Below are 61472 nucleotides of genomic sequence, written 5' to 3'. Positions count from 1 at the left end.
AATCATACATGTATGTATTTCTAAGCAATATATTATTTAGTTTTGTTTGTGAACTTTATAAAAATGGTATTCTGTATATAGTTTTCTGCCACCTGCTCTTTTCACTCAGTGTTATGTTTTTAAGATTCATCTGAAGATTATGTCCTAAGATTCATATGCTGTTGCATATGGCTGAAGCAGTGTTTTATGACCTACTTTTCCACTCATTCTTGCATTTCTAAGCTATATCCTTGTTGCTGTGTATCTCTAGGACCTTGGGCTTTCCCTCTCAGCTAGAATTTCCTTACATTAAAATGGAAGTAATAACAGTAACTACTAATAATAAATTATTGTTACATTTCTTTAAAAAAAAAAGTCTTCTGATAGCTTATTGTTTTGTTCTTTGTGGGTGCCCTGGCTTTTTCTCTCTGGGATTTTTAAGGTCTTCATTTTTGGTATTGTGCCATTTCATCACAATATGTCTTGGTGTGGATTTTTCTTTATTTGTCATGCTTGAAATATGCTGTGCTTTCTCTATCTGTAGGTTTATCTTTAGTCAGTTTAGGAAAATTCTTGGGAATTATCGTTTTCAATATTGGCTTTCTCCTATTCTCTCTTTTCCTTACTTCTAGAACTCTGATTAAATTTATATTAAGCCTTATGTTACCTTCCGTGTCTTTTAACCCTTCTTTCATATTTTCCATCTGCTGTACTCTCTATGCTCCATCCTGGCTAATTTCTTCAGATATAACTTCCAGGTCACTAATCCTGTCTTTAGCTGTTTTTAACAGGTTTGCTGAGTTGTTAATTTCAAAATCTAAAGCTATTGGGCTAAAAAGTTCTATTTGGTTCTTTTACTAATCTTTCTGATCTCTTGTTTCTAAATCTTTCTCTCTCTCTCTCTCTCTCTCTCTCTCTCTCTTTTTGAGAAAGAGTATGTGAGGTGGGGAGAGGGCCGGAGGGAGAGAGAGAATCCCAAGTAGGCCCACACTCAGTGCAGAACCTGATGCAGAGCTCAATCCCATGCCTTGAGATCATGACCTAAGCAGAAATCAAGAGTCAGATGTTCAACCTACTGAGCCACTCAGGCACCACTTTCTAAATCTATTTCATTTCATATTTGATTTCTTTAAATGGTTCATAAAAGGTTATTTAATATTCTATAAATGACAATTCTAATTCCAGTTCTTCAGTTCTTACAAATTATTGTTTGTTATTTCTGTTTATCTTAACTCATGGTAGTTTATGTATTGGTGATTTTTTTTAAATTGTAAACTTATATTTTCTTGAACTTAATTTGTGGAAATTTCAGGGACCCAAGCAGGGAGTTGCTTTAGTATATGTGCTGCCGAAGCGAGAACAGGAGTTGCTTTACTCTAGAGAGTCCTTGCATTTGATTCTGAGAGGTATGAGATACAACTGATCAGGGATCTCTGAAGCTCCTTTTCAGAACCAGGCTCAAAGCAGAATCCCAGGTGTGATTTCCACACTTTGCAGTGTGCCTCCAAGCTCAATCTCTTGTCCTGGATTGGCACTAGCCCTTGTCCATTACAACTCTAGCTTCTGTTTGTTTATTGCTCCCTGTTCTTGTTTGAGGTCACTTTTTCTTTTTGATCCCTTTCATCAAACCCCAGCAAAACTTTAAAGTGCACATTAGCTTTCATTCAAATTAGATTTAATTGTCTCATAGCTAAGGGGCCCTTCAGGTTATCTGGCTTTCCAGGCTGCCAGAAATAGAAGTCTACACAACATTTCTAGCCCAGAAACAATTCTTAGACGAAATCGTGGAGGATTCTTCCTTTAATTTTTTTTAACGTTTATTTATTTTTGATAGAGAGAGACAGAGCGTGAGTGGGGGAGGCAGAGAGAGAGAGGGAGACACAGAATCTGAAGCAACCTCCCAGCTCTGAACTGACAGCACAGAGCCCAACACGGGGCTTGAGCTCACAGACCGTGAGATCGTGACCTGAGCTGAAGTCGGACGCTTAACCGACTGAGCCACCCAGGCGCCCCAGAGGATTCTTTCTTTAATATTAACCTTCTCCTTTCACTAAAGTCCCTGTCAGAAGGAACTTAAGTTCTGTGCAGAAGGAACATTCACTTAGAAGTCACAGATGTGAAATATTGTCTATGTTACCTTGAAAAAAATTGCTGGATAAGTTATTTAACCTATTTCTGTTAATTGTGCTATAAAGTGGGGTTATAGTTAGCAGCATACCTACCCACAGGTTGAAAGGGTAAAATGAGAAACTGTGCTAAAAAACACATTTTAATTTGGTAATGTGAGAAACAAAATGTAATGATAATTATGGTAACTAACATTTATTGAGCATTTACTATGGTTGGCGGTTTGTTAAGCTTTCATCGGCTCCTTACAACAACCTTATAAGATGGGTACTGATATCCTAATTTAACAGTTGAGAAAACTGAGTCTCAGAAAGACTAAAAGTGTAAGATGATGGTACCATTATTTCGGAGCTCCTTATTTTCATCATGAAATACTATCCAGTTCAGCTATGATGATGAAGAGCAGAGTATGCAAGTTAAGTACTACCATATCTCAGTTTCCTAGATGATTTTTCTCTCAAATAATGAGAGGTATTTTACAAGGATACATGCCCCTCAAGATGCCTGCTATGTTAAACTTCCATCCCGAAGAAGTGATGTGCTTTTGATAAAAGCAACTTTAGCTATGAAGACTCCATTGCAATTTGTACAGCTGTGTAATCGAAACTGCTAAAAGGCAAGTTAATATATTATTCTACTCACAGAACAGCAGTTTGATTCCTATGACTTCTTGGCACATCTGTTTGGGATATAAATCCTAAGCAGACTGAACAGTCACTTTCCAAATCTTCAAAATGCTTTACTAAGCAAAGTCTTTAGTGTGGTTAAGGGGAGAAAAAAATTAATAGACTCCCAAGTGAGTGAAGTAGTCTAGCTCAGTGCAGAGTGTTTAGGGCAGGTGCAGGTGGGACTGGGACCTTGAAGAAGATGGATTTTGAGGTAGAGGATAGCACACAAGCCTACAAACGGCAGAAGGTGAACTCTCCTGCCAACTTGAGATAATTAGAGAGGGTCTTTGGGGAATGGGTCTTTGCATGGTGTTTAATTTTTTTTTTACTGGCAAGAGTTCAAGTTACATTTAAGTAGGCTTGATTAGAGATGCCAATTATTACTGGCCTGCTCACATCCTTTTCTAGTAAAATCCCTACCCATTGACCATACTGCGTGGGCAGTGGGCCAATGACTATGACCATAAACTATACCCCATGACTTAGGCCTCCTGTACTTTGGTCTAAAAAGAAAAGCAGAAGTCAGAAATTCTGTCTTGGAAACATGCAATAAGAGACACAAAGTGGGCTACAGTTTTGGTATGTGCTGGAATTGGAGGGCCATAGAAGTATAGAGGTTAGAGTGGCTACTTGTGCAGCCAGTTGTAAGATGAGTAAGTTGAGAAGGCTGGTTCAGAGAGAGACTGGTGCTGATTCACAGAGAAGCCAAAAAGCCTTGAGAGAGGCGAAGGGGTGGCTATTCCGCAGTGCTAATGATGTGATTCTGACCCTTCCTGAGGCCCTGTGTTTCAGTTTACTCAGGTTTTAGTACACGTACGTTTTTTCTATAAGCCTTTTTTTTTTTTTTACTTGTCTTTGAGTAATGAGTAACTTGGCTCTAGTAAATTGACTCAATCTTTGTTTCTTGCAATGAAAATAGCCCAGTAAAGGGGCGCCCCGGTGGCTCAGTTGGTTAAGCGTCTGACTTCAGCTCGGGTCATGATCTTGCCATTTGTGGGTTTGAGCCCCACATCAGGCTCTGTGCTGACAGCTCAGAGCCTGAAGCCAGCTTCAGATTCTGCGTGTCTCTCTCTCTCTCTCTGCCCCTCCCCTGCTCACACTCTGTCTCTCTCTCAAAAATAATAAATAAGCATTATTAAAAACAATAACCCAGTATGGATCAGATAATTCATCACCAATTCTGCTCCAAGTGTTAATAGTTAGAGTGTCTTCAAAAGCACCCTACTTGGGGGCACCTAGGTGGCTCAGTCAATTAAGCGTCTCACTCTTGTCTCAGCTCTGGTCTTGATCTCAGGGTTGTGAGTTCAAACCCTGCCTTGGACTCCATGTTGGGCATGAGGTCTACTAAAAAAAAAAAAAAAAGTACCTTACTTGTTTCCTGTTTTAGTAGTACTTCTATGTTGCAAGTGGCAGGAAGCATATCAAACTGAATTAGAAGGGGGAGTTTATTGGAAGGACTTAGTTATCTGATGAAACAACCAAGTTTGGAGAAGGACAAGGATGCTTCTGAGCCTCAGGAACCTAGGTCTCAAAGTTTTTAGAAACCTACCTCCACCCCTTTTCTCAGCTTCTATTTTTTTTTTTATTCTTTCTTCTTGCTACAGATGAACTCTATCTGCATGACAGAAAATATGGCCTTTGAGCATCCCAATTTTCTACAAAGACTGTATGGCCTGGTGATTAGGAAGCATGGGCCCCAAATCAGGTGGCTTGTTTTGAATCCAAACTTAGCCATCAAGTAGCAAGGAGATCTTGACCTTTAAGCTTACCCTTAACTTCTATGTAACCCATCTAAGCCTCTGTTTCCTCATCTATAAAATGGAGATTAAAGATAGGTGACTGTCTCCCAGCATTGTTGTGAAGATTGTGATAATGTGTGTAAAGTGTTAACTCAGCATCTGGCACTCATTTAATTTAGTACTTATTATTACTTCTCTGCCAAGTGCAAAACCAGAAAAGGCTTTTCCTTTGAGAATGTAGATCTTAGCATGTCTTGATGCAAATACATTTATAGGAAAAAGGAAGGTGGGGCCTGTGGTGAATTTCTCTATCAGCAAGTTGCAGGAGGTGAATTGCAAAGAAGGTAAAGCTTGCCAGGATCTGATAGCTGATTCTGATAGCAGCTCCTCTTAACTGTCACTGGTGAGCACTAACAAGCTCTGTAGGAACCTAGCTCTGAAATTCACTGCTGACCAAGGCACACCCATCCATGGCCACTGGAGGGTGCCAGATGTCAAGATGGGGAGCTGGCCCAGGGAACTTCACTGGCCTAGGAGTCTGTTCTTGGAGAGCAAGCTAAGAAAGAGAAAGGAAAGAAGGCCAATAAAGGAGTCCATGTGCCTTACTGGCTTATTAGAAGTGCCATGTCAGGTAGGAGCCCTGGAAACCTGGGACAAGTGAGAGTCCAAGGAAATCAGAACCTTAGGAAATCTCAACATGAGCTTGGTCTGAGTTGAAGTTTCAAATGACCATGTCTCAAAGAGAGCAGGCTGGAGAAGCAGGGAGCTGTTAAAACATTCAGACAAAGGGGGGAGTTTAAGAACCTGCTTTGAGTTGGGGCGCCTGGGTGGCTCAGTCGGTTAAGCGGCTGACTCTTGTTTTCGACTCAGATATGATCTCGAGGTTCATGACATTAAGCTCCTTGTCAGGCTCCACGCTGATAGCACAGAGCCTGGTTGGGATTCTCTCTTTCCCTCTCTCTGCTCCTCCCCTGCTTGTGTGCTCTCTCTCTCTCAAAATAAATAAATAAACTTAAAAAAGAAAAGACCCTTTCTTTAAAAAAAAGAACCTGCTTTGAGTTGAAGAATCTATACAGAAGTCAAGCAAGACCAAGAGCAAGATAAAGATAGAGCTGAAAGATATGACCCAAGACAAAGTTAGCAGAGGGAAGGAGCCTTGACAAAGCTTCTAGGCTGCCATATAGGAGGGGTGTGCTGAAAGTATCAAACCAGTTCATACTAAACTGTAAAATTATTATTTCAGTCTTAAATTCTACTGATCAATTCAATCGTGCTCCAAGCTAACATATGTTAAAGCAAAACTTAATATGTAATTTTCTAATATGTATAATGCATTTATTAGTTTTTTTAAATTGATTTATTTATTTAGAGAGAAAAAACACAAGTAGGGGAGGCACAAGGAGAGAAAGAATCCCAAGCAGGCTCTGTGCTGCCACTGCAGAACCCAATGTGGGGCTTGGACTCACAAACCGTGAGATCATGACCTGAACCAAAATCTAGAGTTGGATGTTTAACTGACTGAGCCACCCAGGCGCCCCAATATCTGTTAGTTATTATATAAACAGCAGTTCTTTGAGCACCACCAGGAAACTCATTATGGGGTAACTGGCTGGCTCAGTCTGTACAACATGCGACTCTTGATCTCAGGGTTGTGAGTTCAAGCCCTATGTTGAGCATGGAGCCTACTTAAAAAATAAAAAAAATTAAAAAGAGTTGTTGAACCCTTAGAAAAAATTACTTTGAAAAAAAGGAAAAAAAGAAGGGTGCCTGAGTGGCTCAGTCGGTTGAGCGTCCGACTCTTGGTTTTGGCTCAGGTCATGATCTCACAGTTTGTGAGTTCAAGCTCTGCATCAGGCTTCACACTGACAGTGTGGAGCCTGCTTGGGATTCCCTCTCCCTCTCTCTCTGCCCCTCCCCTGCTCACTCTCTCTGTCTCTCTCTCTCAAAACAAATAAATAAACTTTAAAAAAATTTTTAAAAAGGGAAAAAACACATTATGGTTTAAAGTTGTAGGAAAAAAAGAAAGCACTAGTAGTCAGAAATCCAGAGGCATTTGAAAAAAACACCATTCAGGGGTTCCTGGGTGGCTCAGTCAGCTAAGCATCTGACTCTTTTTTTTTAAGCTTATTTATTTATTTATTTATTTATTTTGAGAGACAGCATGAACAGGGGAAGGACAGAGAGAGAAAGAGAGAGAGAGGGAGAGAAAATCCCAATGAGGCTCTTTGCTGACACACAAGAATCCCACAAACCTGTGAGATCATGACCTGACCTGGGCTGAAATCAGGAGTTGGATGCTCAACCAACTGAGCCACCCAGTTGTGCGTATGCAGCTGACGATCTCAGCTTAGGTCAGGATCTCAGGGTCATGATCTCAGGGTCGTGAATTCAAGCCCCGTCTTGGGCCCTACATTGGGCTTCATTTTGGGCTTAAAGCCTACTTAAAAAACAAAACAAAACAAAACAAAACAAAACAAAACCAACAACATTTATTGGGTTTCAAAAATATGGAAAATATAGAAAAGAATAAAACAAAAAAATGATTTATACTTTCGCAATTTTAGGGGCGCCTGGGTGGCGCAGTCGGTTAAGCGTCCGACTTCAGCCAGGTCACGATCTCGCAGTCAGTGAGTTTGAGCCCCGCGTCAGGCTCTGGGCTGATGGCTCAGAGCCTGGAGCCTGTTTCTGATTCTGTGTCTCCCTCTCTCTCTGCCCCTCCCCCGTTCATGCTCTGTCTCTCTCTGTCCCAAAAATAAATAAACGTTGAAAAAAAAAATTTATACTTTCGCAATTTTAATTAAAATTAAATTTTAATTTATACTTTCATAATTTCACTCTTAGTGTTACTTTAAATATATAGTTTATGAGTGTATTCAGTTTCGTATTCTGTCTTTTACACCTACCATCATTTCACAAGTATCTCTATTTAACAAAATTACTTCTAATGACTGCATGTGGGAGTTCTGAATTTCATATGGGTTTACCATAAATTACTTTCAACATTTTCACTGTAATTGAATATTTAGGTTGTTTTCAATTATAAATTATACTATGATAAATATCTTTGGTACATAAAACTCTGTTCACATTTGTGATTATTTCCTTAAAAGCTATTCCTAAAAATAAAATTATTGATTCAAAAAGCCTGAGCATTTTAAGACTCTTAATAAATAAGATTGAATTGTTTTACAGAAAAAATTGGTCAAATCTACATTTCTCTCTGCAATTTCACCAGCATTGAATGTTATCTCACTTAATGTCTTTGATAAATAATACTAATAAAGCTGTTGGTTTTTCCATATTTTCTAGCCATTTGTGTTTCATCTGTTGTGAATCACCTGGACATGTTTTCTACTTATTTTTCTAAAATTTGGATCTCTGTTTTTCTCATGAGTTTATTGAGATGCAGCATAAGGATTTTACAATATATTAACCTTTTGTATTAATTTTTGGTATTATTTTTATTATGATATCTTGTTTTAGAGAAGATTTTTATGCAGTTTAATTTATTTTTAATTTATTTTGGTCTTTCATCTCTTGATTTAATGATTACAAGGTTTTTCTTTACCTAACAGATAAGGTGAATATTCATCATATTTTCTCCTAGTATCTTAAGATTTTATCTTATATTTAATGCTTTAAATTAGCAGGATGTCCTTTGGAGGTGTGATAGGTGTGAATCCATGTATCTTTATAATAAGGCAAAGTGCTTGTGAAAGGGTTCCCTACTAGTGAAATATAGCCACTGGTCCTGGTGAAAAGGTTTCATAGTGTTCAATGTCTCCCTGACTTACTCCTGGTGCTTGGTGCCTGTGCTAGGCACTGTGAACATCAGACCTTGGATTGCCTTTGTTAGTTGTAACCACAGAAGAATTTTCAAGAGTAGGGATGTTTCCTCTACTTCCTGGTACTTTGAAATAGGGAACCTACCTGGCCATTTCACTATCTCACTTATAATAAATATTAAAATCAGGAGCACCTGGCTAGTTCAGTTGGAAGAGCATGTGACTCTTGATCTCAAGGTCATGAGTTCAAGCTACACGTTGGGTGTAAGAGATTACTTAAATAAATAAAACTTTAAAAAAGAATCAAAACACTCAAAGAAAGGAGCTCACCTGAGTCTATCTCAGCTTTTCCAGGGTTCAGTGGCCTACGCACATTGTCACAGGGCATGGGATACCTGTATCTAGTTTGATGTTTTCAAACCTCTAACATAGCCATGATGTTAAATGATTCTCATTATTAAATCAGGTAGTTAATATCAACCAAGCCAGCTTCCTCCATAGGGACTGATTGTTGCCAGAGCCATGGCTCTCTTATCTTGGGGCAATATGGCCCCCATCGCACTGTTAAAGGCATTGGTTTCAATAGTGTAGAGCTGTTTGGGTCCAGGTAAGTATGGTTGAGATAAGCAAGTCTTCAACTGCTAGAATGTTTTAACTCTGGATCTGAGGGAAACTTTTTCTTCCTTTTGAGGAGGTTAGTTTTGGTCCAGTAAAGGAAGAGTCCTGTGAGAATCCCAGGAATAACTCAAATGCCTTTGGTGAATCTGGCTGGGTAGAACAACCATGAGGGTCTATAACACTATTCTTAGAGTTGGCCTGGAGTTGTAGTACTGCTGGTGGTCAAGGAACCTGGTTTGTGGGCTCATGTTAGGTTGGGGAAGTATATAAGGAGGTTGTGTAGATACAGCATGACCTCCAGGAAGTCATAGAAAGTACTGTTCATTAAATGACTGAGACACTGCTTAGACAACATGACAATGCCATATATTTAGACTTACCCAATCATAAGTCAGTCTTTCATTTTCCTTCAAGATCTGGGAGAAGTTGTGGTCTCCTTGATGTTTTTATTTTGTAAAGATCTGTACCAGAATTCAGACATCAGTAGAAGATAGAAGACCTCTAGATATTGTGGTAATTCTACAGAGCCAGAATTCCCTACTCTTTATTACAAAGGGCAATGGGACTAAGATGAAGGAGGTAGAAAGGCTGATAAAACTGTTACAAAGGGAGGGGATCAAGATATACCTGCTGAAGATTCCTAACTCTGAAGGGAATACACATGAAGGATCATCACATGGCACCAGATCTATTGTTCTGCCCTACTCATATAGCAGGGAGGCTCCTCTATTTATGTTTTTAAAAGCACTTCCCGGGGTGCCTTGGTGGCTCAGTTGGTTAAGCATCTGATTCTTGATCTCAAGGTTGTGGGATTGAGCCCTGTGTCAAGCTCCAGGCTGATTGTGGAGCCTGCTTGAGATTCTCTTTCCCTCTCCCTTTGCCCTCTCCCCCACTCATGTGCTGGTTCTCTCTCAAAAAGAAGGAAAGAAAGAAAGAAAGAAAGAAAGAAAGAAAGAAAGAAAGAAAGAAAGAAAGAAAGAAGAAAGAAAGAAAGAAAGAAAGAAGAAGAAGAAAGAAAGAAAGAAGAAAGAAAGAAAGAAAGAAAGAAAGAAAGAAAGAAAGAAAGAAAAAGAAGTTCTGGAAACAGAGATCACGGATAAGAGAGGGTTTGGTTGGGGGTTGGGGTAGAGGCAAGGGGATGGCAGAAATGTAACAATGAGGGTGGCTCAGTCAGTTAAGTGGCCAACTTCAGCTCAGGTCATGATATGGCAGTTCACAAGTTTGAGCTCCGTGTCGGACTCTGTGCTGACAGCTCAGAACCTGGAGCATGCTTCAGATTGTGTCTCCCTCTCTCTGCCCCTCCCCCACTCACACTCAGTCTCTCAAAAATAAATAAACATTAAAAAATATATGTGACAATAGGGAGAAGGAATGGGTTTTCCAGGTCATGGTTGGGTCATGGGCCTCCAGTCAGAGCCAGGAATCCAGGGACAGCATGTACATTGAACATCCCAGTTTCTATCTATGCTGCAGTGCCCCATGTCAGGTGGGAGAGAAACCAACTAGACCAGAGAAATCTGCTTGACCCCCTTGAGTCCATCATTGCTCCAATCTGAAGACTAGAACCCACAAATCTGTACTCCACTGGAATGTGAAACATCCCGTCCTATGCCTAAGGAAACCAGGCTACAGCATGGGCTGAAGTACACAGACCATCTGGTGAGGTGGATGGCACCTTTTTGGACCAGGTATTAGTGGATAAAGCCTACTCTTTTTCGGACAAGCCGAGCCATTCGGCCTGCTAATCATGGAGCAAACAGAAAATGCCAACTGGTTAAGTTGAAACATACCTTACTTTATTTGGCCAACTGTTTGGTTTAATTAAGCAGACACATTTCCATACTCAATTGTCTCAGTTGTTATTTTTAATCTAACATCGAATCTTAATTCACTCCTTTTAAATGATGACAAGGGAATGGCATTACAGTTTGCCTGTTTTCCTAGAAATCTTTCCACTAACATAAATATGTTTATTTCTGTAAATAAATATAAACCATGGTTACTACTGAATACAGCCATCATATATATTATGCCATCATGTTAATCATGTTACTAGAACAGTGAAGAGCTAGGAATTGGTGACCTGCTCCTAGAGTAATGTTTAAATAAAAACATTATTTTTTCCCTCTACCTACACACCTTTGCCTTCTCAGGTGAAAGTTGGGCCCATTACACCTCAATATGAATCATCATTTTTCTATTGTGGAGATGGCATACTATAACTATGCCTTCAGTGGATTACACTTCCTTGCTTCACAAACTGTAGTGGCAGATCTGCCCAGATCTATCAACATTCTGCCAGTAGGGTCTGTATTAGTTAGAGTTCCTCAGTTGTTCACAATAAGAATAGATTCTGAAAAACTTGAGTAGAAAATAAATGTTTTAGGAGGATAATATGTAGCTAATAGACCTAAAGGGAAAGCTGGGGAATCTGCTTAGAGAAAGACAGGAACCAGGACATCTCTAGAGGTTTAAGTGGCCAGAAGTCCTTGACAGTCTGAGGATACAGCTGCTGGGTGTCAACTGGATTTTCAGTGTCTAGGCCACATCATTCAAGATTCATTCCTAGTCTGTTTACCTAACTCCTCGACTATGGGAGAACAAAGCAGTTTGATTTATAATCTCATCAAGATTATAGACAAGGTAGTTTTCCCAGTCAGACTGTTGTTACCCAAATAAGTTGTGTGGTACTAGGGCTTTAAGTGCCCCTGTCCAAAGTTGTTCTAGTTCTGATCCCAGGGACTCATATTCTTTTTCAAGGCTTCTGTGGCTCTTTTAAGGGTCGAATTTGGAATCCTCACCACTTTTCTTGATCACCAGGACCACCAAATGTCATTGTCCTCCACCACTATGGTTAGGACTCTGGATGTAGTGAGAAGGCTTCCTACAATTAGGACTTTTGTAGCCAATAGGCAAGACATTTTGCCTATGGAGAAATGATAGTTTTGTCTTTCAGGCCCCCAAATACCATGTGGATCTTTCAATTTTCAGTTCTCCAAGTGAGCCCTCCAAGTGTAAGTATTCAAGTATACTCTTCTGTATCACACTGAGGAATATTTTCTCCTGCCAAAGCAACTAGTATCCTAACCTGAAGAACATTTTTAATCTTATTTTAACCAACTTCAGGGTGAATTCTTGGTCATGCTATCCTCTATTCAAAGGTTGTCCCATGCTTATCTCCTTTCCCAGTGTTTCAGGGATTGTACTAGTCCCAAAGTCTCTTACACGCATTTCCCTCATGAGATGAGGACTCCTGTTCTCAGAAAAAGTCCCAGAAATATACAAATGAGGTCCTAATGTGACACAGTTTAAGGATCAGCTTGTCATTGGGTGTGCAAGGCAGTAGGGGTAAGAGGCCCCCTACTGTGCTTAGGATGCTAAACTTAGACCACAGGCCAAGGTACATGGTGGGGCTGGGATCATCTCTATGGAGGTGAATTACTTGGAACTCCAGCTTGAATCCTGTAGGAACAGAAGGCAACTAATCTGCCCTCTATCACATATGGAACCATTCTGATAAGAATGATTCAGCACTGTGGGAATAGGTCAAGAGTCCAGAGAATTCACAAGGCTGAGGAATATGTGTTACTGGCATTAAAACTCTAAATGCACTTTTCCCACAGAAACACTTTTATAAACAGTGGTCAGGGTGTTTAGTATTTTTAGTGTAATGTTTTATGTACATTAGGGTTCTGTAAGCTTTTGTGGGTGGCCTTGGGGCAGAGCTGCCATTTGTAATATTATTTCTATAGAAAAACTTGTTCCCAGTTCCAGACAAACCAACAAATAAACTAATAATCTGGGAATTGCCTGTTTTGAGACTTTTCACTGGTACACACAATAGATTCATAGGCTTTCATAGTCAATCAAACTGAGCTTACAGCTTTGTAGTTTAAGATATTGGTTTTGTACCCAGAAGCCCTCCATTGCCCCTCTGACCCCTCTCTGCTGAACATTTTTAAAAATTGAGGTAAAATTGGTATATAACATTGTATTAGTTTCAGGTATACAGCATAATAATATGATATTTGTATATACTACAAGGTGATCATCGCAATAAGTCTAGTTACCATCTGTCACCCACTTTACCCCTTTCACCCATCCTGTAACCCCTTCTGCTTTGATAACCACAAATCTGTTCTCTGTAAGTTATGTTGGTTGATTTATTTTTTTAATTCCACACATAAGTGAAATCATATGGTATTTGTCTTTCTCTGACTTATTTCATTCAGCATAATAGCCACAAGATCCATTCATGTTGTCACAAATGGTAAGATTTCCTTCTTTATTATGACTGAGTAGTGTCCATTGCATATATTTACATCTTCTTTACCTATTTGTCCACTGATAAACACTGGTTGTTTTCATCTTGGCTTCTGCAACTAATGCTGCAATGAACAAAGATGTGCAAATACCTTTTCAAATTAGTGTTTTTGTTTTCTTCAGATAAATATCCAGAACTGGCATACCTAGATCATATGATAGTTCTTTTTTTAATTTTTTGAGGAACCTCCAAACTGTTTTCCACAGTGGCTGCACCAATTTACATTCCCACTAACTGTGTATGAAGGTTTCCTTTCTCCATATCCTGGACAACACTCGTTAGTTCTTGTCTTTTTGATAATAGCCATTCTCCCAGGTGTGAGGTGATATCTCATTGTGGTTTTGATTTGCATTTCCCTAATAATTAGTGATGCTAAACATCTTTTCATACGTTTTTGGCCAGCTGTATGTCTTCTTTGAAAAAAATGTCTATTTAGATCCTCTGGCCATTTTTTCATTGGTTTGTTCACATGATCTTGAGTTATTTGAGTTCTTTATATATTTTGGATATTTACCCCTTACCAAATATATGATTTACAAATATTTTCTCTCATTCTATAGGTTGGAATTTTGTTTTGGTTTCCTTTGCTTGCAAAAGCTTTTTAGTTTCATATAATTCCACTTGTTTATTTTTCCTTTTGTTGCTTTTGCTTTGCAGTCAGATCCAAAAATGTAGTGCCAAGACTGGTGTTAAGGAGCTTATTGCCTAGGTTTTCTTCTAGGAGTTTTATGGTTTTAGTTCTTACATTTAGGTCTTTAATCTATTTTGAGTTCATTTTTGTGTGTGGTGTAAGGTAGTGCTTTAGTTTCATTCTTTTCCAAGTGGTTGTGCAATTTCGGGAGAGATTTATCTTTTTAGTGAAGAGATTATCTTTTCACTGTTGTATATTCTTGGCTCCTTTGTCGTAAAAGAATTGACCATTTATTTGTGTGCTTATTTCTGGGCTCTATAGTCTGTTCCATTGATCTTTGTGTCTGTTTTTATGCCAATACCATACTGTTTTTATTACTATAGCTTTGTAATAGTGTTTTGAAATCAGGGAGCTTTGTTCTTCCTTCCCAAGATTTCTTTGGGGTCTTTTATAGTTCCATACAAATTTTAGAGTACTTATACTAGTTCTGTGAAAAATGCCATTGGAATTTTGTTAGGAATTGCATTTAATCTGCAGATTGCTTTGGATATTATGGACATTTCAATAATATTATTTCAATCCATGAGCATGGTATATCTTTCTATTTATTTGTGTTGTCTTCAACTTCTTTCAACAATGTCTCATAGTTTTCAGAGTACCAGTCTTTCACTTCTTTAGTTGAATTTATTCATAGGTATTTTATTTATCTATCTATCTATCTATCTATCTATCTGTCTATTTATTTTGTTGTAATTGTGTATGGGATTTTTTCTGAATTTCTCTCTCTAAGAGTTTGTTATTAGTGTATAGAAACACAATAGATTTCTGTATGTTGATTTTGCATCCTGAAACTTTAATTTTATTCTTTTTTTATGTTTATTTATTTTTTTGAGAGAGAGAGTAGGAGGAGCAGTGGGGAGGGGGAGGGCTTCCAAAGCAGGCTCTGCACAGACAGTAGAGAGCCTGATGTGGGGCTCAAACTCACGAACCCTGAGATCATGACCTGAGTGGAAGTCAGATGTTTAACTGACTGAGCCACCCAGGTGTCCCATAATTCTTTTTTTTTTAATGTCTTACTTATTTTTGAGAGAGAGAGAGAGAGAGAGAGAGAATGAGTGGGGAAGGGCCAGGGAGAGAGGGGGACAGAGGATCTCAAGTGGGCTCTGCGCTGACAGCAGAGAGCCTGATGCAGGGATCTAGCTCACAAACCACGAGATCATGACCTGAGCTGAAGCTCAACCTACTGAGCCACCCAGGAGCCCCACTTATTCTTATTCTAGAGGGCTTTTTTGGTGGAATCTTTAGCATTTTCTATACATATTATTATGTCATCTTCAATAGTGACAATTTTGCTTCTTCCTTTTCAATTTGGGTGTTTTTCTTTACCTTGCCTGATTGCCATAGCTAGGACTTCCAATAAATACTATGTTGAATAAAAGTGGTGAGAGAGAGGGGTTCCCAGGTGGCTCAGTTGGTACAGCATGTGATTCTTGATCTCAGGGTTGTAAGTTCAAGCCCCATATTGGGTGTAGAGATTACTTAAAAATAAAATCTTAAAAAAAAAAAGTGGTAGGGCACATGGGTGACTCAGTCAGGAGAGTGAGAGTGAGCACAAAAAAGTTTTCAGCTTTTCACTTTGAGTATGTTATCAGTGCAGTTGTCATATAGGACCTTTATTATGTTGAGATATATTCCTTCTGTACCCACTTTGTTAAGAGTTTTTATCATAAGTGAATGTTGAATTTTGTATGCTTTTTCTGCATCTATTGAGATGATCATATGAGTCTATCTTTCATTATGTTAATGTGATGTATCACATTCATTGATTTTCAGATGTTGAACCACTCTTGCATCCCTGTAATAAATTTACTTGATCATGGTGTATGATACTTTTAATGTATTGTTGAATTTAGTTTGCTAATATTTTGTTGAGGATTTTTGTGTCTATGTTCATAAGCGATATTGGCCTGTAATTTTCTTTTCTGTGGTGCCCTTGTCTGGTTTTGGTATCAGGGTAAGTAATATTGTCATCAAAAATTAGTTTGGAAATACTCTGTATTCTTCAATTTTTTGGAAGAGTTTGAGAAGGATAGATACTAAATCTTCTTTGAATGTTTGGTAGAATTCACCAGTATGGGGAGGGTTTGATTACTAATTGAATTTCCTTACTAGTAATTGATCTATTCAGATTTTCTATTTCTCCATGACTCTTTTCTTTTCTTTAATTAATTAATTAATTAATTAATTTTTAAAAAGTAATCTCTATGCCCAATGTGGGGCTCGAATGCACAACCCCAAGATCCAGAGTCACATGCTCTACCAAGTAAGCCAGCTATGTGCCCCCTCTTCATAATTTTTGAGTCTTCTTTCTTCAAGAATCTTAGAAGATTGTGGTTCTAGGAATTTATCCATTTCTTGTAGGTAGTTCAGTTTGTTGGCCTATAATTGTTCATAGTAGTCTCTTATGATCTTTTGCATTTCTGTGCTATCAATTGCAACTTCACCTCTTTCATCTCTAATTTTATGTATTTGAGCCCTATGTCTTTTTTTTCCTGGTGAGTTTAACTTAAAGGATGTGTCAATTTGATTCATCTTTCCAAAGAACCAAGTCTTAGTTTCATTAATCTTTTCTTTCTTTCTTTCTTTCTTTCTTTCTTTCTTTCTTTCTTTCTTTCTTCTTTTCATGCGTGTGTCTGTTTCATTTATTTCCACTCTGATATTTTTTATTTCTTTTTTTTAAGATCTTATTTTTAAGTAATCTCTACACCCAACGTTGGACTTGAACCCACAACCCCAAGACCAAGAGTTGCATGCTCCACTGACTGAGCCAGCCAGGTGACCCCGATCCTTATTGTTTTTTTTCTTTCTACTAACTTTGGGCTTCATTTGTTCTTCTAGTTCATTTAGGTATAAAGTTAGATTGTTTATTTGAATTTTTTCTTGTATTTGGAGGTAGGCCTGTATTGCTATGAACTTCCCTCTTGGTTTCAGCTCAGGTCATGATATCACACCTTGTGAGTTCGAGCTCCACATTGGGCTCTGCGCTGACAGTGCTGAGCCTGATTGGTATTCTCTCTCCCTCTCTCTCTGCTCCTAGCCTACTCACTCTCTCCCTCTCTCTCATTCTCTCAAAATAAGTAAATAAACTTAAAAAAATTCTTTAACTTTTGACATTTCAATTATAATGTGTCTAGTTGTGGATCTCTTTGAATTCCTCTGATTAGAAACTCTCTGTGCTTCCTGGACCTGGATGTCTGTTTTCTTCCCCAGATTAAGGAAGGTTTTCTTCAAATAAGTTTTCTGCCCATTCTCATTCTCTTTTTCTTCTGGGACCCCTATAATGTGAATGTTATTCTGCTTGATGTTGTCTTATAGGTCTATTAAGCATCTACACTTTTCTAAATTTTTTTGTTTACTGATGCCCTATTTATGCTAAACATTTTAATTGAATTCCCCCTAGCTTCAAGAGTCCATCAGCCAGTGCTCTCTCATTCCCCAGATCCACCTGCAGAGATTCCACTAAGGTAAAACCTGAGTACTTATGATTCTGAATTTTTTAATTGAAACATTTAAGAATTAGAAAAGGTATAAAGAACACTGAATGCTTATGTAGACGTCTTCAGAAATAAATTATCATCTACATAGTTGAAGGCCCCATAGCTCCCTGGTCTCATCCCACCTCCCAGAATTAATCACTTTACTGAATTCAGTGATCATCATGGTTATATAAATTCTCATTCTATACACTTACCCTGGGCTTCCTTTCTGCTAGAATGGCAGAGATGTAGAGAGTGGGAAAAGAATCAGTCTGGTGAATACAGACCAGGTGATCTGGCCCTAATCCCAATGTTTGGGGATGAGGACTCAAACCATGTTGTAGAGGCAAATTTTAGGAAATGGAAAAAACACTCAGTATGTGTTAGGCTCACATTCTGGAGGGATGTGGGGAAGGAGGCCAGAAATAATTGGGACAGGGTGTCTTGTGAGCTGGATTTGTCTACCCCAGCAGATGATTTATATCTGGCAAGCATGGATCAAAGCTAGGAAATTTATATTCATAGAAAAAGGTGGGCAAGAATGGAAAAGTCTTGTCAGAGAGGTCATCTCCTAGAGCCCTACATTTATAGGCTAGGAAAACAGGGCAATAAGAGATCAAAGTCCATTTACTCACTCAGTTATTCATTCAGTCATTCATCCAACAAATTAACCCCTGTTGAGGTCACAGGAAATGTGTTAAACATTATAGGAAAGGAATATAAACAAGAACAAAAAATGGCCTCTGTCCTGAAGAAACTCATTAGAAGAAGAGAGGACATATAAAAAACAATTACAGGGACACCTGGGTGGCTCAGTCGGTTGAGTGTCCGACTTTGGCTCAGATCATGATCTCACAGCTGGTGAGTTCAAGCCCCTCGTCAGGCTCTGTGTTGACAACTCAGAGCCTGGGGCCTACTTCTGCTTCTGTGTGTCCCTCTCTCTGCCGCTAACCCACTCGCATTCTGTCTCTGTCTCTCTCAAAAATAAATAAACATTAAAAAAATAAAAAAAAAACAATTACAATATGTGGTAAGTTGGAAGATAGAAGAGGCTTGACAGGGCTTAGGGGGCAGGCTGGGTCAGCATTATACCCACTCACTGGCCATTAGTTTAGTAAATAATCCAGGATGTAACTTCTTAGAGAGGTAGCAGAGGGTTTGGTGGCATAGTGAGGATCTAAGATGTGTTTAGGGGCAAAGGAAGGGAATGAAATGGGGGAGGTCAGAAATTCAAATTCAATGGGTAAAGATCAAACAGGGAGCAGACAGATGTCTGAAATGGAATAGGAGTTCAGGTGGTGGGCAAATGGTACAACTGTCACCACGTGCTTTTTTGGTCCTCCAATAGCTATCATTTTAGATACCACCTTCCTGACACCACCGTTTAGAACCCAAAAGCCACTCTAATACTCATACTTCTTTGCACTTCTGCTTCTCTTCACCCCACCAGACATTTCTATTTGTGTCCTATGGAACCCCTGTCTGTTGGTGTAACTCCCTTACTTCTTCTACTTATTCACAGAACTACCTATAGCAGATACCTTTTGAGGTATCTCCCCAGATCACAAAGACCTTCATAGCACCTCTCTTGACCCATAATGGTGAACTTTTGGCTACCATCTTGTTCCATGTGTCCAAGACACCCTTGGATACTCCCCCAATCATCTACTCTCTACTGGCCACAGATACCTAGAGAAGATTTCTGTCACATGCAACCAGAGATCTAGCTAATCTCTCTCCACCTTCTAGCCTGAATTGAAACCTGGCTTTCCCCTGAGGTTACCACTTCCCCTGTAGTCCTTTCAAGTAGAAGCTATTTATTCCCCATACCCCACAAACAGAGAGGCATTAGCAACAGTCTTCTAGCTCCTCAAGACCCTTCTAAATAATTTCTTTATTCTACTATGAAAAACCTCTGCCCCACTGAAGTTCATGCCATTCAACGTTTATTTATTTTTGAGACAGAGAGAGACAGAGCATGAACAGGGGAGGGGCAGAGAGAGAGGGAGACACAGAATCGGAAGCAGGCTCCAGGCTCTGAGCCATCAGCCCAGAGCCCGACGTGGGGCTCGAACTCACGGACCGCGAGATCGTGACCTGGCTGAAGTCGGACGCTTAACCGACTGCGCCACCCAGGCGCCCCGAAGTTCATGCCATTCAACTAGTCATCTTCTCTCATGTCATCTACCAACCTGGTTACAGCTTCACATTTATTAAATGCCTGGTTTATTTCTTCATTCTGTGAGGAGGGGGAATTTATTGATTCTGTGGAGCACCCATTTAACGTCCCAGTTAGTTCCTTGACCTTTCAAACTCAGCATCTTCACTTCCAGTCCACTGCAGTGTCCTCCTATGGCCACATCCTGTACTCTATCACCACCAGAATGGTTCTACCCAAACTCTCTGTCATCCGTCCGGCACTCTTCCTTGACACAATCTAATGGATTGAGGCTTTTGCAAATTTTCAACCTGTGTTCTCAGCCTAGAAACCTTTTTACTTGTTTCCCATCAGCTTTTCCTTTCATTCCTTATGGTCATTGCAAATCTTCACTACTCTTTTTAAGCTCTACACAGTCAGGTGAAACTCTGTTTGTTTATTAATTTATTTATAACACTACTCAACAAATATTCATTACATACATGCTATGTGCCAGGTGTGTGGATACAATGGCACAGCTTTGCCAGTAAGAAGTTCACAGTCAAAAAGGATTTGAATCCAATAATCACACCCATAAACATATTATAAACCATGATAAGACCCTGGGGGTAGGGCTGGGAGGTAGAACGGGGCATTTCAGGAAGAAGAAACAGCATGAGCAAAGCTCTGGAGAAGAATGGAATGTGGTTTGGGGAAATGAAACAAGACCTATAAGGTTGGAAATAGAAAACTAAAAAGAGAGTGGAATAAGATGAGACAGTGAGGTGACAGGCTAAGTGACAGGGTGAGATCTGCATTTTGAAAAGACTACTGGCACGGGATGAATAGGTGGAGCCCAGGGGCTTCTTTAGGTTAGTGAAACTGTTCTGCATGATATTGTAATAGTGGATACATTTGTCTTGTCAAAACCCATAGAACTGTAAAAGACAAAGCGTGAACCCCAATATTAACTATGGGCTTTAGTTAATAATGATGTATTAATAGTGGTTCCATCAGTTGTAACAAATGTGCCACATCAATGCAAATTATTAATGATAGGGGAAGCTGGGAGTAGAGTAGTGAGTGGGGTTATAAGTACAGAGTACTATGTGCTCAATTTTTATGTGAACCTAAAACTGCTCTAACAAATAAGAGTCTACTAAGTAACTTTTTTTTTAAATAAGAGGGATGGGGAAGACCATTGGCTACTGTGAGGAAAGTAGATTTGAGGTAGAACAAATATGGGCAAATCATTAAAAAGCTGTCACAGAAGTCCAGGCAAGAGAAGATGGTAGTTCAGATCAGAATGGCTATGGGGAAAAAGGAGAGAAGTAGACACAAGATGGGATTGACAAGACTTGGTGAGGGACTGGATATGGGTTGGGGATCAAGGGCCCCTGCAATTTCTGCCTTGCCCAACTTGATGGTTAAATTATATCACTCAACAGTTGTTAAAGAGGATCTAAAACAATTTTATCAACACCATTGCTACATGCTAAGAAACCACTGAACACATAGATTCTCAGCATTCATGTAAAGGTGATATTCACAGTAAAGACGTGTAACCGCCTATTTTTCAGCTTTGACCATGATTGTTTCCTGCTAGACCTTGTTTAAAGAGAGTTCATCCCATGAGTTCTATTCCTGTTTCAACCATTAATTGAAGTAGACAAGGTTACTTGGATTTTCTGGGCCTTAGTATTTATACCCGTAAGATAAGAAAGCTGAGCCAGATTATCTACAATATGTAGTATCGAGTGAGGACGGGGGATGCCAGTGGTATCTAGCAGCCAGAGGTCTTCCAGATAGTGAAATAGTCTTCATGCCTGTCACTTCCCAACTCCTGGGCTTTCACAATGAGTGCTAATACATCCAATTTGTTGGTCAGTGTTCTCCTGCTCCTGGCAGGTCTACAGTTCTTGGATTTCTGCTTATTTGTTCCAGGATCATGACTAGTGTCTGCATGAACCACCATAACCTCAGATAACTCTGGGCCAACACTAAATACTTCTGTCCAAGTCAGGTTTAGGACACACTACCAGATGGTCCCAGAGAAAACTCAGTTCTCTGTGTGTTTTTATTTCAAAATCAAGCCTATCTTCAGACAACAGAACAAATGTGCTAATATCCTGTTCCAAAAACCAAAATACACAAACTCTCAGGAACCACCAGCCCTCCAGTTGATCTGCCTTCTAGAAAATGCCCTTACTATTCAATGTCTCTGTGTTCTTACTTCCTTTTCAACCACACCAGTAATGCAACACAGCACCTGTAGCAACTGAGCCTTGCCAACTTTGTTGCTAACCATATAATCCACAGTGTAGGGAGCTGCCACTTAATCTGGCTTTCCCCACATAAATTCCTGTTTGTGGGTTCCAGCAGGGGAAGCCAAGGTCATAAGCTATAGTTGGGCCATGATGCCTTTGCATACCATGTTTCATTGAGAACTGCCTAAGATAAACACAATGGTTCTACATCTGACATAAGAGTTAGCGCTTTGCTGAAACCTATGGCACTTAGGCCCAGACTAAGGACTGTCCCAGAGAATCCAAAGGCCTCTTGCTCTCGCCACTTTCTTCTAGGGATCCCAGGAAGCAAATTTCTTAGAAACTTATCACTGATTTACCCTTATCTAAGGCTATGCTGTTTTCCTGCAAGGAACTGGACAGAATTTCCCTAAGCCTCACTCTGGTCATCATTTGAGTGATTAACGCAGCCTGATGCTGTATTCAAAACCACCCCTGCTCTCTGCCCTGCACCCTGCTCAGAATCCTTGATTCAAACAAGTGCCCTCTTTCTATCTCATGAATGAGAAAATTCCCTATGGGTGAAGTCCTTGCACATTTAGATTACTGCTCTGGAGTGTAAGGTTTATCTCCCAATGATAAACATGTCAATTCTATATAATGTCTGCTGCACTGTAATTTCTTCCTTCCAAGAGAAGCTTATTAATTTGAGTTAAGCGGCAGGTTGCTGATCAGCCCGTGTATTAATTGTCCATGGTCAAATGCCAGCCTTTAGTCCAATTAGCTCTGTCTGGATGTTGTGGACATGACCGCCTATTGTTGCTGCCCTGAAGATGGCCAGCTCATGGGTAGTTTAGCAACTGATCCCAAGGCCTGGTTTGAACAAATAAACCGAGGCAATTAGAATGCACCTGAAGCACTTTTGTGATTATCTGACTAATGTCTTTCTGACTAGACAATAAACTGCATGGGAGCATACAGTAGTTGCTCAATAGGTATTTTTCAAATTAATAAATGTATGAATAAAGCAGAAAGACTATGGGGTTAAGAGAAGTCAGGGAAGTCAGGGGAGGACTTGAATGAGTCAAAGGTTTGACTAAGTTATGACTAAGCCAAGTTATGAGTAAACAAAACCTATAATGCAGAGAAGACACACAGAGTAGATGGTAAAAAATCCAGACAGTAGTGAGTGGAGAGTGTGGCAGACATAGGGAGTAGCTGAGTCACTTAAGAGTAAGAATTCACAAAACTCAATGGCTGAAGTCTTAGAACTGCCTTGAATCCACAGCCGCCCTCCTATTCCTGTTCTTCCTGACTGTGATTGCTCATCCTTCCCTGGGTTTTTATGAAATGCATCTTTAAAATAAATCATTTATTACTAAAGGTAACTTGAGTAAATTGCCACTCCTGGAAGTCTCAGTTGGGAGCTTGAGGATAGTACATGAGCTCTAAAGAATCCAGTTGTTTTTCCCATGAAGCACATTATCTCTTTCTATGAAGAGAGTGATGGTGAGTGATGGAGACACCTTGACATAATTGCATTCAGGGTGGAGACACAGCTTATGGTCCATCTAGAACTCTTGCCACAAATATTTGTCTTCTTTTTTTACTCCACATTTTAAGAAAATCCTCTTATTACTCTTGAGCAGTGATAACCAGATTTGCTTGACCACATCTGCATTTTAAAATTGAAGATTAGAAAAAAATACTTTAGAATATTATTTTTGAGGAGTTGTGAAGGTAATTTTTATCATATCATAAATAATTATTGCTTGGTTATTATGATTAATCAATTGGTTAATTGGAAGCCATACTGTCATTACCTCCGTGGTCCTGAGCCCTTTTCAGTGTCTGTATATATTGGTTTTCTATTGCTACTATAACAAATTATTATGACATTAGGGCTTAAACAACACAAAATTATTATCTTAAAGTTCTGTAGGCTAGAAGTTCAACACAGCCTCGCTGGGCTAAAATCAAGATATTAGAAAGGTTTCATTCCTTTCTAGAGGCCTTATGGAAGAATCTGTTTCCTAGCTTTTTTCGGCTTCTACAGGATGCCAGCATTCCTTGCCTCACGGTATGCTTTTCCCTTTTCCATTTTCCAAACCAGCAATGGTGTGTTGAGTCCTTTTTATATCAAATCTTTCTGACCGTTCTTCGTAGTCACATCTCCCTTTCACTGACTGCAGCTGGGAAAGGTTTGCTGCTTTTAAGGACTCATGTGGTTAAGTAGGGCCCACCTGGATAATCCAAAATAATTTCCCCATTTCAAGGTTCTTAACCTTAAACACATCTGCAAAATCCTTTTTGCCAAGTAAGGCAACATATTCACAGTTTACAGGGATTAAGAGATGGACGTTTTTGGAGAGCAATCATTCTGTAGTTACATACTCCAGTTACAAATCCTTTTATGTTCTTATAAGAACATCTAGGATCAAGATAGCAGTCAAGTATGTCTGTAAAAAGTTCAAGTATGTTGCTAGATGGAGAGAACCTTATATAAGAGATGAGATATGGCTTTGTCCATTAAAAATCAGCAGAAAAGAAAGAGAATTACCACTTACTGGGTGCCGTTAGCTTCAATGTTTCAGGTATTACAGTGAGATATATCTTAATCACAGTTAGCCTTCACAACAACTCTCCGATAGATATTATCTCCATTTCCTAGTCAGGGAAACTGAGACTCAGAGTGATTAAATAATTTGTGCAAAGTCACACAGCTGATAAGTGGGTAAGCTCGAATTCAAACTAGATTTGTCAGGCACTGAAACAGGTACCCTTTCCAGTATGCTACAGTATGTTACTCCCAAATTTTCTGTGGAACATAGTTCGACTATATAAAAAAACATACAAAAGATTCCTTCAGGAGCTTGAAGACTGACTTTCTGGGACTCTTTAAAGATGTATTTGGCATTGCACATCTAAAAGGAAAAGATGTTCCAAGGACAGGATGCTGCTTCTATTTCCCCACTGTGGTGTATAACCAGGAAGACTGCTAGACACTGCTAGACACACTAAATATTTTTCTTAGAAATATAATCCTGCCATTTTATTAACCAGGAAGGCTGTGGACCTGAGGACTGCCCACGAAGATTTACTGATCAGATCCATGCTCCAGTCAAGTCCTCCCTTTCCATCAGTGACAGATAAACCTGCATACGAAGCTAGCCAAGACAGCCCTGAAATACTTTCCAAGGAACCTTGTTAAGTCTCCTTCTCACTCCTAACCATCTAGTTACAGTTACCAGCAAGACTACAGACCAGGCTCACTGCAGACGCATTCTCACCAGGGTGAGAGAACTGTAATGGCTTTGTTGAGGCTAAAAGAGTATGTTGCTTCTATACTGAGAGTCCTTCTCTGTTGGGTCTGGGTACTGTCTGTTCTGCTAACTCTGCCTCTTCCACATTTCCTGTGACCCTTTCTGAGGCCAACTGTTTGATTGATCAATAGCTTTCCTCCCTGCAGGCTGTATGTACTTTGGTCATCTTATCTTGTTCTGCCCTTGGATATTTATTTACTCATTCTTGATTTTTGTTGATTAATTGGCCTTTGTCTTATTGCTGCCCAAACCCTTGCATTTCTTTTTGTGGCCTTGGTCTGCTGCAACATTCAACATAAATACTATTTCTTTCTAGAATTCTCTAGACTGTTTTGGAGTCAGCTTCTTTTAGGTCTTTCCACAATCAAAAGCCATTTATTGAGATCAGCAATATCTTAGGACTGTGACTTTTTCTTGATTCTATCAATTTCTTAATATTTGTATTTTTTAATGCATAATGTAATTTTGGTGCTTAATTTTTATACTTGAATTGCATTCTTTTGCACCTCAGTATGTGCTTCTTTGCAGAGCTCACTATTTATGCTTCTCTCGGTAGACAGTTATAGAAAGGGATTCATTTGTGTACTTCTCAGCAAATGCATTTTCTTTTTCAGATCAGCTTGACTCCATAACACTATTCAGTAATTGGAAGGTAGTTAATGCCTGTTCTTAAAAACAAATCTCTGAACAATCACAACAAACATTTAAGTAGTTCATAGATATTATCCTCACATAATATTGCTAAACGTTCCCAACACTTCCAGACTAGATCACTGTTTTACAAATGATGAAACTGAGGCTTTAAAAGGTCAAGTAAATTATACAAAGTCTCCTAGCTAGCAGGTGATAGATCCAGGAATTCAACCCCATTTTATCAGTTTCCAAAATATGGACTTCCATTACCCTGTATTGCTGCTGGTGGTTCAGATCTTAGTTTGCAACATTTTAAGAAAGAGAATATCAAATAGCCATGTAAACAGCAAGAAATACTATAGAAACAAAGAGAATTTTGATTAATGTCTCCTGGTAGGATAAAATGAGACAAAAGTGGCCAAGTAGGGTAGCATCTTAGAGGGGCCAGAATAGAGTACCTACTAGACTGTCTTAGAATGGTGCCAAGGTATAGAACCAATGTAAGTGGGAAAACAAGGAGAGTTAAATAAGTTGAAGCAAAGGAAACAGGAAGGAACGATAGCATGAAGGAATTCCCAACCTGGAAGGCAGACACTAGTGGATACTAGTGTCATTTTAAATTTCTATGCCAGTTTACATGGGTTTGTCAATTACAGCAACTCAGTCCAAAAGGGGACAGACTGCACCAGGGACAGAGTTTCACACAAAGTGTGTGGTGGCTGTAGCAGCGAAGAAGTGATCTTGAGTTCTGAGAAGACAGCCTTGCTTGGTTCCAGCTGCTCTTTTTCTTTCTATCCAGGATCCCCACCCCAGTCAGGTGATGGTGACTGAAGGAGAGGAGTATTGTTGACCTATGAGGGGTTGGGAGAGTCAGAGGTTGAGAGCAGGAGGTTGTTGGCTAAAGCGTGGGATTTCTCACCTCAGATGATGGAAGATGCCCAAATCATAGAAGCCAGGAGAGCTGAGAAAGGTTCAAGGAACCAAAATCCTAGAAGATGGGAGGTAAGATATGAGTGAGGGATGTCACCAAAACAGCACAGAAAGGGAAGCTGGATAGTAACACAAAGAGTAAAGGATTTTTGTCTAGAACAGTTCAGACCTTTCATAGTTCTTTTCCAATCCATGGAGGCTGTAAAGGCCCTATTAAAAGCCTGGGGCTGCTCATTCCTATGCTCCTTTATTTTATTTTATTATTACTATTTTTTTTTTTTTTTTACCAAAACTACTTGCTCTGTCCTAATGGTCTCCATTTCCATCCTGTTGTGCTGCACCTAGCCTCTGCTGCTCTGCTTAGTCTCATTGGCCATGTAATTCACTAAGATAATCTCTGTAGCCATCTATTACAGTTTTAACCCTTGACAATGTCGACATTTGCTGTCGCTCCATGTTCTGCAGCCTGCAATCTGTCTTATCCAGCCAACTGGTTAACTCATTCCACAATACCCCCTGACTCCTTCTTAGAGGTAGGCCCACAATGGTGTTTCTTCCATTCCATCTGGGAACCAAGGGGTGGAGACCTGTGTAGTGTTGGCTGTATGCAATACCACTGATCATGTCCTGCCAAATACCATGATGTCCACTGGAGGTGGGTTGGGGAAGGATGTCTCCATTATAGCAGCAGAATCTATAGGTTTTATAGGTTAATAGGAATTGCTATGTTTTTCAAAATGACAAGTAGGAACACAAAACCCATTTACTCAGCCACTAAACTTGAGTGTCTTTAATAACTACATTTTCAGGAGAAAGCAAGGAAATTTTTCCTTCTGTCATTCACTTTATTCACGTAGACCATATATAGGAAAATACATGAATCACAAGTATACAGCTGGATGAATTTTCACAAAGTGAACACACTAGTTTAATCAGTACCCAGATTAAGAAACAAACATTATCAGCAACCAATCCTCTCATGTCCCCATCTGGTTACCACTCCCCATATGGTAATCACTCTTCTGACTTCCAACAACATTGATTAGTTTTGCCTGTTTTAGAATTTCATATAAATGGAAAATATATTATGTATTCTTTTGTGTGTGGCTTTTTTGGGTCAACATTGTATATGTAAGATTTATCCATGTTGTCATGCATAGAAGTAGTCTATTCTTTTTCATTGTTATATTAGCACATTGTATGAATATACTACTCTATCCACTCTACTGCTATTAGACATTTGGATTGTTTCTAGTTTTTAGCTATCATGAATAGTCTTGTGAACATTCTTGTACGTGTCTTTTGATGAACATATGTATGCATTTCTACTGGAAATGTATCTAGGAGTAGAATTGTTTGGTAAACGTATATACATATGTTCAGTTTTAGTAGATACTGCCAAACGGTTTCCAAAATTGTTGTAACCAAAGATATATATATATAATATATAATTAATATATATATAATATATAATAATATATATTAATTATATATAATATATAATATATAATTAATTATATAATATAATATATAATATAATATATTAATTATATAATATATAATATTTTATATATATATATATATATATTATCCTTCCTAAATTTCATGGAGCCAGAAGAAAAATGGGACAGAGGTGGGCAGGTAGAAATTTGGCTGGCAGTGACAGCAAGTGCAGGTTGAAAACAATTCTTCCCTGTCTTCTGCCATTGTTTTTGTCAGATAGTTTTCTTTCCCAGTCACAGGGCTTGGACAATACATGCCACCCAGGTGCAGGTAGCTGGTGGAATTCTGCAATAATGGGGATGAGAATGAAGATTCTCAGCTAAATCAATATGGGATACCAAGCCAGAGGAACTAGTATAGCTGAAAACTGAGCAAGAGGTCAAAGTCCAACCAGCCTAAAGGAAACAGTATAATCCAGCAGAGAATGAAGTTGGGTTGACACAAAGAAAGAGAGATGCAGATATCAAATTGGCATATAAGACCAAGAATCCAGGATTAGGAGAGAAAGAACAAGCAGGTAAAAGTGAGTGGGAACAGATATGTGGCTCATGACTGGCTTTTATACACCAGCCTAGGGTGGAATGTGAATGGTCAGCCAAGTATAAAAAAAATAAAACAAAACAAAATAATCTTATCCTACCAAAAACCAAAGCTGAGTAAGTCTTGTCTGGAAACATCTTTTGAGGATAATTGCAAACTTCTGGGAACTTGAATGCTAAGTGTGGGGGTGGAACAAATACAGAGTTTTCTGTCAGAGTTGTAATGTTTGTATAGCAGACATTTCTCTGGGCCACTCTAGTTTGACAGTAGAACTGGATAATGTGGACAGTAGCAGCCTCTACAAGGCGATCATATGAACCTTAGGTCACTTCTGTATCTCTCAAGGATATATGGGGGGAGGGCAGGTCTCACATGCATTTCTGAGTGGCTATTCACAGACGCAAATCACCAACCACAGCTGGACAGTGCAGCCACTTTTTTGCTGAAGTAGAAAGAGATGCCTTCTTCCTACCTGTTCTGTTATCAAGCCACAAAAAAGGTGACTTTGGGCCCTGTTTCCTTGGGTGCCTCTAATAGAATAGCACTTTCATTTGACTTTGTTTTTCACTTGAACAGACAACAATTGAGATGACCATGTAAGTGACTTCATGATGTGCCATGCTCAAAAAGCATCTCTCCTGGGGCACCTGGGTGGCTCAGTCGGTTAAGTGTCAGAGTTCAGCTCAGGTCATGTGTGATCTCATGGCTCATGAGTTCGAGCTCCACGTCGGGCTCTGTGCTGACAGCTTGGAGCCTGGGGCCTGCTTTGGGTTCTGTGTCTCCCTCTTTCTCTGCCCCTTCCCTGCTCACACTCTGTCTCATTCTCTCTCTCTCTGAGAAATAAATTTAAAAAAAAAATCTCTCCTGATCAACCTCCTCCAACCCACCCCTGTAATTCCTAATACTTACACTGTGTTACCTCAAACAAGTCATTCAACCTCTCTGATACTTAATTTTCTCATGGGTAATATAGCAAGAAAAATATCTACCTTCTAAAGTAGAGTCAATGTAATTAAATAGGTAATATGCATTTTCCCCTAACTTCCCTGACAGAAGTGGCTATTGGCTGGTTAGATTCCAAGACATTGACCAGGTCATTTTCCCCAGCAGTCAAGATCATGCACAATGTCCTTGGATCACACATGGGTATGGATCCCTCTGGGCTCCTCTCTCTTTGCCCTTATAGGAACTGAGTGACACTTTAACCCAGGCCTGCCCTCAGGCTTAGAGAGGGAACAGCCAGGTTGTAGTTACACCGTGAAGGTGCAGCCTGTTTCAGCTAGTGTCCATTTCGATTAGGCAGGTTCTTGGCTTTCCTGGTGGCTAAATATATTTTTTTAATTTTTTGTTTATTTTTGAGAGAGAGAGACAGAGAGAGAGAGAGAGAGAGAGAGCAAGCATTAGCAGGGGAGGGGCAGACAGAGAGGGAGACAGAGAATCCAAAGCAAGCTCCAGGCTCTGAGCTGTCAGCGCAAAGCCTGACGTGGGGCTCGAACCCATGAACCATGAGATCATGACCTGAGCTGAAGTTAGATGTTCAACCAACTGAGCCCTGGTGGCTAAGTATTTTTAATTTTACCCTTGAAAATGGCCCTATAAGCCTCCAGCTCTAGGCATGTCACCTCAGACCACCTGATCAGAGAGAGCAAGCCTAGCTAAAATTCAAGTGTTGTTTTCTTTTGCCACTGTCTCCTGTATATATTTCTTCCTCCAGATCTTGATGGTGGGGTAGGGGATGGCTGTGGTCTAAGGTAGGATTCTAGTATTCTTAAGCTTCTTGACCAAATATTATCTAATGGGACTCAAAACTAATCATAACCTTTAACATTATTAATCTTAGTAGTGTTTTGGTTATCTATTACTGCTTAATAAACCACTCTAAAATTTCATGGCTTAAAACGACAATCTTTCATTTTTGCTTTTTATTATTTATTTAACATTTATTTATTTTTGAGACAGAGAGAGACAGAGTATGAATGGAGGAGAGTCCGAGAGAGAGGGAGACACAGAATCTGAAACAGGCTCCAGGCTCTGAGCTGTCAGCACAGAGTCCGATGCGGGGCTCAAACTCACGGACAGCAAGTTCATGACCTGAGCCGAAGTCGGACGCTTAACCAACTGAACCACCCAGGCGCCCCTGTTTTTGTTTTTTAATTTCTCACAATTGTACAGGTTGACTGGTTGGTGCTCTGCTGGTCAGTTCTCCTGGTCTCCTTTGGATCTCTCACATGGCTGCAGTCGGATGGCAGCTGACACTGGAAATCTCCAGGATGGCTTCACTTCTGTATCTGACACCTCATTGGGCATGTCTGGAAGGCCAAACTCAGTTGGGATACTGGCAAGGAGAGACCTCTCTTTCCTACCATGTAGTCTCAGGGCTTTTCTCTCTCCATGTGAACTTACCAAATGGTGACTCAGGGCTCCTAAAAGCATAAAAGTGGAAGCTGCCAGACATTCTTAGGGCTTAGGCCTGGAACAGGCAGAATGTCACTTCTACCATATTCCATTCTTTTTTTTTAAATTATTTTTTAAATGTTTATTTTTGAGAGAAGAAAACATGTGCATATGCGCACACAGGGGAGGGAGGGGCAGAAACAGAGGGGGACAGAGGCTCTGAATTGGGCTCTTTGCTGACAGCAGAGAGCCCAACTTGGGGCTCAAACTTACAAACTGTGAGATCATGACCTGAGCTGAAGTTGGACACTTAACTGAGCCACCCAGGTACCCCTCTACTGTATTCTATTCTTAAAAACATAGACCGAGCCCTGAGAGAAGGGACTACATAAGAATGTAAATGCCAGGAGGTATGGTTGATTGAGGGCCACCAATGTAACTGACTTCCATAAGAAAGATTAGGTTTTATTTTCTGTCTTTAGATTTAATAGACATATACCAGGATTAACCTCTCTCTCTACCCAGGGTAAGTTTTTTCTACGTATGATACAAATCTCCATTGAGTGTGTCTTGAGAACTTGGGGGTCTTAGTGTATAGGACTAGTCATATACTCCAACATATCCAGTCACTATCTTTTGTATGTGGTTTTATTTACAATCATGCAGATAAAGCCTCTGCTGACCCACCTGTTCAAATTTGACCTCATAGGGTTATGTGGAGGATTAAATAAAATCATTTGTGTAAATTGTCTGGCAGTACATGTCAGTAAGTTCTCAATAATGGTAATTGTTATTATTTTATTACCATGGTCCCTAAGGCATTGGGTTGGCCTTGGTAAAAACGTAATGAGACGACTTTGGGAAGTCACAGTTCCCGAGGGCACCTGACTGATTAATACCCAAGAAAGTGGGTGAGATAATGGGACAGAACAGGTTATCTGCTGTCCACATGCAAGATGGAAAGAGAATCAACAAGTACAGTTGTAGGAAGTATCAGAAAAACAAAAACAACAAAAGGAAAAGATAGAAACAGTGTGAGGTCAGGAGAATAGGAAAAATAATTTAGAGATGTCAGAACAAAAGGAAGAATCATTTATTTCTTAGGCACCAACAGGCCCCAACAGGCGATAAGACAATCTAATACAGATATTACCTGGAGGCGGGAAATAAGACAAAAAGCCACCAGTTTCCAGCTTGCAGGGAAGACAGAGCCAGGCACCAACTAGACTGAGAGACAAGTAGAACCTACATGCCCTTTGGAGTAGCATCAGCTTTCCAATACAACTAATTGTGGATGAGCCAGACAGCAGAGGACAAAGGAGAACACCAGCTCTTGGAAAATAACAAATCGACTCTATCCAGAATGAAGAACCTGAGCCAATCAAAACAGCTTTGGTCTCAGGGCACCTGGGTGGCTCAGTTGGTTAAGCATCTGACTCTTGATTTCGACTCGGGTCATGACCTTATGGTCATGAGATAGAGCCCCACCTTGACCTCCGTGCTGGGCACTGGACATGGAGCCTGCTTAAGATTCTATCTCCTTCTCCCTCTGCCCCTCCCCTGTGTGTGCACATGTGCACTGTTTCTCTCTTTCTTTTTTTTTTTTAATTTTTTTTTCAACGTTTTTTATTTATTTTTGGGACAGAGACAGAGCATGAACGGGGGAGGGGCAGAGAGAGAGGGAGACACAGAATCGGAAACAGGCTCCAGGCTCCGAGCCATCAGCCCAGAGCCTGACGCGGGGCTCGAACTCAGGGACCGCGAGATCGTGACCTGGCTGAAGTCGGACGCTTAACCGACTGCGCCACCCAGGCGCCCCACTTTCTCTCTTTCAACAAACAACAACAACAACAACACACACACACACACACACACACACACACACACACACACACACAAAACCCCAGCTTTGGTCTTATCATGATTACGGTGTTACCATTTAGTCAGCTTATAACTATCTATGAACTTCCTTTTCCCACATCTTACTCAAGTTTTCCCCTTGGTTCTCCTAGAAAAACTTGTAATAACCTGCATGAGAATAAAGGGATTAAATAAGATTTAAGTAAGATCATGGGGTTAAAAAGCATCTTGTAAACTCTTAAGTGCTCTACAAATGTGAAATGCTATTACTTTTAAGGGAAGCAGATTCAAGTATTACCGCTCAGAGAGAGAAGTGTTGGAGCCCCATGGCTGAGGCATGTAGTTCTAAAGCCAGTAAAAACCACAGAGATATTGGGATAGAGACCATTCCTAATTGTTGACCTTGTGAGTTCTCCTCCCTGGCTCTGATCCTCACCTCCATCTCATCTCCCAGTGGCTCTGAGAGAGGTGTTTGGTACCATTCAACCTCAGCCAAACTTGTAAACTGAAGTTGCAAGAAAAAGAGCTAATGGATATTTAGCCATTGCGTCAAACTAATAATCAAATATCTGGAGACAAGTAATACAGAAAGAACTGAGAGTGAAGCACAGATAATCATCTCTCTCTTCTAGCTTCATTTTTATCAAAGAAAGAATTTCTGAACAGAAGGGGAGGAAAATTTATGGGGAAACACTTTACTAGTAGTCTGAAAGGAGGGCAGTCATAGGAATAATTTCTTCATTTAATTTTACTAGAAACACAGCAGGAGGGTCTGTAAGGGCTTTTGGTGCCAAATTAGTCTGAAGCTACAAAGCCATGGAAATGTACCAGAAAAGATGGTATAAGATTCAGTATAATTTTCACTTTCTCTTTTATTCAGCAAGTATTTATTGAGTATTTATATCCATGATACTCTCTGCCTTCAAGGAATTTATATTCTGGAGGGTGAGACAGACAATAAAATAATAAATAAATAAAAACCAAATAAATAAAATTTCAGGTAATGAGAAATTCTATGAAGGAAATTAAATTGGGAAAGGGGATGGAGAAATATTGTGTACTCGCACTCACAGCATCTTTGTTCCCCTGCACTTAGCTCAGTGAGTGTCTATAAATGCCAAATACATAAATGAATAAATAATGTGCCTTCCCAAATTCAAGCCCTTACTACTTCATGCCTAGTTTATTGTTAATCATCCTTTAAAGGGTCGTTCTGCCTTCATTCTCTCATTTTCTGATATGATACATACCTGGTTTAAAATACTACTTTTATCATGTCACTTTTTTTTACTTCAAATCTTTCAGTGACTTCCTAGTAATTAAAAAACATGTTAATGTTTATTCATTTTTGAGAGACAGAGAGAGACAGAGCACGAGTGGGGGAGGAACAGAGAGAGGAGACAGAATCTGAAGCAGGCTCCAGGCTCTGAGCTGTCAGCACAGAGCCCGGTGTGGGGCTCGAATTCACTGACTAGGAGATCTTGACCTGAGCTGAAGTCAGAGGCCCAAATGAGCCACCCAGGTGCCGTCTTTCAAGTAACTTTTTTAAGCAAAGTTTATTTTTTTAATTTTTAAAAAATGTTTATTAATTTACTTTTGAGAGAGAAAGTATGAGCAGGGGAGGAGCAAAGAGAGAGGGAGAGAGAGAATCCCAAGCAGGCTCCATGCTGACAGCACAGAGCCCAACGTGGGGCTCAATCCCATGAACTGTGAGATCATGAGTTCAACCGAAATCAAGAGTTGGGTGCTTAACTGACTCAGCCACCCAGGCACCCCTGCAAAGTTTAAAGAAAACATTATATTTGTCTGTCGCTGAATCTTATTTCCTGATTAATATTATGTCTCTCCTATGTCTTCCTAAAAATATGTGGTATCCTTTTAAAATTATTATTAACCTAAACAATTTTATGGGAAAGAAGGTAATAAACGATAAACTATATCTATGTCACTCCGAATCTGTGAACTCTGGAATCACTAAACTTTAGCACTGAGACTGGCCTTCCTTATAGACTGACTCTAGATTAAATTCTACATTTCATGGATGAGGAAACTGAGAACAAGCAGATAAATTGCTTAGATATCAATATCCAGCCAAGTGTCACAACTAGAATACAGCTCTTCTGACTTCCACTGTCCTTTCCACTGTACTACAGTATATAGGCATATATTTTTACATAGTTTAACCAGAGTATATATGCTACTTTGTATCTCTTCTTTTTTTTTTTTTTTTTTATTACTCTATACACATTTCCATGTATGGACATGAATGAGGCTCTTGTCATTTTTGGTAGCTACATGGCATTCCATTATATCTATATAGGCTATGGTACTTTATGAATCATCACTGAGTTGCACAAAGGAAGAAAAGCCAATACTAATACTTTGTATTAACTTTTTAACAATAAAATAATATCTGCAGCTGCTTTGTACATTATGTTTTAATAAAATCATATATTCTTAATCTGGTTTACTCATATTTTCTTTTTTTAAAAGTGGACATTTAAAAACATTTTGTGTGTTTTCTAAGAGCTATTCTTTTTAAAAAAATTTTTATATGTTTATTTATTTTTGAGAGAGAGAGAGAGAGAGTGTGTGTGAGCAGGGGAGGGGCAGAGAGAAGGAAACACAGAATCTGAAACAAGCTTCAGGTTCTAAGCTGTCAGCACAGAGCTGATGCGGGGCTTGAACCCACAAATCATAAGTTATGACCTGAGCTGAAGTCAGAGGCTTAACTGACTGAGCCACCCAGGCACCCCTCTGTTATTCTTATTTCAGTTTGTAAAAGTATATAAAATGGTTAAGCTATAAATACATGCAAAGTATGAAATAGTTTTGCATCAAAATTGCCAAACCCATTTAGTACTGAATCAAAATATGTACATATTTAGATTCCTGATTATTCTTTGTAATTCATTTTTTTGGTTAAGGCTGTTCTGCATTTGAATATATAAAAAGACTTCATAAAGTATTATTCTTCTCCCCTTTCCATCTAGAAAATTGGGGGAAAGAGTCTTACAAAGGTGATTACCTCCAAAGTTTATTGAATACTTCCCAAAATATCTTAAGATTTATAACATTTACTTTCCAAAGACCAATTTTGGGAAAATTAAGCCCAGATTTATAATCTGATAATCATTTTGTGGTGTTGCAGTGTCTTATTTTTCTTGAGGGTCATTATTGTTAGAAAAAGCATTTTTAAAAATGTCTACTTCATTGAATTACATATTGAATGGACTGCTTTGCATCCAGAGAAAACTTAAAAGTAAGGAGCAACACGACCATAAGTTAAGCTTTTTAATCATTGTTATTTTTGTAGTGCCTTCAACATTTTAAAATCACTAATCACAATATGTCTTTTGAGGCAAGGGAAACAAGAGCAAAAATGAACTAGTGGGACCTCATCAAAATAAAAATCTTCTGCACAGTGAAGGAAACAATCAACAAAACTAAAAGGCAACTTACAGAATGGGAGAAGATATTTGCAAGTGACATATCCAATAAAGGGCTAGTATTCAAAATACATACAGAACTTATAAAACCTAACACCCCAAAAAAACAAATGATCTAATTAAAAATGGGCAGAAGACATGAACAGACATTTCTCCAAAGAAAGACAGATGGCCTGGGAATGCAAGCTGGTGTAGCCAGTCAGGAAAACAGTATGGAGGTTCCTCAAAAAACTAAAAATAGAACTACCCTATGACCCAGCAATTGCACTACTAGGCATTTATCCAAGGGATACAGGTGTGCTGTTTCAAAGGGACACATGCACCCCCATGTTTACAGCAGCACTATCAACAATAGCCAAAGTATGGAAAGAGCCCAAATGTCCATCGATGGATGAATGGATAAAGAAAATGTGGTATATGTATACAATGGAGTATTACTTGACAATCACAAAGAATGAAATCTTGCCATTTGCAACTACGTGGATGGAATTGGAGGGTATTATGCTAAGTGAAATTAGTCAGAGAAAGACAAAAATCATATGACTTCACTCATATGAGGACTTTAAGAGACAAAACAGATGAACATAAGGGAAGGGAAACAAAAATAATATAAAAACAGGAAGGGGGACAAAACAGAAGAGACTCATAAATATGGAGAACAAACTGAGGGTTACGGGAGGGGTTGTGGGAGGGAGTATGGGCTAAATGGGTAAGGGGCAGTAAGGAATCTACTCCTGAAATCATTGTTGCACTATATGCTAACTAATTTGGATGTAAATTTTTAAAAATAAAAAATGAAAAACAATAGAAAAAAAAAGAAAAAGACAGATGGCCAACAGACACAAGAAAAGATGCTCACCATCAATTATCATCAAGGAAATGAAAATCAAAACTACAATGAGATATCACCTCACACCTGTCAGAATGGCTAAAATAAAAAACACAAGAAACAACAAGTGTTGGCAAGAATCTGGAGAAAAAGGAACCCTCATGCATCGTTAGGTGGGAATGAAAACTGGTACAGCCACTGTGGAAAACCATATGGAGATTCCTCAAATAGTTAAAAATAGAACTACCTTATGATCCAGCAATGGCACTGCTGGCTATTTACCCAAAGAACACAAGAACACTAATTCAAAGAGATACGTGTACCCCTATGTTTATAGTAGCATTATTTACAGTGGCCAAGATATAGACACAGCCAAGTGTCCATCAATTGATGAATGGATAAAAAATATGTGAAATGTGTATATATATTTTATTCAACCATAAAAAAAGAATGAAATCTTGCCCTTTGCAACAAAATGGATACAGCTAGAGAATATAATGCTAAGTGAAATAAGTCAGAGAAAGAAAATACCATGTGATTTCACTCGTATGTGGAATTTAAGAAATAAAATAAACAGGGGCACCTGGGTGGCTCAGTTGGTTGTCAGACTTCATGGTCTTGCAGCTGGTGAGTTAGAGCTCCGCATCGGGCTCTGTGCTGACAGCGCAGAGCCTGGAACCTGGTTCAGATTCTGTGTCTCCCTCTCTCTCTCTCTCTGCTCCTCCCCCATTCTCTTTCTCCCCAAAATAAATAAACATTTAAAAATTTAAAAAAAGGGAACAAAACAAACAAGCAAAGGGAAAAAATAACAGAGAGACAAATCAAGACACAGTCTCTTAATTACAGAGAATAAACTGATGGTTACCAGAGGAGAGAGGGTGAGAGGGTGGGTTAAATCGGTGATGGGGATTAAGAAGTGCACTTATGATGAGCACCAGGTGATGTGTGGAAGTGTTGAATCAGTATATTGTACACCTGAAACTAATATAACACTGTGTTAATGAACTAGAATTAAAACAAAGACTTAAAAAATATCCCTAATCAGAGGTGCTTGGGCGGCTCAGTCAGTTAAGTACCTGACTCTTGGTTTTGACTCAGGGCATGATCTTACAGTTTGTGAGTTCGAGCCCCACATTGGGCTTGCTGCTGTCAGCACAGAGGCAGAGCCAGCTTCAAACCCCCATCTCCCTCTACCTCTGCCCCTCCCCCCCCAATAAATAAACTAAAAAAAAAAAAAAAGAATTAAAATAATCACTAATCACAGATGCCATGTAGTGTTAAGAGAAGACTGAAAGGTGAACTTCTTTCTTTGCTTGCCCAAACTGTTAATAGTAGCTATCATTCATTGAACCCTCACTCTAACAGGCATTTTGCTAAGTACTATATTATATCATCTAATCCTCAATTTGGTTATTATCCCCATTTTACAGAGTAGTAAATAGAGATTTGGAGAAGTTTGGTAACTTGCCCAAGGTCACACAGCTAGCAAAGATACAAGGTTTTAATTCCAAAGTTTATACTTTTCATATACCATACTGTCTCTATTTGGCAAATCATTGAGGGAGAGGGCAATAGTTCATCTTTGGAACAGTCTCATAGAGAAGACCTATCTAAAGGTCAAGGTCGTACCTGTAAGAAGAAGGTAAGTCTTTTTATTAATTGAAATGTAACATTTCTTCTGGTCATATACTTTCAGTAACTTATCTCTCCCACATTAAAAGATACAGATTTTGAATGAATACAGTTTGGGCTTTTTAAAGGAAAAAAGTTACTGATTATTTATATGATTTTCATGTTTTAAAAAAAAGAGGTCTTCTAAAATCAAGCATGTCAGATATTGTATATACCTGCTTCCCCTTTCCCCAAAGAGATGAATTTGTTTATGGTGAGCAGAGGAATAAAATAACTGGTGTCATAAACTACTTTTCTTCATCAATGATGAATTTTCAGCCTTTGGATAAATCTTTGTTCTTGAGAGATTCCTGACTTGCTTAGCTTTTGCAATAGGAAATCCCATACATATCTTTGAAAACAGAAATCCAGAAGACTGGCTGAGCTTGCACTGAAATTCTTTAAAATTTGACCTGATAATATGATGTTTTCAGTATGCTAGGCATAATTTGGCTATCCAAGTTGTATCTATTTCGAAAGAGTTTTGTTGAGGGAAAGACTGTTAACAGAGGAATCTAGAAATGTAGAACATATGCTATGGTAGCCAGCTTCCAAGATAACCTAGACTGATGCTCCTATCTTGGTGTTCCCCTCCTACATTCAATCAGGGATGATTTGTGTGACAAATAGATTACTATAGAAGTGACAGTGTAGGCCTTCTGAAACTAGACATTAAAGACATTGTAATTTTTGTCTTGGCCTCTTAAATCCCTTGCTCTGGGGGGAAGTCAGCCACCATGAATTCAAGGACCCCCTGAAAATTTACCTATGTGAGGAGAAACTGAGGCCTCCTGCTGGTAGCCAGCACTAACTTGCCATTCATGTGAATGAGCCACCATGGAAGCACATCTAGTATCCTAAATCAGGCCTTTAGATGACTGCAATCACAACCACCATCTGACTTAACCTCATGGGAATCTCTAAGCTAGAACCAAAGAGCCACAGACTGTGAAAGATAATAATGTTAATAATGTTAAGATAATAATAATGTTTGGGGATAATTTGTTCTGCAGAAATAGGTAAGTCATGTACACATTACCATTTAAATACTGCTTTTCCTAAAAGATGTCTATTCTCTTCCTAGTTACTAGCTCATTATTTCCCTGAGATATACTTCCATCTTCTTTTCTCATCACTAATTCTTTTCAAAAGAATTTCTCTATCTTTTAACATCTCTGACAAAGCTGTTTTTTAGAGGAGTATGTTGCAGCATTTTCTTTTCTTCTGAGGGTTTCTCCATTTTTTTTTTCAAATTCATCTAATATATTGAAAACATAAGCCAAACAAGATGAGATACCTAAAGTTTGGGCCAAGTTTCTTCAACCTTTTTAAACCAAAGATAAAGGCAGTAGAAAGAAAAACATTTAAACTGCAATTCTCTTGGGGTGCCTGGGTGGCTCAGTCGGTTAAGCGTCCAACTTCGGCTCAGGTCATGATCTCACGGTTCATGAGTTCAAGCCCCGTGTTGGGCTCTGTGCTGACAGCTCAGAGCCTGGAACCTGCTTCAGATTCTGTGTGTGTGTGTCTCTCTCTCTCTTTCTCTGACCCTCCCCATTCATGCTCTGTCTCTCTCTCTCAAAAATAAAAATAAACATTAAAAAAAATTTAAACTACAATTCTCTTTTCACCATTTCACTAATCATACTAGGTAATTCTGCATATAAAAAAATAAAGGGCATTGCTATGATTAAACAGTTTAGCTCAACAATTCTAACTTTTTACCCAACAGGAGGCAACCTTCAGTGACTCTTCAATGCCTATAGGATCAAGTTTAAACACCTCACCCTCAGTGATTAAGCCTAAACTCTTTTCTCACCTTGTTTTCTACTGCTTTCCTTTACAAAGCTTATTGTTTCAGTTAAATTGATCTATGATGTTTCTAAATCATGGCTTTTGCATCCTAGCTATAAGGTGCATGTAAAAACAAAACAAAACAAAACAAAAACAAAACAAAGGTAGGATCTGTGATGAAAAGAATTTGGGAAATGCTGTGTGTTGTAGATTCCTCAGGGAGATTGACAGTGTATTTAACATATTAAAAGCTCTGAAAAGTCCCACAGTAAAGAAATTTGTTCCCTCAAACAAAACTTCGTTCAGCTCAACAGAACCTCATTGACTAACATACGAATCAAGATCCAGAACAGAAAACAGCACCTATGCCAGGGAATTCAATCCAGGGAATCTAATGTGAGGAACTAGTTTTAAAATTTTTAGAGAAATTCTAAGGGTAATAGTGGGACAACCCACAGATGGGCAGTATGAGGGAGATGCTACCCCTTGGATTCTAGAGACTAAGGGAGAAGGTAATGTTGCCCAGATGTGGTAATACATTTTTTGGCAGATTCTCCAGCCCCAGTTAAGCCTTGAGATAACTGCAGCTCTAGCAAACATCTTGACTGACTGCATCCTCTTGAGAAACCCTGAGCCCCTAGCCCTGAGATCTAGCTAAGCCAGGTCCTAGACTCCTGATCCTCAAAAACTGTGTGAGATAATAAATATTTGCTGTTTTCAACTGCTAAGCTTCAGAATAATATATTACATAGAAATATATAACTAATGTACTTATTGCTACCTGGAAGTGGGATTCTGCTGTAACAAAATCCTAAAATGCAGAAGTAACTTTGGAACTGGACAGTGGACTTTGGAGATGGGGTTAATGAAAGTCTAAAGTACTTGAAGAAACTGTTACTAGAGGTATCATATCATATGTTTGATATGCTGCAAGTGAAGGTTTGCAAGAAAATGAGGTTCTGTTATTGGATACTAGAGGAAAGGGGACGTTATTATAAAGAAGCATAAAGTTCAGCAACACCACTGCCTGCCATACAGTAACTGAAAGGTAGAAAATGTGTCTAATGAACTGGGTGATCTAGCAAAACAGATTTTCAAGCAAATCTTTCTTCTATAATAACATGTGGGAGAAGAGAGGTAAAATAAAGAACTGTTAAACAAAAAGGAGACAGAATTTGCTGTTTTTGAAAATCCTCAGCTTCTCTGAATGGTAAACAAAGCTAAAATTAAGATGCAGCTTCTGAGCAATTATGAGATCCAGGGCACTGTCAGTAAAACACAGCCCAAAGATAAAGCCAGTGGTGTGACTGTAAAATCTTTTGTCAAAGAAAGTCTCAGAAAGATTTAAGGCATGTGTCAGAGTACTATTCTGTCAGACAAAAGTTCCTCTAAGGAGATTAAAAGTGTGTCTCACACAGACTCTCAATAAAATGATAAAGCATCTAGGAAGCTTAAGGTCATTATCCTTCAGCCGTGTCATCAGAAAGGTATTTGTAGGTGTAGCTTTTGTCTAATGGAGTGGACTCCAATAAGATTCACAGAAAACTCATACAAATTTTAAAGGAAGTGTGTATGCAGAAACATTGCCATCTTGGACCAAAAATTATCAATATAATACAAAATTTTAAAAGGCCTTTACACTCTCAAAAGTCCTACTCGCAAGAAGTAGGCTGAGAAAACTCCTCAGCTGTAAACATGGGCTATCTTTCATGAAAAAGGGAGGATGACTTCGAAGTCAGAACCAAGACCCCAGAACATGAAGCTCAGAGCCAGGGAGAATTATTCCCAGACATTGAGACTTAATTAAGGAACTTTCAACATTTGCTCAGCTGGGTTTAGGAATTACAGTGGACCAGTGACTTCTCTGTGCCTGCCATTCTCCCCCTTTTTGAGCAGGAATATCCATAGCAGTTACCCTCTTATGTCCGTGTCACCATTGTATGTTGGATGAATGGAAGGCTGATAGGTTGTTGCTTTAGCTCTGTGGAGGGGAGAGGGACTATACTCAAGGAGCTATACTTAAGGAAGCCTCAACTGTGTTGGGACTTGATTTAGACGATGACACGTTGACTTCAAGCTGATGCCGTAAGAGACTTTTGGTGACTTTGGGGAGAAAGTAAGTGTATTTCATATTTGAGAGGGACGTTAATCATCAAGGACCAGAGGATGGACCAGCCTTCAAGATAGCTCTCAATTATCCTTGCCTCTTGGTATTAGCACCCGTGTTTGCCTTTCCCGCACTGATCACAGTTAGTCTGTGTTACCAACAGCATGTGGCAGCAGTGGTGGTGGTATGTTACTTCTGAGTTAGGTTATTAAAAAGACTGCATTTCTATTCTGGTATCTCTATCTCTTGGATAACTTCCTATTGGAAACACAAGCTGCCATGTTGTATACAGTTCTGAGGAGGCCACCTGGCAGAATACTGAAACCTCTGGCCAATGTCCAGCTAGGAGCTGTGTCCTGCCAACAACCATGTGAGTGAACTTGGAAGTGAACTCTTCAGTCCTACTCTGGCCTTGAGATAACTGTAGCCCCAGCCAACATCTTGACTGCAACCTCATGAGAGACCTTGAGCCAGAATCACCTGGTTAAGTCACTCTCAGATTACTAAACCTCAGGAATTGTGTGAGATAATAAAATATTTGTTGTTTTAAGCTGTGAAGTTTCAAGGTAATTCAATATGCATCAGTAGATGGCCCAAGAGCCAAGACTACCCAGTAGAAGCTGGGTCCACTGAGAGAGAGGAGCTGTCCATTTGCAGTTGGAGTCCCAAAGAGGATGCAACCAGTACTGGAGACACTGCCTGAAGCACAGGGAGAAGGAAAGACCTAGCCTCTCCATGGCCCCTCATCTGCTGCCCTTGCTTTCATTGGCCAAACCAAACCACAAGGAAACTGATAAGAGAGCCTGAGAAATGTCAGTTGTAAGGAGCAACTTCTTAAAATGCAAAATATGGCAGAGGGAGAGAAGGAAATCAATTTGAGAATAGGCAAGTTCCCAGCACAACCGAGAACCCTCTCTCATGGAATTTCCAATGTTCTTCAGAACCTTGTTTTCAAAGTCCAGTTTGGGAAACAGTAGCCTAAATTGCTCTTCCCAAATCTCTGCAAATCCAAATCTTATACATAAATTATTGTCTGCTTTAAATGCAAAGTTTCACTCCTTTAACCTTTTGTTCCTCATTACTTGAGGATAGCCCCATCTACTTTCAATTTTATAATATTTGATCTACACCCATTTTAGTCATTTTTATACACAACTTACTTTTATTTAATGTTATCTTATTGTCTGAGAATTAAGAGCTTCTTCAGAGTCAAATCTATTTCTGATGTACTATTGCATATTGCCCCATCATTATAGCACCTAGCACAGAACCTTGCTCATTGTAAATATCAATAGATATTAATTGAATGAATGAGTGAATGAATGAATGTCAAAGCTAGTGGTAGAAATGCTATGAAACTATTACCTTCATCTATGTTACTATTAAATCCCTTACATATATGCAAGTTCTACACGGTAGAATAACCCTAGAATAATCTTCCCATTTTATCACCTCATTACATCTTCTGAATTCTTTTGAACCTTTCCTTGGGGGAAGAGAACATAAAGTCGCAAACTGGGTTGTATCTGGGTAGGAATTATCCTGTGAGACCAAAGTTCTGTGTGGAACTTTTTAGTAGGAGGAGTAGGTTCAGAGAATGGCACTTGTCTCCTCTCTTAACTTTGGCTACTCTGAGAAAAATCATCTGCTCAGTAAGAAAGGAATGCTCAGCATTTTGCAAAAGTGATTTCCTCTAGCTCCCTGTCTTCCTTGCTGATGTCTTAATAGAGGGAATAATTGTGAAGCAAAAAGGATGTTTTTAGATAAGCTCCTCTTAATTAGTTCAGGCGTCTTCACTTCCTGACTGGATTTCCATAATGCCCAGAACAAGTCTCCTGGCATCTTGCTTCTAAAAACAAATCTTAGTTCGGTACTCTCATGTTTAAAGTTTTTCAGTGGTTACTCATTCTCTTCTGGAAGAAATCCACACTCTTCATAATTTGGCCGTAGGGTTACTTCTTCAACCTAATCTTTTCTTACCAACACTAAGCTTTCTGTTCAGCCCCCACCCATCTCCACCCCATCCCTTCCTTCTGTCCCTCTCCTTCCCCTTTCACCTGAATCTTTCCTAGCTCAACTTAACTCATCCTTCAAGATTTAGTTTCAACTGTCCCTCCAGGAAGTTTCCCTTGAGCCCCCTCACTATGGATTAGGCTCCCTTAGCACACTTTTAGAGACCTTGGGCAAGTTGTTCTCTAAACCTCAGTATTCCAATCTAGAAAAGTGGGATAATATAGCACTTACCTCAGAAGCTTGTGGAAAGGATAATAGATAATTAATGTAAAATAATTAGCACAGTGCCTGACATATATTAAGTGTTACATTTGAGGTGTTAAATCATAGCAATTATTTAATTCAGTCTTTCTTAATTGAGAAAACTGAGATCCAGAGCAATCAAATGACCAGCTCAGATAAAATAAAGAAAGGGGGAAGGAGATATTTGATTTGCTTATGAAGGATTACAAACCAAATTTCAAAGTGAGGAAATTAGGGGGAATTGACTTCAAATTTAATATTAAAATAAAACATGTATTGAGAAACTTGTGTTTGAGAGTAGATGCTACACTACTAAGAAAAATGGCAAGTCAGTCCAACCTTGAAGACAGTTTAGGATATTTAGCACTTAGAACTGAAATGTTTTAATTGGCTCAACTTACTAATTTACATTGTTTATTTCTATATTCAACGAAGCAGTGTCTGTGCATTCACTCAGCCTTTTTTTTTAATACATTGAATTAAATACAACATTAAACCATTAACATGACCTTATGAAAATCAATATTGTCCCCAGGCTCAAGACCACTCACTCTACAGCTTAATTGGTCCTTAGTTTATAGCTTTTGACTGTATAGACGTGTATTACTCAACATAGTAGCCACTAACCACGTGTGGCTATTGGGCATTTGATATGTGGCTAGTGTGAAATGAAATGTGCTGTAAGTGAAAATACATGTGTATTTTGATTCTGTGTAGATTTTGAAAGATTCGGTTTAAAAAAAAGGCAAACTATCTCAATAATTTTTACATTGATTACATATGAAATTGTAATATTTCTGTTATGTTGGGATAAATATATAATTAAAATTAATTTCACCTATTTGTTTTTTTTATTTTTTTAATGTGGCTACTGAAAAAGTTTTAATTACTTCTTTAGCTAACATTACACTTCCATTGGATAGCTCTGCTCTAGACCCTGGGATTTTTCAGAACAGGTGGGGAACATTAGTCCTAAAGTCCGACATTGCCCTTTCCTAGACTTTCTCTGTCTTAGATGATGTATCTGTCCCCTGTCCGGGAGGCCAGGTACATCCACTGTCCTTTTCAGAATGGAGTCCCTAAAAGGGTGAAGGAGTTAGAGAACAATTTTAAATGTAGATCATTGAGCAAATTCACATTTCAAAGGGTCAAAGACAATAGGTGATTAGCACCCCAAGGCAACTGTCTAACATTCACCTTAGCATTCCTGATTGGCTCTCCTATTTTACTTAGATTATCTCCTTTGTCACAACAACTCTAACATTTGGGTGCTATTGTTGCATACACATTTTACTAATGAGTAAATGGAAGTTAGGGAGCTAGCAGGCAGTGTGGAGTTTTGATCCTAGTTGGTCTAACTATCCAATTGCCATATCTAGCAAGATTATGAACTCCTTGTATATCCGATGCCTTGTTCATACATGACCTGACACATTAACTAGATAGTAAGTATGTGTAGTAAAATGTATATGTAATATGATTTCAACCATGTCGGAGATATATATGTATATAAGGAAAAGTCTGGAAGGAAAACGTCAAAATGTTAAAAGATGGCTGATTATGAATGGTGATGTAATGGGCATTTAAAAATTTTTTTTAAATGTTTATTTATTTTTGAAAGAGAGAGAGACAGAGTGTGAGCGGGAGAGGGGCAGAGAGAGAGGGAGACACAGAATCTGAACTAGGCCCCAGGCTCTGAGCTGTCAGCACAGAGCCCGACGTAGGGCTCGAACCCACGAACCACGAGATCATGACCTGAGCTGAAGTCAGAAGCTCAACTGACTGAGCCACCCAGGTGCCCCTTGGGCATTAAAAAAAAAAAAAAAAAAAAAAAAAAAGTGTACACTTAAAACGTTTCATCTTTACACTTTCCTGTATCTTCCAAACTTTTGACAATGTGCATATACTGTTTTATTTCCGTTACTTTAAAACTTACACAAAATAGCATTTTAAGAGAAGGTAGGTGGTTACTGACATGTTCTCTGTGTGCTGATATTGATCTTTTCTCTCCATGATGTTTCCATTCCTCTCACATTTGGTGTCCCTTTCCTCCACCTTGTTTCTCCATTTTCTCTCAGTTTCTCTCTTTTGCTTTTTCACCCTTCTTTCTCTGTCTTGCTCCTTTCATGATCCTTTCTGGGACATTTTCTCCTGGGTCTTCTTCTATCTCCTCTCTCTTCTTTTTGACAAGAATGATATTCAAATAAAAGGTCAAACAAATGTTACTTTGCAAATGTTATTTGCAAATGTTTCAGGGAGATTCTACCTGCCTCTGGAGTCCTGAGGAAGGTGCTTGAGTTGAGGCCTGAGCAATGGAGGGTGAGACTTCCAAAGAGGATGGCTATGTTTTGGATAAAAAAAAAGGTGGGGAAGGACATTTCAGAGTGCCAAAAGCAGTGGGAACAAAGATCTGAGGATTCTATCAGGGAAAAAGAGATGTGGAGAGGCGCTCTTACCTTATGGGGTCTGGGAATTGCTGTCTCCCTGGTGCTGGCACTCAGAAAGGATGTGGACTTCAGCTAATTTGAGCTCCTGGATTAAATTAGTCTTGGTTGTATAATTGACTTTGATATGTGGCCTTTGGATCTGAATTGGGCTTAATAAGATTTAACTGCTTCAAAGGGCTTTATAAGAATTCATTTTATCCTTTAAATCTGATTTCAAATGCTACCTACTTTAAGATGCCTTCTCTGACTTTGGTGCTCCTCCTCCTATTGTGCCATAGTTCATACATGCCTTATTCAAGCAATCACCTTCATCGTATTTTATCTGATTCTGTGGGAAATGTTTCCTTTATTGCCTCTTTTCAGGAATCTTGAGAGACAGGCAGGTATCTTATTCATATTTGTATCCCAGGCCTAGCAAAGACCAGGAACACACTCAGTTAAGCACGCAGATGCTCAATGTTTTGTTTTGTTTTTTTTTTTAAATTCTTTTAATGTTTACTTATTTGAGAGGGAGAGAGCGCGAGCGCGCATGTGCATGAGCGGGGGAGGGGCAGAAAGAGAGAGAGGGAGACACTGAATCCAAAGCAGGCTCCAGGCTCCGAGCTGTCAGGACAGAGCCAGACGCAGAGCTCGAACCCAGACCCCTTGAGATCATGTCCTGAGCCGAAATCAATCGCTCAACCAACTGAGCCACCCAGGCGCCCCTCAATAATGATTTTTAAAAGTATTTTAAGGGGCGCCTGGGTGGCGCAGTCGGTTAAGCGTCCGACTTCAGCCAGGTCACGATCTCGCGGTCCGTGAGTTCGAGCCTCGCGTCAGGCTTTGGGCTGATGGCTCAGAGCCTGAAGCCTGTTTCCGATTCTGTGTCTCCCTCTCTCTCTCTCTGCCCCTCCCCCATTCATGCTCCGTCTCTCTCTGTCCCAAAAATAAATAAACATTGAAAAAAAAATTAAAAAAAACAAGTATTTTAATAGCTAACATTTAGTAAGCACTGTGGCAAGCCCTATACCTACAATGTGTCATTCACCAGACACTTTAGGAGAAAAGTACTTTTTAAAAAAAGTTTATTTATTTATTTATTTGGGGGGGGGGGGCTGGGAGGGGCAGAGAGAAAGGGAGAGAGAATCCCAAGTAGCCTCCGTACTGTCAGAGCAGAGCCTGTATGGGGCTCGATCCCATGAGACATGAAATTATGACCTAAGCCGAAATCAAGAATGATGCTTAACCAACTCAGCCAGCCACATGCCCCCCAAAAACACTTATTATCTTCATTTTACAATACAAAAGCAGAGAGTAGTAGAAATTTATTTCATCTGAAGTAAAATTTAATCCAAGATCAACTAGTAAGAGGCAGAACTTTTTCTACAGGCTTTGGGCTTTAAGATTTGGGCTCTTAATCATCATAGATGAATGAATGGTTGACTAAAGAATGCTTTCCATTCCATGGCTGTAGAAGTGACATGGAAGAGCCCATCATTTATATTACAAAGGCAATTATGATGTAAAATTATGGTAAATCCTAACTCAAGGAAGAATGTTTCTTTCTTTTTTTTTTTTCCTTTTTTTGAGAGTGTGCACACCCACATGTGTGAATGGGGGAGGGGGGAGGGAAAGGGAGAGAATCTTTAAAAAAAATTTTTTTTAATATTTATTTTTGAGAGCAAGAGCGACAGAGCATGAGTGGGGGAGGGGCAGAGAAAGAGGGAGACACAGAATCTGAAGCAGGCTCCAGGCTCTGAGCTGTCAGTACAGCCCGATGTGGGGCTCGGACCCATGAACCCCCAGATCATGACCTGAGTCCAAGTCGGATGCTCAACTGACTCAGCCACCCAGGTGCCCCAAGAAATAAAAATTTTAAAGACAACAAATACATGAAAGAAAGTTCAACTTTCATCATCAAGATGAGAGAGAGAATCTTAAGCAGCCTCCACTCCCAGCACAGAGCGAGCCATGCGAGGCTGGATCTTTTGACCATGAAATTGTAACCTGAGTCCAAATCAAGAGTCAGAAGCTCAACTGAGTACCCAGGCACCCCGTAACTTTTGATTCACCTTTACCTTTCCTTCCCTTCTTCCATTCTCTCTCTTACTTCCTTTCTCTCTCCCCACTGTTAGGGGAGAGAGAAAACCTCAGGGAAAATGTTTGAATTCTTATACTTAAGTGTAATCTAGTAAAGAATTGAATGTTTTATAGGGAAGGGAACTAATATCTTACTTGCCACTTCTTACTATTCATTGATTTGCAGATTTACAAATATCAAGCACCTACTGTGTTCTAGGAACCTTGTTTTATGCCCTAGTGATACAGCGGTAAGCAAAACAAAGTTCTAGTTCTCACAGAGATTATACTGGTGGGCACTTCACTTAAACTGACTGGTTCACCAACTCCTCACAATAACCTTATGAGGTAATGATGACAACAATAATAGATAACTCTTAGCAATGCAGATCTATCCCAGGTACTGGGATACCTGCTTTATATGTATTAATTATCACAACAATCCTGTGAGATAGGGGGTATCTCTTCCCCACTTCACAAATGAGGAAACTGAGACACAAAGAGGTGACTAGCTCAAGGTTTGAACCCCAACAGTGTGGCTCTAACTCTCAGGCTATTAACAACGAGGCTATATTGTTTCTTATACATTTCTTTCTTAGTATCACAACTTTTAAGGGTCCAAGTTCCATCTCAGGTCGTCTGACTCCCAAGCTCGGAGGTTTGCAAAACACCTCAGTGGTCCCCTGGAAAAAATGAGGATTGAGGATGCCTGAGAATTTTTACAACACTTTCTCTTACGACGAAATCAAACTGATTTCCACGTAATTATCAGATTTGTGATACAACCCTCCTGCACTGCAAATTCCCAGCAAGGAACAAGGTAGGGCCTGGGGCCCGGGGTCATCTTACACTAGCTGGGGCACCCAGCAGATGGCGCTATCTTAGTAGCCGCCAGCTGGTTGTCCGGTCCCCAGGGCTCACCGCCTCCGCCGAAAGCTTCCCGGCCCTCTCTCACTCCCTTCTCTCTCCTCCTCCCCACGGAGCCCGAGCCCACGTGACCTCAAGGCGGCCAATGGGCGAGCAGAGAGGGCGAGCTGGTCCCTGTGGCCGCCATTAAAGCGAAGGGAAAACCCGTGAATTCGGATTAAAGGGGGAAAAACACCGCCCGCTGGGCCCACAAAATGGGGGAGACTACGGCGTCCGGGCGGTGAGGCCGCAGTAGAGCAGACGTTAGGCCGGCTTGGCCCAGGGACGACACGAAGACACAGCCAGAGAATGGTCTCAGCCCGCAGACGCCGCCACCACCTCCGCCGCTGAAGAGATTCTGGGCTTAAGGACATCGCCGCTGCCGGGCCGGGGGCCTGAGCTTCTCTCCCGGTTCTTGCCCTTCCTGCCCCTCTACGGGCGCCTCCCCGCCCGGGAGAAGTCTCCAGGGCCTGTGCTCTGCCCTCTCGGACTCGATTTTAATTATTTATTGTGTAATTTATTATTTTTCCTTGTGGAAGGGGCCCATATCTCCTCTGTCCCCCAGAGAGGAACGAGCGTCCGCGGGCTCCGCGGCGGCTGCAGTCCGGCCCGCGGGGCGAGCGCGGCGCGGCCCTCCCGCCGGCCCTGGGCCCCGGGCGGCTAGGTGCCGGCCGGGCGGCGGGGGCTGCTCGCGGCGGCGGGGGGGGTGGGTGGGGAGGGCGGGCGGCCCGGCGGCCTCCTCTTCCACCGCTCCCCCAACCACCACCCCCCCGCCCTCCCCGGTGTCTGTGTTTCTCTCTCTGGTCGGAGGCGGCGGTAATGGCGGATGGTGGGTTGTGGCGCCGGCGGCGGCTGCTGTGAGGGACGATGAGTTCCTCCTTCGTGCCGAACGGGGCCAGCCTGGAAGATTGTCACTGTAACCTCTTCTGCCTGGTAAGTGCCCGGGCCGCGGGCAGAGGCCCCGGCGAACGGGGCGGTGGGGGAGGGGGCGGCGAGGTGCGCCCTTGGGCCGTGGGGGAGGGGGTCCGGGTCTGATCCAGATGCCCGAGTCCCTAGGCTAGGCCCAGCCAGAGCCGGCGTGGCGGCCCAGCTCGGCACCAGCCCCGGGAAACGCGTTCGCTCACCCACCATCCTGGGCTCTGGTGTAGGAGTGCTGGCTTTTTTTTTTTTTTTTTTTTTTCCTTCCTTGTTTCTGACTCTTTCTCACCATAGTCCTGCCTTCAACTTGTGCTCCTTATCTGGCTGGACACTCACATTTCCCTCTGTGTTTCTTAACTATTGCTTTTCACCTTATTGAGCGTGTATCTTTCTTCACACTTTGCATATTGCCCATTCTCCCGGTGCCTTTATGCCTCACTCCGGTAGTTTGGTTTCCCCCAATAAACAGTACCCCGGAACTTAGATACTAAAAATCTCTTTTCGTTTTACGTTCTTCTAATGAGTCAAACTAGCAGATTAGTTTTTTCCTCCGATGAGTTCATATCTCTGTATAAAAACCAGTAGATACTATTTCATATGTTTTCTCTTTAAACTTTGAAAACAGTTTACCGTTTTGACAATTTCTAGCCATCTTGCTTTTATTACATTATGTTTGTGTGAGAGTGAAACGGACTAATGGACGTGTCATGATTTTGCACTAATTTTTTTTTTATTTGTCTTTTGCTTGTATTTTTAGAATGCTTTGAGCAGGCTGCTCCTCGTTTTATTGAAAAGTCTAGGGAAGTTGGATGCAAGAATGACAATTGTATAGGTTGGCCCAGTTCTGGGAACATCCAACTGTTAAGACTTTGAAAAGTACCAACTGTTGCAAATATTTAGTCCTCAGTTGGGCAGTAGCTTAGCTTCACCCATGATTTAAAGTTTCAGTGACTTTTTTTATATTTTCTGTGCTATGAGAAATATTAAGAGAGAATCTGATAGGTAAGTGAACTGAGTGGGCGGAGCACAACTAGTTGGCAAGTGTAAACTGCCAGTCATGTATCAGCAGTTTCATTTTTGGCACTTTAGGCTTTACACCTTTAAGCGCAGTAAAGAATTACTGAATTTCCTCTGTCGAATTTCGTTCACTGTGCCAAATAGGGATTTTTAGCGCCCTTCTCTCTTATAAAATGTTTTCTTGTACAATGTCCATTAATCAGCATCATCTTCAGATGTTAAGACATAACAGCAGGTTTTACATTTCTGGCTCCGTCTATTTTTGGTACTTTTAGTATCAGGTTCTTTGAAAATAGACTACTACAAATCTTGACAGTTCTTTGTGAGCACCTATTTCACTTTTCCTAAAAGGGATATGTGAAGAACTAATAAATTTTTTCAGTTATAGTTCACGTTTCTTTTCATTAGAGACATCACTTCTATAAACATGGAATGATGAGTCTTTAAAAATTAATTTTCTGTTACAAGTGTGACCAGTTGGAACAGAACTTAGGAAATGTTTACTAAGTGTGCAGTATTAAAGTACATGTTTGTATTTAACATTATTACATTTCTTTTATTTCTCTTTGGGACACAGTATTTGTTGATATTCAATGATATGTCAGTGTTGATTTTTTAACTGTTTCTGGTCCTTAAATTTTTGGTTCACTTATCAAACATTTTTTTTCAGTCAGTCTGCTTTAATAAGTATATATTGAAAAATTATAATGTCTTAAAGAAGGGACTTTAAAAGTGAGTGCTTTTGACTTTGAGTGAATGTGCAATAATCACGCTTTCTTTTCTTTAGGCTGACTTGACGGGAATTAAATGGAAAAGATATGTATGGCAAGGCCCAACTTCTGCCCCTATTCTGTTTCCGGTGACAGAGGAAGACCCCATTTTGAGCAGTTTTAGTCGCTGCCTTAAGGCAGATGTACTCGGTGTTTGGCGGCGAGATCAGAGACCTGGAAGAAGAGAATTGTGGATATTTTGGTGGGGTGAAGACCCCAATTTTGCTGACCTTATTCACCATGACTTGTCAGGTGAAAGCAACTTATCATTTCTAAGTAATGATACGCAACATTGTATACTTTTCCTAAAAATCATTTATATTACAAATTGAGATGTTTTTGTGTGTGTGTGAAACACTGTTAGGTATGAAGCCAGATAAAAATTTAGCTTATTTCACTCTGGTTATTTTATTTTACTTAAATTATCCATACTGTGGTAGGCTTTAGCCTTGAATAACTGTTCTTTTACCACCCAGCTTCCTTGTGAACTTCTTACAGACAGGGCACAGGGAAGACATGTTACATTACCTAAGAAAAATGGAATGGGGGAGCATAAAGTTCCTAACAGTAATTTGTAGGCATATGTAACTAACTATTTGAGTCAATTTTGCCATTGCTGTCTACTGTATGAATATGCAGATAGTTATAGGGGTATCTAGAAATGTTGTAACTTTCTCGTGTTTTTTCAGATACATATTTAGTTGTTGTTATATTAACGAATGAAAGCATATGTTAATTGTGTTATTTTTGGAAAGTGATTCTTTTATTTTAGATACTGTATCATCAAAGACTATCATTAAGATGAGACTAGTGCCAACTTATTTAGCTTATATAGAACATGGGGTCATAATCAAAAAAGTTACACAGAAATAATTTTATTATAAATGTATCAATAAGGTTACTTCTGTCTTATTTTTGTGACTTTTAGGACTAAATGTTACTTTAGAAAAAGAAACTCTAGCTCTCTTATAGTAATCACTGATGCTTTTGCTTACTTTGTAAGAATCAGTGTTAACTGAATCTTTGATGATAGGAATGTAAATGATTAGTTATTTGCATGTAAGGTACCAACCACTTCAGCAAGATGTTTGGTAATGATTCTTGACAGGTAAATTTAGGATTTTTAGATAACTAAAAAAAAGCATTCTTATTTGAAATTGAGTACTCTGAAGTTTCTATTAGTGTCCATTTGACCTGTAAGACCTATTTTATTTTTGGATGTAATGTAATCCAGGTGGCTGTCTCAAATAAGCCCTTAGTAAGACTAACTTTTCTGTAGGAATGTATGTGTTATATTTGTTTTGAAAGTCGCCTTTACCTTCTAATGAACAAACCCTTCAGTGCTAATCCTTATTTTGAGAGTGATTGCAGTTCTTTTATGATAAATGCTTTCCGGCTTTTCCAGCTTTCCTAATAAGATCCCTGCTGGAGAGATTAGTTCTTAGTTCTAAGTATGCAGTGTAGTTCTAAATATGTAAAGTGATGTGTTTATATATATGTACATGCACAAATATATGATATATATGAGGATATGAAATTTCTTCCTGGCATCAGCAAGATGCTGCTGCTTTTTAATTGTCATGTCAAAAGGTAAGCTTGCCAGCTTCCTTTTTCTTCCATTGACTTTGGTATGCTGGAGTTATTTTAATCTTTATTTTAAGTGGTCATAAAAACCACCTTACAAAAATTTTGGGAACTATTTTAATGATGTTTATAAACTATAGATAAAAACTAGTTGTTGATAAACTATAATGCTGACTTGGGGATTTTAGTGTTAATAAAATTGGCAGAGCATATGAACAGACCATTTCCCCCCAGATTCCATGTAATACGTTTTGTGAAATCAAAGAATTTTAACAGGTGTGAGGTATTCAGTTTTACCATAGTAGGACTAATGTTTTAGAAGTAAAGCCTATTAAAGTTAAATGAAAATACTGTGTGGATTTTTTTTCTCCCCTAAGTTTCATGTTATGCTAAATGTTTTCTCCTAAAACTGGGCTACAGTTTAAAAAACTGCTTCTGTAGTTTAATTTTGCTTTTTTGCATAACTAAAAAAAAATGGTAGTACCTGTATTTTAAAATATTGATCTTGAATGTAAATGAATATAATTTTGGCATATTAGGTTTTAATTGTTGTTAGATTTTGCTGAATGCCACTGAATGGGAATTAACTTTAAAAATTTTGTCAAAGTGAAAGCAATTGAAATAGTAAAGCAAAATATATTAGGAGTAGTATGTATAATCGTAATTACCGTTCCAAAGCCTGTTCTGTAGTGTGTATAGTCATTGGTATTTATGTAATGTTTTAGCTTTCTCCCCCACCCCCCTTGTCATTTACTTTAGAATGTTGTTACTTAAATCAGACATATCTTAAAGAATAATAAGGTCTTTTCAGATGGAGTATATTTGTCTAGCCCTTTTCTTTGCTCCAGGGACACCGTCTGCCTCCCTTTTGGGATAATTAGTCTGCCTCTGTCTGTCTAGCTAACCCCTTTTTCATTTCTTCCCATCTGTGGCACTCTATTCCCTTCTTTTAAGCTCCCCTGAGAAGAGAGCAGCTGGACAGTAGGGGTGGCATCAGCTGCAGGAGGCAATCCTGAGTTCCAAGTGGAGGTGTAGCACTGAGGAAAGGGGAACCGGAAGGACCCAGGTGGTAACTAAAAAGCTGGTTAATTTAGTTTGAGCTTGCTTTTTGCAGGCACAGGCAGTGCCCTTCTGTTTGGTTCAGCACCTATGACATCTTGTTACTGAAATGTTTGTGATTATGGTGATATTTCCCTTCTTGGTGGGGAAAGGAGAGAAAGCATTCTATTTTGCAAAGAGTAAAATTCTGTTTTTCTTATTAACTGAAATATTTAGTTATAAAAGTACAGAATTGCCTTTGCTTAACCCCTTTCTTCGTGTCATCCTTAGTGTATTTTTAAAAATAAACTCTTAATTTTAAAAGTTTTACATAAAATTGGCAAAGATAGTATAGAAAGTTCCTATATAATTCTCACCTAGTTTTTATTTTGAGTATCTTATGTATTGTTAACATTTTTCACAACTAATGAACTGATAGTGATACAGTGGTATTAACTAAAGTCTATACATTATTTGGGTTTCCTTTATTTTTACTTGAAATTCTTTTTCTACCCTCTGCCTCATCCAGGATACTGCATTTAGTTGTCCCATTTCCTTAGGCTGTTCTAGACTGATATTTTCTCAGACTTTTCTTGTTTTGATAATCTTGATAGTTCTGAAGAGTCTGATCAGGTTCTATAGTGCATTTTAAATTTTGTCTGTGTAGCCTATGTTTGGGTTCCTTTCTTTTCAAGTGTAGATGAGGTATAGAAATAGAATGTAAACTCACCTTATAGCTAATTGGTAGAAATCTGTCATGTTGCTAATTGGTAAAAATCTGTCACAGCAAACCAAATCTATTTTGATACTTCAAACTCTCAGTTATTTGTTTTGTAGCAGTAGTCAGTACTGTTTAGTAATTTGCAAAGACCTAATGATTTTTGGGTTAGGATTTGTGCTAACTAGTATTGGCCTAACTAACATTCCAGGAAGACATTTGTTCAGAATATTCTTTGATTCCCAAAGCCAAAAACTTCTACTTACTACTATTTTTTTTTAATTTTGTTTTTAACTTTTTGCTTTTTCCTCTGAGAATGGGTAGTTGAATCAATATCAGTATGTGTTTTTTTTTTATTTTTGACAGAGAGAGACAGAGAATGAGTGGGGGAAGGGCAGAGAGAGAGGGAGACACAGAATCAGAAGCAGGCTCCAGGCTGTCAGCACAGAGCCTGATGCGGGGCTCAAACTCACAGACTGCGAGACCATGACCCGCGCTGAAGTCAGACCTTCAACCGATTGAGCCACCCAGGGGCCCCAATATCAGTATGTTTTGATAGAAGAAGGATTAGGGAACAAAATTCCTCTCTTGATTACAGCCTTAAATTTCTTTTTTTTTTTTTTTTTTTTTTTTTGCTTTAACATTTGTAGCAGACCTCATTTAGTGGTTGTGTGATAGAAATATAAAACTGGTGCTGGGAAAATTTTAGCTTAATTTCTCTGGTCACAAGTCCTATCTATAGTGGGCAGGACTGATTTGTTCTTTTAAGTGTGCTATTAGTTTGCATCAAAGCAAGATTGTTTTATTACCATTAGTGTGTCCTTGAAGGAGAAGAATTTTTTCTGGGTATTTTTGTTTTATGCCTTCACTTTTTTGGAATTTTATTGCTGTCATTATTGGCTTTTAGTCTTTCCCTTAAGAATAAAAACAAAACCTCTCCTGAAGGTTTACATCTTTAAAAAAAAAATTATAGTAAGCTAGAATGTGATGAGACTTTGAGAAAACTTGATACCTTGAGAACTAAAAAAACAAAGTCAGGGCTAAAAATACTTGTTATTTTTTCTGGCTCCTGTGGTGTATATATGGAATTTTAGCTGCATGTCCAAATACTTTTCATTATACAAGAATTTCATCATAATACTGTCAAACTAAATGGGCCATTCGTTAGTCTTAGAATTTTAGATTCTTTTATTGAAGGATATTAATTATAATGGAATTTAACCTTGAGTAGCAGCTTTAACAGGATTAACAAATAGATAAACAGCAGTGAAGTATAGGAATCTAGTGCAGCCAAACTAAAAACTTTTGTTCTCTAGCTACCCTGAAGGGAGTTAATTCATTTTTGTCTTCTTCCATAATTTACTTGTTACCCAGCTTTTTTATTCACTTGTCTTTTAGGACAATTTTGTTTGTCCTGTTTCTTCTGTGTACTGTCCATTTTGAGCAAGAAACTATTTTTTTAAACCTTCATATCAAAGATAATCGTCAACATATATTAGGGTATTTAAACCAGAGCTTTTCAGGTTTTTGCCATAGATCAATGATGCTGTCAGCTTAAGGCTCTCAGTAATATTTGTTGAGTGAATGACTGTGAATGGGCAATTATATTATTCAAGACAAACGCTGAATTAGACGTTTAAACATTTCTTTTTGGGGCGCCTGGTTGGCTCAGTCGGTTGAGCGTCCGACTTCGGCTCTGGTCATGATCTCGCGGTCTGTGAGTTCGAGCCCCGCGTCGGGCTCTGTGCTGACAGCTCAGAGCCTGGAGCCTGCTTTGGATTCTGTATCTACCTCTCTCTCTGCCCCTCCCTCGCTCATGCTCTGTCTCTCTGTGTGTGTGTGTCTCTCTCTCTCTCTCTCTCTCTCTCTCTCTCTCTCTCTCAAAAATAAACATTAAAAAAAATAATAAAAATAAAAACATTTCTCTTTACTCTTTCAGGATGTTTTTTTTTTCAGGTAGTATTTTCTGCCATCATTTTGACCCATTCATTATTCATTAGTGTATGTTGTGTTTTAATAGTTTGTCAAAATTATTTAGGAAAAGATTCCTTTTTTAATGGTCTATTGTTGAAATGTTTAAAGATGTCAGTTTTGAGAAAAATGTTGAATATTAGGTATTAGGTGTGTCAGCTCATTTGCTCTTTTCATTTTTTCCCCCACTCAGAATTATTATTTTTAAAGATTTTATTTTTAAGTAATGTCTATATCCAATGAGGGGCTTGAATTCACAACCCCCCAGATCAAGAGTCGTATGTCTACCGACTGAGCCAGCCAGGCGCCCCACCACTCAGAATTATTTTAATGACCTATCACATAGTTTATCATCATCGCTGTAGTCTTGTATCCTCAGGAAAAAAATATTTTATGGTTATCAAATTTAGCATGTGAACTTTTGTATTGTTTTTTTCAAATAGATACTTTGTAAAAATTTTTCAAGTAACGATGATGAAGAATTCTAACGCTAAGAGTTCTGATGGAAAAGTACTATAAACAAAATTGAACCTGTTTTCTCTGGGGATACAGATACAAGAGGAGAAAAAACATTTAAGTGCATTAAGCAGACTTTTTCCATTAGGCTATGGTTGATTAAATTCAAAAGAGCTAGGTAAAGATTTGCCATGTGTTCCCCTCTACCTCCCTTCTCTATTGTAGTACTTGTGTTGCAATTCAAGGACTTGTTTTAATTAGTGTAAGAGGTACATATCATTGTCTTGGGTGGGTTGGCTGTACCATTTCACTTTTCATATCTGAATACAACATGTAGAGAAGTATTTTTGCTATGGTTATTATAACATCAGGATATTAGAAGCTTTGCTCAGTAGTCTCTTATTTTTAAGTGATTCCCCCCCCCCCCCCCCGCCAAAAAAAAAAAACACCAAAAAAAATCTTTAGGCTTTTCACTGAGTGTTAGTTATTAGGACTTATTTCCTCAGCAGTGAAAAATGAAATTATGTTACTTTAGTGTAATAGTTGCTTAGTTACTTGATGTATAGGTGAGGATGTACTTAAGATGTTTGTTGGCTTAGAAAACCCTAACAGGTGGTGGTTTTATGCCTAAATCCCATTTAGTGTTAATGAAAATTGTGGGAGTTTGAGGGTATGATGTAAAATGAGGATAAGTTCACTTGAGTTTCTTGAGATAAAAGCATTAAGTTCACCTGAGTTTCCCTAGATAAAACTTAAAGCAATGAGAGAGAAATTTGAAAATTAATGCTGATTAATTTCCTAAACTGTATTTCATATTCTTAAATCATTTAAATTCAGGTGTAACTGGATTTTATGTTAAAAAAAAATGTATGTAGGGGTGCCTGGGTGGCTCAGTCAGTTGAGTGTCCAACTCTTGATTTCAGCTGAGGTCATAATCCCAGTGTCCTGGGATTAAGCCCTGCATCAGGCTCTGCATTGAGTGTGGAGCCTGCTTAGGATGGTCTCTCTTTCCCGCTGTCCCTCTCTCCTGCTCTGTGTCTCTAAGAAAAGAAGAAAAATGTATATAAATTATTGTATTATAGGCTTTTACTATTCCAAACACTTTTTTATTTACTCTTTTTGGGAAGAAGGCAAATTCATTCTCAAGTTTTAAGTGAATAATTTTCCGATATTTGAAGTTTATAGTAACTGTACAACTTTAATATGTAATGGTAATTCTGTGTCTTAGGTTTTTGTAGCTTTTGAACTTAGAACTAGTTTAAAACGTTTTGGTAAAGAGTTCTTGTATAGAACAGATGTTAGAACCATTGTGCTTCTCAGAAGGTAAGGATTTTTGAGGTAAATGGCAATAAAAATACACTAAATAGATTACAAAGAAGTTAAGAACTGGAAGATATTCCTAGGATAACTTTCTTGGAATTAAAAACATGCATATTTTAAGTAATTATAAATCATAATTTGAGGTAAAACTTTTAATGTGACTTTAATTTTGAAGTGATAGAATCTGATTAGCCTGAAAGCACATTAAGATTTTTTTCTCTCAGCGACTCACAAATATACTTGTGATCTAGACCCTTAAATAATTAAATTGAAGTCCATGTGTGCCACTTCTCTTTTCTCCTAGCTTACTGTTTTCTTTAATAAAGCGAAACTCATGAAGTTTTGGCTTTAAATGGATACATATATATATATATAGAGAGAGAGAGAGAGAGAGATCTATATAGATCTATCTATATATGGTTGTCTATAATATAATAGAATGTGAAAGCCTTTTATCTTTAATATTAATGCTTAATATTAATGATTTAAAATTATTCCAGTTCTCAAGTATTGTCATTTTCTATAGCTTACCTCATTTTTTTTAAAGCTTACCTTTTTGGAAAAATAATTAATTGACTTGAAAGACTTGACTAATTTAAAACACTTTAAAAACACTTTAAAGAACATTAACTTTGTAGTGGCACAAATTTCTAGTGCAGTTAAAGTCCACTGTCATTATATGCTTTTTAGTTAATGTTCATTCTCCCATTTGTTGTGTAGGTTATGAATGTAAACCATGTGTCCCTCTAAACACATGCTTCTGCTTTTATTCAAAAGCATCATAGTTTATTATTTTTCTATGAGTGTAGTGTAGACATTTTTAGTGTTGAATTAAGAAAGGTTTTATGTATTTTTTTACTTACATTGAAAGATTCATATGTATATTGTTTACAAAGACATAGGCTATGAAATGATACTAAATTCTATTTGAAACAAAATAAGTTAAAAAGCTCAAGTACAGTTTGTAGCAGTATTCTTTTGATGCTTTGTTAAAGGTATGAAAGGGATAGAGTAATACATTTTTGTTAAACTACATCTGGACTTCTCTCGAAATAACTATGTTAATATTTTTTTGATAAGTTAACTTGGAGTGGTTAATAGGTGAGCTGGCAAAATTGCTGCTTACTAATGAATAGTGAGGGTAGTTACAACTATATCATAAGTGCTATTTAAAATTTTGGTTTTTATATTTT

At 39.0% G+C, this 61472-nt stretch overlaps 1 protein-coding gene and 1 long non-coding RNA gene across 3 annotated transcripts in view; both read left to right on the top strand.

The window, feature by feature from the left end:
* The first annotated feature begins 10265 nt into the window (after window positions 1-10265).
* Window positions 10266-28070, top strand: LOC123382014. Its single transcript, XR_006589763.1, has 3 exons — window positions 10266-11930; window positions 17332-17395; window positions 24854-28070. It is a non-coding gene; the product is annotated as an uncharacterized LOC123382014 (long non-coding RNA).
* Window positions 28071-51130: 23060 nt separating this feature from the next.
* The window catches only part of MED13 (mediator complex subunit 13), a 111357-nt gene continuing 101015 nt past the window's right edge, over window positions 51131-61472 (top strand). For both annotated transcript variants that reach the window (XM_011289087.4, XR_002149032.3), the window contains exons 1-2: window positions 51131-51420; window positions 53210-53444. In XM_011289087.4, coding sequence (XP_011287389.1) covers window positions 51355-51420; window positions 53210-53444 — 301 coding nt within the window. In that variant the 5' untranslated portion in view covers window positions 51131-51354. The remainder of the gene's footprint in view (window positions 51421-53209; window positions 53445-61472) is intronic.

The sequence above is a fragment of the Felis catus genome, chromosome E1 (genome assembly GCF_018350175.1).
Source record: "Felis catus isolate Fca126 chromosome E1, F.catus_Fca126_mat1.0, whole genome shotgun sequence".
Classification (NCBI taxonomy): domain Eukaryota; kingdom Metazoa; phylum Chordata; class Mammalia; order Carnivora; family Felidae; genus Felis; species Felis catus.
This window is presented reverse-complemented; position numbering and strand designations above follow the sequence as displayed.